At 45.1% G+C, this 72,089-nt stretch overlaps 1 long non-coding RNA gene and 2 other non-coding genes across 3 annotated transcripts; all 3 read right to left on the bottom strand.

Moving 5' to 3' along the window:
- Positions 1 to 17,110: 17,110 nt before the first annotated feature.
- Positions 17,111 to 17,185, bottom strand: TRNAS-GGA (transfer RNA serine (anticodon GGA)). Its single transcript has one exon. It is a non-coding gene; the product is annotated as a tRNA-Ser (tRNA).
- A 206-nt stretch (positions 17,186 to 17,391) lies between these two features.
- Positions 17,392 to 17,466, bottom strand: TRNAS-GGA (transfer RNA serine (anticodon GGA)). The gene has a single exon. It is a non-coding gene; the product is annotated as a tRNA-Ser (tRNA).
- A 9,315-nt stretch (positions 17,467 to 26,781) lies between these two features.
- On the bottom strand, positions 26,782 to 42,283 carry LOC142592642 (uncharacterized). The gene is made up of 3 exons (XR_012830758.1): positions 42,092 to 42,283; positions 36,286 to 36,421; positions 26,782 to 28,483 (listed from the first exon to the last, which is right to left on the bottom strand). It is a non-coding gene; the product is annotated as an uncharacterized LOC142592642 (long non-coding RNA).
- Between the last annotated feature and the right edge of the window lie 29,806 nt (positions 42,284 to 72,089).

Raw genomic sequence — 72,089 nt, 5'->3', positions numbered from 1 at the left:
CAGCGTGGTGATCTGGCCCAAAGGCGATCAGACCATTGCATACTGGCTTCATAGCTCCAGCTCCGGTCACAGTCGAGACTCCGGGAGGCTGTTCATCGGCTTCGGAGATTGCATTGCGTGCCGAAGAGCGCGTCTTCATAGAAAGCCAGAAAGCAAACCAAAGACAAGACGCAAAATATATAGGCACACAAATGACGCCACACAAGAAGCCGAAACCCCACTGCGAGAAACACTACAAACGCTGCCATCAAAATGCCAGAAATTCTAGCTAACGGAAAAGGAGCCCCTGATGCCTACCTTCTGAGAACCACCAGCTGGACCCACGTTGGGCGGCAAATGTGTCCTCAGGACCGGGGCTTCAGAGCCAGTAGTCGAGGCTCTCGGGGACGGCATAGTGTGCAAGAGCCATGGAACAGGCAACCTTTACTGGCCGAAGGCTCAAACGAAATGGACTGCATCCTGGTTGCCGTTCCTCGCACTCTGGCCCCAGGGTGGCTACGCGTGTTACGGGCGCATAAGCCAGGTCCAGGTGATGATGATGGTGGCAAAGCGGCGCTGCCATGCAGCCGCCCTCCACACAATATATAACCCTACGTGACTGGGTGGACGTGGTCAGCGAAAAGGTCAGGCAGCTGGTACAACCGCTGCTCACACCGGCAGGCCATGCCCCTCTCCTTACCTAACCCGAAGCCTTAAGAGCTCCTATATCAGCAGTTGGCTATCCGTCCTATACATCTGCGCAACCGACGGCACAATACCTTTCCAGCCGTATACGCAAGCCCAAGTCAAAGCGTGCGGAAATTTACTGTGTGGTGCGCTCCCGAGAATCGGCCGCTCTGCTACTACTGCGGTGAATCTAGTAGACTGTAGAGAGAGTGCACATACAGGCAGATGCGCTTCCCTGGGTTTCGCTGAGATCCACGTCGATCCTCTAATGGTGAGCGTGTCTGAGCTATTGCCGAGTACTTCGCGAGCCACCAGTCCCCGAGTTTTCAGCGGCGTCAGTCCCAATCTCGACCCCATCGACGTTCTACATCACCTGGTCGTCACTCAGCCTTTCCTCATGGCACAGGGAGTAGACAACGTCTCCTAGCCCACTCCTGAAAAACTAGGAGGAGCGGGCTCAGGGGGTGGGGCTGCTGCTGAACGATCAATAAAACGCGCTCTTCCTTCGGCACGCCAGCCGAAGGCCAATCATTCCCTTTCAGAGGCGCATGTCATCAACGACAAAAATATTTCCGCGAACATTCCCTTCCAGGTCGACAAAGACCAAGGTCACTGCACTCGTGGACACTGGCGCCCGTTATTCAGTAGTGAGTCCCGAACTACCTGCCGAAATGAGAAAACTTGCGGAGCCAAGCAATCGACCATGCTTCCGGACAGCATGGAATCATCGCTTGACTCCGGCTAGCAGATACACTCATCATCATCAGCAGCAGCAGCAGTACCATCATCATCATCATCCTGGCAACGCCCATTGCAGGGCAAAGGCCTCTACCATACTTCTCCGACTACCCCGGTCATGTGCTCATTGTGACCATGTTATCCCTGCAACCTTCTTAATCTCATCCGCACACCTAACTTTCTGGCACCCCTCCTATGCTTCCTTCTCATGGAATCCAGTCCGTAACCCTTAATGACCATCGGTTTTCTTCCCTCCTCATTACATGTCCTGCCCACGCCCACTTCTTTTTCTTGATTTCTATTAAGATAGCATTACCTCACGTTTGTTCACTCACCCAATCCGCTCCTTTCTTATCCCTTAACGTTACACCCATCATTCTTCTTTCGATAGGTCGTTGCGGCGTCCTCAATTTAAGTAGAACCCTTCTCGTAAGCCTCCAGGCTCCTGCCCCGTAGGTGAGTACTGATGAGACACAGCTGTTATACACTTTTCTTTGGAGGAATAATGGCAACCTGCTGTTCATGATCTGAGAATGCCTGCCAAACGCACCCCAGCCCATTCTTATTCTTCTGATTATTTCAGTCTCATGGTCCGGATCGGCGGTCACTACTTGCCCTAAGTAGATGTATTCCCTTACCACTTCCGGTGCCTCGCTACCTATTGTAAATTGCTGTTCTCTTCCGAGACTGTTAAACATTACTTTAGTTTTCTGCAGATTAATTTTTAGACCCACTCTTCTGCTTTGCCTCTCCAGGTCAGGGAGCATGCATTGCAATTGGTCCCCAGAGTTACTAAGCAAGGCAATATCATCAGCGAATCACAAGTTACTAAGGTATTCTCCATTAACTTTTATCCCCAATTCTTCCCATTCGAGGTCTCTGAATACCTCCAGTAAACACGCTGTGAATAGCATTGGAGAAATCGTATCTCCCTGCCTGACGACTTTATTGGGATTTTGTTGCTTTCTTTACTGAGGAGTACGGTCGCTGCCGAGCCGCTATATAGACCTGCCTGTATTTTTACATATAGCTCGTCTACACCTTGGTTCCGTAATGCCTCGATGACTATTGAAGTTTCGACTGAATCAAACGCTTTTTCGTAATCAGTGAAAGCTATATATGAGAGTTGGTTATATTCCGCACATTTCTCTATCACCTGATAGTGTGAATATAAGTAGCCTTTACGAAATCCTGCCTGGTCCTTTGGTTGACAGAAGTGTAAGGTGCGCCTGACTCTATTTGCGATTACCTTAGTAAATACTTTGTAGGCAACGGACACTAAGCTGATGGGTCTCTCATTTCTCAAATCTTTGGCGTCCCCTTTCTTATGAATTATTATTATGTTGGCGTCCTTCCAAAATTTCGGAACGCTCGAGGACATGAAGCATTGCGTATACAGGGTGGCGAGTTTTTCTAGAACAATCTGCCCGCCTTCCTTCAACACATCTGCTGTTACCTGATCCTCCCCAGCTGCCTTCCCCTTTTGCATAGCTCCCAAAGCCTTCTTTACTTCTACCGGCGTTGCTTGTGGGACTTCAAATTCCTCTAGACTATTCTTTCTTCCATTATCGTCGTGGGGGCCACTGGTACTGTATAAATTTCTATAGAACTCCTCAGTCACTTTAACTATCTCATCCATATTAGTAATGATATTGCCGGCTTTGTCGCTTGCCTTGACCCTTGATTCTTGCCTATTGACTCTTGCGTGTCGACTCTTGCCTATTGCTAGTGTCTTCTTCACTGCTTTTAGGCTTCCTCCGTTCCTGAGAGCATGTTCAATTCTATTTATATTATGCTTCCTTATGACAGCTGTATCTTACGCTTGTTGATTAACTAGGAAAGTTCTGCCAGTGCTGTTCTAGCTGTAGCGTTAGAGGCTTTCATACATTGGCGTTTCGTGATTTAGATCTTTCGTCTCCTTCGATAGCTTACTGGTATCCTGTCTAACGAAGTTACCACCGACTTCTATTACACACTCCTTAATGATGCCCATAAGATTGTCGTTCATTGCTTCAACACTAAGGTCCTCTTCCTGAGTTAAGCCGAATACCTGTTATGTAGCTTGGTCCAGAATTCCTCTATTCTCCCTCTTACCGCTAACTCATTGATCGGCTTCTTATGTACCAGTTTCTTTTGTTGCCTACTCAAGTCTAGGCTAATTCGAGTTCTTACCATCCTAGGGTCACAGCAGCGCACCTTGCTGAGCACGTACAAATCTTGCATGATGCCAGGGTTAGAGCAGAGTATAAGGTCTATTTCATTTCTAGTATCACAATTAGGGCTACTCCACGCCCACTTTCGGCTCTCCCACTTGCGGAAGAAGGTGTTCATTATCCGCATATTATTCCGTTCTGGAAACTCTACTAATAACTCTCCCCTGCTGTTCCTAGGCCCTATGCCATATTCCGCCACTGACTTGTATCCAGCCTGCTTCTTGCCTACCCTGGCATTGAAGTCGCCCATCAGTATAGTGTATTTTGTTTTGACTTTACTCATTGCCGATTCAACGTCTTCATAGAAGCTTTCGACTTCATGATCTTCATGACTGGATGTGGGGGCGTAGACTTGAATACAACCTTCAATTTGTACCTCTTATTAAGTTTCACAACAAAACCTGCCACCCTCTCGTTAATCCTATAGATTTCCGGTATGTTACCAGCTATATCCTTATTAATCAGGAATCCGACTCCTAGTTCTCCTATTTCCACTAAGCCGCGGTAGCACTAGACGATCCCGCTTTTTAGCACTTTATATGCTTCTTTTGTCCTCCCAACCTAACTGAGCCCTATTATATCCCATTTACTGCTCTCTAATTCCTCCAATAGCACTGCTAGACTCCCCTCACTAGATAACGTTGTCGCGTTGAACGTTGCCAGGTTCAGATTCCCATGGCGGCCTGTCGGGACCCAGAGATTCTTATCACCGCCTGCTGCGTCACAGGTTTGACAGCCGCCGTGGTCAGTTGATTCGCAGCTGCTACGGTCTGATTGCCGGGGTTTGATTGTTGTATTCATGTAGGAGGTTGTTGACAAGTGCTGCCCCAGGGTGGGCAATCCTGCTCTGATGAGGGAGTGCGTTACCGCTTCTGTTCACCGGGATCAGGCCGCACTCCAGGCCTGTTTAGCAATTTTATCAACACACGGATTTTCTTTTATCCGGTGTAAAATTGCGCCGCACCGGTATTCGAACCACGGTCCTCTTGCACTCGAGGCGGATGCTCTACCTCCAGGCCACCGCTGCGCTACCCGGCTCGGCCGGACTCCGAATTCGTCAGTCAGCGCGCGTTGGCTCTCTCATCGTGTTGCTCGAGTGCTCCCGAAAACTGATCCTTGCGAAGGATTTTCTTCGCGAGCACGGAGCTTTCATCCATTTTCGGGAGCTGTTAACGTTTTTCGGTGACTAAGCGCCCAGTATTCAAGACAGTAACACCGCCAAGGCAGCAAGTCGTTCTGCTGACGACATTATGACAGTCCCGCGATGAATTAGTATGTTTATTAATTTTGAAAGCGACGGTTACCATAAGAGTAGCCGAATCGGTGCTCTTGGCTCGGCCAGTCAGCCTCACCCGCTGCAATATTGAGCTGAACCGCAGCATGACTGATGTTTTCGATACCAAAGTAGTGGCGGGTACAACACATGGTAACGCTAAAGGCCATTGCTCTCTTTGAAAGCTTGGGTAAGCAATAAGTACCACGCCCGCTGAGCTTTCTGTAGCCATGAAGCGTAACACCGAGGTTTTCATTACAATCAATACAAATCCTGAGCACTCACCCACACAGAAAGAACGCATACGCAGTATTATATGCATGTTTAGTGACAGCTTTGCACCCAGGTCGAAAGTAAAATAGACCCTCAGCGCGAAGCACCGTACTAATAGGAAACCGACTGAGCAGTACGTGCGTCTGTCACAAATGGACAGTCACAAAAGGAGCAAGAGGCGATCTGTTGTCAAGTAAAGCGAATACTCAGCGACGACGTAATTAAGCTCGCAACCGGCCCGTGGGCCTCCGGCATCCTTTGGTTTTTTGTGGATTACCGCAAACAACAAGGTGACGAAAAAAGTTAGCTGCCTTCTTCCCTGCATATAAGACTCTTGAGAGCGACTTCGACAGGTCCGATATGTTTGCTGAATGTATTTATGAAGCGGAAACTGGCAGATCGAAGCTGATGAACGGGATGACGAAACGAGTGCGTTAGTAACTCCTGGCGGCTTGTACGAACTTAAGGTGCAGTCCTCGTGATTATGCTCAACTACCATGGCCTTTAGAAGGATGATGTGCATCATGGTGTCATGTCTTAAGTAGGAATCATGTCATCTCTATTTAGACGACGTCGTTGTTTTTTAAGACATTTGAGTAACACTTTCAGCAACTTCAGTCCATGTTTCTTGCAATTTATTCTTAGGCATATCATTAAAATCTGATAAATGTGATTTCAGTAATTAACAGCGAAAATTCCTCGGCGGCGTTGTAAGCCACGATGGTGTTCAGCCAGGCCGAGTAAAAATTATGGCTCTTGCCACATTCCACCACTAGCAAACAAAAGAGATGTCCGCAGTTTCTTTGGCATCTGTGCATACTATAGACACTTTGTAAAGATATTATCCAAAGCAGCAGAACCCTTGACCCGTTTAGCAAAGGCAGAATCCCATTTCTTTGGAGTCCGCAGCAGGGAGATGTTCTGTCTCAGCTTCAGCAGTGTCTCCAAACCCCACGCTTACTTGTACACTTTGATGAAGATGGTGACACTGAACTGCACACTGATGCTAGCGTAATCTGTCTTGGTCCAGACCCCGTGCAGGGGAAGATGGTATTGAACGTGCTATTTCTTACGCTAGCCACGATTTAACATCTTCAAGCAAGAAAATGAAGGCATCTCGTTTGTTTTGGGTCTCCAGCAGAAAGACACCTTCTCCGAGCTTCAGCGGCGCTTCCAGACACCGCCCTTGCTTGGACACTTTAACGAAGATGCCGAGGCACTGAACAGCACACTGATGCTAGCAAAATCGGGCTTCGTGCAGGCCAATACCGATTGACCCAAACCAACGGCGCTATAATTTGAAACTATTGCAAACCTTTCTTTTCCAATTCTGCAATCAGCCCTCCCCGATTGGCCAACAACTTTTTTGGACCACCCCCATCTAACCTGTCTGTCACGCGACGTCACGAAAACGGCGATAGCTTCCCCTCTGGTATGACGTGTACACACTGACTATGCATGATTTCACTGAGCAAAAGAAGAATAGTTATTTCTGATTCGACGCCTTTTCGCCATTAGCCCTCCGCTATTTGTCAAAAGTTTTCGGGCTGCACCCACTTTACCTGCCTGTCACGCGACGTCACAAAACCGCAAAAACTCTCCGCATCGAACTGACGTGTACGCGCTGAAGATTCATTATATGCCCAACAAAACTTAATGTTCTTCTTAATAGCCGCAGGCTGTCCCGCTCCGGAAGGAATAACAGATGGCTACCGCCAATCGCTCAGGCACTGGCTACTAGCACCTGCTGGAGAGCATGGGCTTATTTGCGTATAATAAAACCTTTTGCGTGGCCGTGTAAAGTTTTCGAGCACTTTCGGCACGTTTACGACCTCGTTCTGCCTACTGTTCTTTGCTGAGTATCTGTTCTAGCGTCGTTTTTAATTGCATGCCGCCGTGATTTTTGACCAGCTACCGCAAGCTAAGCAAGGGAAAGCTGACCAATCGCGAACGGCGGCACCACCCTCTTCATCCTGTTATCGATTTCTAGTGCTGTGACTCGGCCCCGTTGAACCCCTCTGCACTTCAGCGTGTTGCTCGCCTCTTGTGAGCAAATTAGATAAGGCAAACCACTCAGTCTGGGCAATGTTATTCGTTTTTCAAGCATACAAAGGTTATCTATGAACGAGGAGAGCGTTTGATTGGTCTGTTCAGACAATCCTGCGGGTGACCGCCTGATGCTTGCGTCGGCGGTTACGCAAGTTTGACGTTAAGAGATTGGAATAAAAACATATTGGAATAGTTTTACGTAATGGGGCCCCAAAACTGTGAAACCGCTTTGCACCTTAACGCCCACTCGGTAGGTAACAAGCAAGACGATATCGTTCGGCTTCTAAAACAATTTTTGTTTCGAAATTACGGTTTTTATGTTCACTGAAATGTGGTATCAATTTCATAGCAAGATGCGAAATGTTTTTCTCTTAACAGACCTAACAAGTGGTAGCGGTGTCGTTATCTATACTCTCGCATGCAAAAAGTGTCACTTTCTGCTTAATCTTAGTGACGTTGCGGATTAATATCAAGTGCTAACTTTAAAAAATTCAAATCAAATCATTTTGTGGTATACCGCCCCCAAATGGTAACACGAAAAATTTTAAGCATTATTTCACCAGATTCTAGAATGCGCGTCACTAAATGAACGTTCGTTTTTGTGCAGCGCTGATTTTAATATTAATGTTCTTGACCATAACGCTACTGCACATGATTTCAAGATGAAGATTCTCGCCTATGGATTTGTCAACTTAATAGAAACAGCATCACGAGTCACATGCACTACTGCAACGGTACTAGATCTAATAATTACGAATATTGAAACGAGTGTGATCTCTCGTGGTACAATCCCTTCTAATGTCAGCGATCACTGTCCGGTGTTTGTCGTCTTTCGGAATGAGCATGCTGAACAAAACAACATGAAAGAGTGTATTATTGTGCAGAGGATAACAGATGCCTCTTTGGGAGCATTTCAACACGGCATTATGAACTTCGACTGGTCCTGTGTACTGCAGAAAACAGATGTCAATGATGCATACGACCTCTTTTTTCACAATTTCCTTCGTTTCTGTTCGAAGCACTTTGCACTGGAAACGCACACGAAAAATAATCCGGAAAAGATAAGAAAAACCATGCGTAACAAGATAACTTTTGAAAATGATAAAGGACAAAAATCGTCTCTGTCAAACGTTCCTTCGAACACATGCACAGGATACACTCCTTCCCTTTTAAAACTGCAAATTGCAAATTGCTTATCAATGATATATACCATAAGTTATGCAGGATTAATAAACATCTTTATTCATCATTGTTGGGCACATTGTCTTGCGATTTCTGTACAGCCATAAACACAGCTATCTGTATCGGTGGTATCACTCTCTTCTCCTTCCATGTTGAATGCGCACGCCTATTCTGTGGCAAGCAGTAATATAGTCGGCCTCCGCGACAAACACACGCTTGCGGCGAACGTCAAACGATGACGCATAGTGCGCGGCAGTGGCCACCTGCGCCGACTTCGAACACGCTTACGGAGCCAATTCCGACATACGCCGGCTCGCGCGAAGCGCGGCGTTTACTAGCGTAGTGAAGCTTTTCGCTTCATAACCGAGTACTTGCTTTCTAAGGCTGGCACGGTCATTTGCGGCGAACTGCGCCAAAAAGCAGGTCAAGCCTTTCGCGCAAACAGCACACGCTGAACACTTTCTCAAAAAAGAAAGTTCCTATTCTTGCTATGCATTCCCACCGTGCAGGTTCCGGGAATGGCTTCTGCGCGTTCACTTCACGCAGCAAAGCCAAATCGTAGGCCATTGAAAAGTGCAGCCTGCAGCTGGTCGCCTTCGACGCTGCCATTTAGGAAAATGATTTTGTCTCCCGAACAAACGAGAACCACGAAAGCAGCAAGCAAGGCTCCCCACGTACGCACGCAAGAATCGGATGCGTGCGTACGCAGCGGCCGCGTACGCATCCCGTACCGTTCGTGTTGCGTTCGGCACATGCACACTTTGCAGAACTTAGCGATCTGACGTACGCAACTCCGTCGCGTACGCTACGTACGCAGTACTAAAACTGTCTAATAGGACTAGCCCTAGACAATGATTGCGCCAAACTGAGCTCGCGGGTAGAGCAAATGGTCTATTTGAAGTTGTAGAAAACTGAAGGTAAGAGAAGCATGGTATCCTTTTCAGCATGAGGGTAAGGAAGGGCGGATAATTGCTTTATAAGCAAGAATGAGGGTGAGGCAGGGCTGCCAAATTTCGCAATGTGAGGGTGAAGTCAGGAAGATACTTGCGGTGGGAAAAGAAAAAAAATGAAAACAAAATATGAGGGCATTTGCCCACCTCTGGCCAAAAGTGAGTGCGCGCTAGGAAACATGAGAGTGGTCTGACTTGTCTTGATTTAGCACAACTCGACTCAAGTATGAAGGAAGGAGACAAGTAACAGGAGGAGCGATTTAATAGTGCTCATCCCTTCAGCTGTCCTTTTCCATCCTACTCACCCATTAAGCAATACTTGTGTGGTCTGACCTCACGTTTCTCGTGGTACGAGCTAGTCGAGTGTTCAAACCTAATCAAAATCAGTGACACAAAGCGGCAGCGACACCGATAAGGAGGTTGGCGAAAATTTAATTAGTACTCGGGCGGCAGCGGCCGAGCGTGAGGAAACAATAGTTTGCTTCTTTAGAAAGTGTGTGATTCTTACCGAAATTCGGAAGCAGATTTTTCCTTACTTCAATCAGTTGATTAAATTGCATCAATAAATAAACACATGAACAGCATATGAATAAGCGTACTGATCCAAACATTATGCGTGATCGATGTAAGCTATCAGGCTCAGCCGATAGTAGCCGTCTATGGGAACCTTGCACTCACGACATGAGCAAGCTGCCGACAGCTTCAAAGCCTTTGAGGAGCAGGCCTCGGTTGAAGAGAGAGTGTATGAGAAATATGTCAACTCGTGCTCCGCTTCAGTTTCACGCATCGCCTACGACTGCAACATGTGGTTGAGATTTTCGGAGTGGCGTATGCCTATCGCGGACTGCGTTTTTCCAGCACGCCCGATGAGTGGTTCAGCAACCCTTTAAGCTTGAAAGATTCGATGTGGTTTCACACTTATTAATGTTGAGCCTCACTACCTAGTAAGGTATCATCACACCATTCAGAAATATTAGCAAGGTTAGGCTGAAGGGATATTCGGTCAGTAGTGTTATACCGCGTGCGCATTTCTAAGTTTGATGAAATCTTTGAAAATCGCCTGTTACAGATATCAATTCTATTCCTCGAACTAGACTGTTCAGAAAAGCAGACATTGCTTGCACGAAAAGTCTAAACACATATTCAAGTAATTAACAAAAATCAACACTTAACTTCCTAATTAATGTTTGTATGCCAGATATTGCAATTAAGATTTGTACCCCGTGATAATGTCAAACTTATTCATTTGGCATGAATTTCCACAATAACAGCAGTTTGTGGATATGCGCCATAAAACTCACCTGCACTGTTGGTCCACTTACCTTTTTTAACAAGACGATATTTTATGCTTTCAAGCACGCAAGAAACTAGAACGCCCATTTCTTTCGTCACTCATTTTGGAAAATAATATTTGGAAGCTGGTCTGATCCTAGAAATTTATTTCACTTGGATGCGTCTTGCAAACATGGAAGCCACAATTCGTAAATTGCAATATGTACCGTAAAGTAATTGGAAGTTTAATGAGTGAATGTTCGCTAATTAGTTTGGTATGTTTCGACTTCTCGCGATACTAATACCCGCCTCGGTGAATCATCACCATCATCATCAGCCTATTTCTTGTCCACTGCAGGACGAAGGCTTCGCCCTGCGATCTCCAATTGGCACTGACCTCCGCCATCCAATTAGTGCTTGCAAATTTCTTAATTTCATCACCCCACCTAGTCTTCTGCCGTCCTCGACTGCACTTTTCTTCTCTTCGCACCCATTCTCTAACCCCAATAGTCCACCGGTTATCTAACCTACGCATTACATGACCTGCCCAGCTGCACTTTTGCTCTCAATATTAATTAGAATAGCGCCTATCCCCGTTTGCTCTCTGATCCACACTGCTCTGTTTCTGTCTCTTAACGTTATGCCTAACATTCTTATTGTTCCATCGTTCTTTGCGCGGTCCTTAACTTGTTCGCAAGCTTTCTTGTCAGTCTCCAAGTCTCTATCCCATATGTGAGCACTGATAAATGCACTGATTGCACACCTCCCTTTTCAATGATAATCGTAAGCTTCAAAGTCAGGAGCTGGCATTGCCTGCCGTATGCGGTCCAACCCATTTTTCTTCTTCTGTGAATTTCCTTCTCATGATCAGGGTTCCGTGTGATTAATTGACCTAGGAAAACGTACTCCTACACAGACTGTACAGGCTGACTGGCGCTCCTGAACTCTTGTTCCCTGACCAGGCTATTGATCGTTATATTTGCCTTCCGAATATATATTTCAACCCTACTCTTCCACAGTCTGTAAAGGTCCTTAGTGATTAGTTGTAACTCGTGCCGGGTGTTGCTGAACAGGACAATGTCGTTTGCAAACTGAAGGTTGCTGAGACATTCGCCGTTGATCCTTACTCCTAAGCCTCCCCAGTTTAATAGCTCGAATACTTCTTCCAAGCCTGCAGTGAATAGCACTGGAGAGATTGTGTCTCCTTGTCTTACCCCTTTCATTATAGGTATCTTCCTACTTTACATGTTTAGAAATAATGTAGCTGTGGAATCTCTGTAGATATATTCCAAGATTTTTGCGTAAGCCTCCTGTACTCCTTCGTAACGTCAATGCCTCTGTGTGACTGCTGGTATCGCTAATGAATCGAACGCATTTTCCTAATCTACGAAAGCCATACAGAGAGGCTAATTGTACTCTGTAAATTTCTCCATTGCCTGAGTGATGACATGGATGTGAACCCTTCTGTGGGAGCATACCTTCCTGAAGCCAGCCTGTTCTCTTGCATACTGAAATAGCTTGCGCGGAGGCACGAGCACAATGCCGAGAAAAGACAGGGACGAGCGCTAACTCACAACATTCCAAACGCACACACCAATAAATAGAAAACCAAAACAGAACAAAACAAGACTAGCATATTGAACATCACGTGCTACCCCACGTACCTGTTCTCTTGGTTGACTAAGTCCAGTGTTGGCAGTATTCTATTATAAATTCTCTTGATGATATTTTATACAATACTGAAAGTAAACTAATGGGTCTATAACTTTTCAATTCTTTAACATCTCCTTTGTGAGCTTAGCTTAGCAGGACTCTTTGAGGAACTATCAGACATTGCTTGGGATATCATCGGCCTTAGTGAGATTGGAAGAAATGGTGAAGCTTATACATTGCTGAATAACGGACATGTCCTCTGCGATAGAGGTCCCCTAGATAAGAAGGAATACGGGATAGGATTCCTAATCCTTAATGGCAAAGCGGACGAATTATGCAGCATTAATAAGAGGGTAGCCGTAGTCGTAGTCTATCTTAATAAGAGGTATACATTCAATTTAGCCTACGATCCAACATCCAATCACGATGATAAGGAAGTAGATCAGTTTTATGAAGATGTCGAATTAACGATGAGAAAAGTGCAAACTAAGTATACTGTAGTAATGGGCGACTTCAGTGCAAAAGTGAGGAAAATGCAGGCTGGTAAACAAGGAATTGGCAATACCACGTCGATTCTAGGAACGCTAGTGGAGAGATGCTGGTTGAATTCGCAGAAAGGAATAAGCTTCGAATAATGAACACCTTCTTCAGGAAGCGTTGCAACAGAAAGTGGACCTGCAAAATCCCTAATGGTGAAACAAGAAATGAAATTTACTTTACACTTTGTGCTGATCCCAGCATAGTGAAGGATGTAGAAGTGATAGTTAGGGTAAAGTCCAGTGATCATAGGTTACTGGGGGCTAGGATTTACTTCAATTTGAAGAGAGAAAGAGCAAAATTGTTCAATAAGAAACAGGTCTACATAACGGCAGTAAGGGTAAAAGCAGACAAATTCAGGCTGGTACTCGCAAACAAATATGCAGCCTTAGAACAGAGAGATGACGATCACATAGAGCTAATGAATGAAGCCGTAACTAAGCTGGCTTAAGCAGCAATTGAAGTGAGAGGCAAGACACCAAGGCAACCAGTACACAAGCTCTGCCAAGTAACAAAGCATCTAATAAAGAAACGACAAAAATGAAGGTGTCCAACTCAAGAGATAACATAGAATTCGCGGAACTGTCAAAATTGATCAACAAGGCGCAAATAAGTGATATTCGAAAATATAACATGAGAAAGACTGAAGAAGCAGTAAAAAATGGACGCAGCCGGAAATCAGTGAGAAAGAAACTTGGCATAGGACAAATGAAGATGTATGCGCTGAAAGATATGCATTGTAATATCAGCAGCAATTTCGAAGATACAGTAAAAGAAGCGGAAGAATTCTATGCTGGCCTGTACAATACCCAGACGAATCAGGATACCTCCATTAGAAACAGCAATGAACAGGATACAGAAACTCCTCCTATAGCTAGCGATGAGGTCACAAGGGCCTTGCAAGACATGAAACGAGGAAGAGCGGCAGCAGAAGATGGAATAACAGCCGATTTCATCAAAGATGGAGGAGGCATAATACTTGGAAAACGTGCGGCTCTTTATACGAAGTGTCTATCGATTGCAAGGGACCTAGAAAGCTGGAAGAATGCAAACATTATACTAATCCAGGAAAAGGGAGACGTGAAATAAGTGAAAAATTATAGGCCCATTAGTTTACTCCCAGTATTATATAAAATATTTACCGAAATAATCTAGAATAGAATAACGGCAACAGCTGACTTTCGTCAACCGAGGGAACAGGCTGGCTTCAGGAAGGGATACACTACAATGGATCACATCCATGTCATTAATCAGGGGTTAGAGAAATCCGCAGACCCTCTCTATAAGCCTCTCTATATGTCTTCCATTGATTACGATAAGGCAGTTCATTTAGTAGCGATACCAGCAGTCATAGAGGCATTACGAAATCAAGGAGTACCGAATGCTTACGTAAATACCTTGGGAAATATCTACAGAGGTTAAACAGCTACCTTAATTCTACACAAGCAGGAAGATACCTATAAAGAAAGGGGTCAGACAGGCAGACACAATCTCTCCAATGCTATTCACTGCATGCTTGGAAGAAGTATTCAAGCTATTAAACTGGGATGGCTTAGGGGTAAGGATCGACGGCGAATATCTCAGCAACCTTCGTTTTGCCGATGACATAGTTCTATTCAGCAACAATGCAGACGAGTTACAATAAATGATTGAAGACCTTAACAGAGAGAGTGCAAGAGTGGGGTTGAACATAACTATGCAGAAGACAAAGATAATGATGAATAGCCGGGCAAAGGAACAAGAGGTCAGGATCGCCAGTCAGCCTCTAGAGTCTGTGAAGGAGTATGTTTACCTAGTTCAGTTAATCACAAGGAACCCTTATCATGAGAAGCAAATTCATAGAAGAATAAAGATGGGTTGGACCTCATACGGCACGCAGTGCCAGCTCCTGACTGGAAGCTTACCATTATCATTGAAAAGGAAGGTGTACAATCAGTGCATTTTACCAGTGCTGACATATGGGGCAGATAAGTGGAGACTGACAAAGAAGCTCGAGAACAAGTTAAGGACCGCGCAAAGAACGATGGAACATAAGAATGTTAGGCGTAACGTTAAGAGGCAGGAAGAGAGCAGTGTGGATCAGAGAGCAAACGGGGATAGGCGCTATTCTAATTAATATTAAGAGAAAAATGGAGTTGGGCAGGTCATGTAACGCGTAGGTTAGATAACCGGTCGACCATTTGGGTTAAAGAATGGGTACCAAGATAACAGAAGCGCAGTCGAGGACGGCAGAATATTAGGTGGAGTGATGGATGGATGGATGAATAACTTTCTTGAGATCCGTCGGTGCGCGCGATTAGTGCGCTGCGGGCCGCTCCCACGTTCATCCCACGAGCGATGAAATTAGGAAATTCGCGGGCGCTAGTTGGAATCGGTTGGCGCTGGACAAGGGTAATTGGAGATCGCAAGAGATCGCAATTCGTGTTGCAGTGGACATAAGACAGGCTGCTGCTGATGATGATGATGTGATGATGATGACGATTATGTGCTGATGACATCCTTCCAGTTATTTGGGACCGTTGAAGTCGATAGACCGTTAGTATAATGGACCGCTAGTTCTTCAAGCATTATGTCTCCTCTATCTTTGATTCATTCGACTGTCATTCCATCTTCTCCTGCCGCTTTTCCCCGTTTCATGTGTTGTAAGGCCCTTCTAACTTTATCGTTGATTATAGAAGGTGCCTATGTAATCTGTTCATTAATACTTCGGATGGAGGTATCGGGGCTGCTCTAGGTAGAATACAGGTCAATATAGAATTCTTGCGCTGCTTTTACTTTTACTATATCGTCAAATTTGCTGATGGTATTACCCTGTTTATCTTTCAGTGCATACATCTTGGCTTGTCCTATGCCAAGTTTTCTTCTCACTGATTTCACGCTGCGTCCATTTTGCACTGCTTCCTTAGTCTTTCTGCCGTGATAATTTCGAATATCCCTTATTTTGTCCTTGTTGATCAGTTTTGCCAGTTCCCCGAATTCTATCTGATCTCTTGAGTTGGACAATTTCATTCTTTGTTGTTTCTTTAGTATGTCCTTCGTTATTTTGGAGAACTTACCTATACTGGTTGACTTGGTGCTTTACCTCCCACTTCTACTGCTGCTTGTGAAGCCAGCCTTGTTACGGTTTCATTCATTACCTCGATGTCATCCTTATTTCTCTGTTCTAACTCTGCATAGTTGTTTGCAAGTAACAGCGCGAATTGGTCTGTTTTTACCCTACTGCGCCCCTATTTCGTCGTGACCAATTTTACTCTTTCTCTCTTCAAAGTGGGATGAATTCTAGCCCTCACAAACCTATGATCACTGCACTTTACCCTACCTAACACTTCTACACCCTGAACCATGCTGCGATTAGCAGAAAGTATAAAATTGATTACATTTCTCGTTTCCTCATTAGGGTTTTTCCAGGTCCACTTTTTATTCCAATACGCCCTGAAGAAGGCGATCATGATTCTCAACTTATTCCCTTCCGCGAATTCTACAATTATCTCTCCTCTGGTGTTCCTATAATCGGCATCGTAGTTGCCTAATCCATCTCAATCACCAAAATTATCCCATGTGCCAAAGGCGATTTTCAAAAATTCCATAGAACCTAAAAATCATCGCCCTGTATTTACGGTGATAGATGACGCATTCTTCGATAAAAGTGCGGATATCGCAGTATAGGCCTAAATGAAATGGCGTCAATGACATATGGTAATAAAGAAACGTGTACTTACAATTATTTTTGAGCAAAAGACGGATACACGTGAAAAACAGAGAACAAGATTGTTTAATTACTTAAATAAGGCCAAAACGCCTTTATCGTTTGCAGCCCGGGGACACAAGTTCCCGGAGTCGGGGACGCCAACCCAGTGCTCGTTAGGATCCGGCAGCATAAGCCGGCACACACGGCTTAAGTCAGGTGACTTCAACAATGTCCGTCGGAAAGTGTAAAAAGGCCAGCTTGAGTACGACTAGGCCAATCCTATAAATCAGTGGTGTGGCTGGGAGAAAACGCAGTTGGAAGTCTAGAAGCGGAGCAGGAGCTTTTCTCATAGGTAGTATTACCAGAGACCCACGGGGATAAGGACTCGTGTGGCGGTGGTCGTACAGGAATTTGTGACATGCGTACAGCATCACAGATCGCGTGCGTGCCACAACGCTTTCTGCGGCGTCCCGGACGATTAGATCGTTTGAGTAATTATTGTACAAATAAAGAATGAATAAAGGGAAAATGAGACATCCACCCGTTTTGTAGCAATTGCTACAAAGGAAACCCATACGGGTTCCTCAAAGAAAAGCCTCATAGTTGAAGAAAAATTCGTCCTGGTCCGGGACTCGAACCCGGGACCACCGCCTTTCCGGGGCAGCCGCTCTACCATCTGAGCTAACCAGGCGGCTAGCAGATGGTAGGGCGAAGTCGAATTTGTCGACAACACGAAGCAAAGGCAAGAGTTTGACGTAGTAGTTCTGCGGAAACCCGCAAGGTGGAGAGAAGCAATGAATAAAGGGAAAATGAGACATCCACCCGTTTTGTAGCAATTGCTACAAAGGAAACCCAAACGGGTTCCTCAAAGAAAAGCCTCATAGTTGAAGAAAAATTCGTCCTGGTCCGGGACTCGAACCCGGGACCACCGCCTTTCCGGGGCAGCCGCTCTACCATCTGAGCTAACCAGGCGGCTAGCAGATGGTAGGGCGAAGTCGATTCACCCGTTTTGTAGCAATTGCTACAAAGGAAACCCATACGGGTTCCTCAATTCACCCGTTTTGTAGCAATTGCTACAAAGGAAACCCATACGGGTTCCTCTTCATTGCTTCTCTCCACCTTGCGGGTTTCCGCAGAACTACTACGTCAAATTGTACAAATACATCATCTACCTCCTGACTGTGTCGCAATTCGCAATGCCCTTGTCGCCCTACTGCTGAGATCTCCACTTTACGTAGGCACTAAACGTTCAAGCAAAGCCCATGTCAGGATGACGGCCAAAGTTAATGCGATTAGCATTGAAGCAACATAGCAAGGCGCCGTGTTGCTTAAGACACCGTTATTTACAATGTGCAATGGTCAATTTCCACTGCTTCGTGTTACTGCACGCACAAGCTCGGCAGCTGGTGTGGCCGTCTTCGATAGCATCTCCTAACTGTTGGAATACTTTAGCGGCTATTCTAGTCATAGCGGAAACAACGGGGAAATCCAGTATATCGCACTGGATTACTATGCGCACCTTCGGACTCCAAAAGAAGGATTCACTAATTGTGGCTTCCTAACCGCAGCCGCTCTTGTCCCACCGGTCCTGTAGTATGTAGGGATTGGGCACAGAACGAGGAAAGCTGAGCTAGTTGGTAAGGATTCATATGCAAAAAGGACACAGGCCAGGCAGGATATTCTGCCTGTCAAACTGTGCGAAGAAGATCGTTAAGCAGACGAATTTGGCGCTACAGCTCGGATCCGAGAATTCTGCTAATTCGTTTTACATGTCCCCAAGATGGTTTTCGGAGCTCTGCCGGTATCTCTATTGAATACTTTTTAGCCCTTTTAATATATTACTTAGAGTCCACTTGTACAATTTTGACCAGCCGTTCCTTCTGCAGAAATCTGGCACATATATTGGATCCTGCCTAGCGCGGGTGCTATGTAATATGTTTCTTTCACAAATGGACCAAATTCTGCATCAGGTTTTACCAACTAACAAGCTTTTAAAAGTCTTTAGATATGTGGACGATTTCTTTATAATTTTAACCAAGGACGCAAACTTGAACTTCACAGAAGGCGTGGGCGCGGCTTGATCACCATTTAGAAAACCCGGAAAAGGCTTGGATATTACGAGTGAACTGCCTGAGGGTAAATTATTACAGTTTTTTTTTTTTTGTTCTGAAGATTGAGTTCTGTTCAGATCAGCTTTGTTGGGGTTATGCTCCGTGTGCAGAGAATGGCTTCTGCCATTCGAATTATCTAGTTCAAAACTGGTAGAAAGAGCAATTGCTCCACTCTACCTTGAATCCGCACTCAGGAAATCTTGTATTCACAAGATGCAGTCGACTTTCGAAAACCGATTGGCCAGGCTGGCTTCAGCTGGGTTCCCTGCTTCGCTCGTAACGGGGACTCCGGAAAGCGTCTTGCAAAAAAAATGAAGAGAAGGGCGGTGAGAGCTGCGGCAGAGGTCCCTCAAGAAGAGGTCATACCCGTGGCCGTGTCGCATGCGCACAAGTTGGCCCACAGTTTGAAGAAGGTAGCGAGTAGGCATCGTTTTCCGCTCGGAGGCCTTTTCTCTCGAATGGGAAAAGGAAAGGAAAAAGAAAAAGAAAGAGGCTACGCAACCAAGCGTTGGTGACAGCTCATGAAATGTGCCGTAGGGGTAGTATATGAAATTCCCCTCTCCTGTGGCTGTTCCTATATAGATCATACTGGGCGACCTGAACATCGCCCCCGAGTGCTCCGTGATCACTGCGCATGCGTGAGCTGAGAGAAGGTGAGAAAGGAGAACAACTTTCTTTCGCAGGATGTGACGTCACATTGTTGCTTGTTTTTACTTTTTTGAAAGAGCTACTCTCGAACGTAGATTAGCCATTGCCGTCGTGTCGGCTGCAAGACGTTCTGCGCGCGCTTGGCGTGCTGTTGTGCGTGTCGAAAGCGTATAACGTGCGCGATATTCGTGCGAGCGCAGTTTGACTTGAGCAATCGTGGGCTTGGACTCCGTGACATTTGCTTTCGTCATATGCGAGTTAGGGGCTTGCCGACAGGTAAACCGCCGCTGTACTTAGGTGAATACCTTGTTTTTTGTGGTCCTGAAATAAATAGCGCGTCGCTGCGATGGTGACTTCAATCGAGTGCGGTAATTGCTGCGCATTACGGGCGATTTAATTGCACAATACGTGCTGCATTATCGGTGTAGATAGAGAAACGTTATCCTATGAGCCTTACTTCTGTCAGTCAATCGGTTACATGTTTCGCTCTTATCCAGTGCACATTGCTTGATATCCACTAACGATCTGCTTCAAATATCGACGAAGTGTCTATTCATCGTGCAGATGGTTTCTTTTTATTTTTTATTCACACAACTAGCGATGGGCAGTAGCGTTACGGCCGTGAGTTTTCCTTTCGAGCAAACCTTTTCAAATTGAAGTTTTCGCTCATGTTCGCGAGATAGCAAATTTAAGTGTTACACCCGCTGCTGTATTTTTCGATTCCATCTGACCTAGATTTAAGCTGCCTCAGGTTGCATTAACGCGCGCAGAGGCTTTTCGAAAAATAGTTGTCACCTGAGAAATCAATGCAGTGTCCCAGTTCTTTTGGAATGGTGCTATTTGTGAAATTGATCATATTTCCCCTAGTCATGCTCAACTACTTACTGGTCAGATGCTTCAACTTCCGAAGGAGTATTTGCAAAGTTTCCGTTCCAACTCAGCATTGTAACCGACGCTTCTCGGAAGTATGAGTGGTATTTGCCCCTGCAACACTGCCATGAGTTCGTCCAAATTGTGCCCACCGACTGTCTATCCGTGTGCCACTAGAAAGTAAAGAGCTCATTTCTCAATTGTCGCAACATTTCTTTTTAATTCAATCTTCAAGAAATTTGTTTACTTCTTTTCCTGGTCATTGTGGACTTGCACACATTGAAGTTTTGGATAGTTTGGCAAAAGCATTGCATAGTGGGCCTGTAGCGAGTTCTTTTTGTATTTAGCGCATTGCCCTTCTGACTGGACAAATTAAGTAACTGCATTACAAATATTTCACTTCCTTGGAATGTCTGTTCCATGTGCCTCATAACAGTACACGGTTGAATTTGGCACATATATATGCACCTTCATATGACCAAGTGTAGGTTTGTATTGCAATGGAAATAAGAACATGAGTGCTTCAATTGTCTTCATCACATTGCTGATGCCTTCAATGTGTGAAAATGGCTTGTAACAATATTGCTGCGTTTCATGTGAGGATATGGAATAGAATAACTTTCTTCTTTTATGCTGAAGGTATTCACCCATTTTGCCTGTTGGGCTTCAAATCTTGTAGAAAATGGTTTGAGCAGCCTGGGGTGTGCCTGAAGAGCAATGCTAGTTTGTGCATGATCATATTGTTGCTGCTGGGAAGATGACATCTTAGGCACATTTTTTTCATACAATTAACACAAATGTTTCCATCTTTCCCCTTGTGGCTCAATCGTAGTAGACCTGTTCGCTTTTCAGTTACTTTGTTGTTTATTTTTGTTACATATCAGTATTATGTACTATCAAGTTAGTGGGAATATAAAGCTATTTGATGTTGTATTCATGGGGAATCCTAGCCGATCCCTCATCATGGGTATGTGCCATATGTCACAGGCAACAGTCATTCTAGTCTCTCTTATTGTGGTAAAAGTATCCCAAAGCCTATTTTGTATGCTTGCGGATGAGTTGAGATTTACACATCAATGCCAGCTCACAAAGCATCTAATACGGCAATCAGCCAGCCACCTCCACAGATGGAGAATTCTGCAGTTTCCAATCATACTGTTTCTGTTGTCCTTGGCAGAGATGTTGATTGTGCACAGAGGGAATATATTGTAGGACAATAAAAATAACTTGTCATGACAAGGGCAATATATGGTAGAAATTATAGTAGACTATGACCAGCATTAGCGCAAGCCCTGCGGTATCTAAAAAATGAGTAAAGTGCTGGTTTTCATATGCTATAGCTGCTGTGTGCATTAAGCTCAAAACTCCCTTCTTGGCAACATAACCCAGGAATGCCCACTCCAAACACTCTTGCACATGCACTTTGACAGCATCTGCTTTGATCTGCCTAATTGCATATCAGTAAAGATGGGTCGAGTTCACTAAAGACTGACAATGCTGCATTCGTATGGAACCAAACTGTTCTCGAAAAGTTCTTGAAACCAGTCAAGCAGGTTTTTGAGAACTTTTAATCTGGCAAAATGACAAAATGAAAGTTATTTGAAATAAGTGATGCAATGCTAATGAGGTTTGGGCATGCATTTCAATGTGCTTGGCCTTCATCATCTCTAATCATAGTGAACCTGCCAAATTGGCAAGGATCTTGAATGAATTCTTCACTAAGCCCAACTATTTTGTTGCTGCCCTATATTGTCTCTATAGGAAGAGTGCACAACAAAAATCTTGTGGTTTCCTGTTATCATAACACCCTATAACTTCCTTAGATGTAGGGCCATTTGATATTCACCAATAAATACTTACACAGGATTTAGATGATGCCTTTAAAGATGTGTCCCTCATGCTTACATGTAAAGGAGCACTGACATTAAACTTTTGGACTGAACTTTTTTATATTAATCTGGTTCCAAATGGCAGCTTTTATGACCACACCATGCCACTGAAAGCTGCATGTGCTTTGAGCGATTCTTAATGTGTGCTAAAACTTGCTTCACTAAATAAATTTTCTTATGACTCTTCTCAAACATCTAAATTAAAATTAATTTAATTCTAGTGTTCTATAAGTCACAACCACGATACGATTAAGAGGCATGCCATAGTTGCGGACTCCGGCTTAACTTTAATCGCCTGAGGTGTTTAACATGCGCCCACTCCCCGGTGTGCACCAAGACAGAAAGGAAAGACCAATGTTGTGCTGCATAGTGGTCCTAACATGCTCAGTTTTCAATGACCTAATAATGGCATGGCTTACTCATGAACAACTGCAGCATGCATCATTTGTTTGTGACCTACCATGCAATGTTGTCACCAGATTATGGGGCCACACTGCCTTTGGCACGTTTAAATGTTGGCGTTAAGGATATATTTGTTGCGCATAGAAGGAATTCGACGTTTTGTAGTGTAGTTAACTGAATGACAGCTACACACGCATAAGAAAAAAATTGTGCCAGGACTACTTAAACTCTGCAGTGTTTGAGTTTGACCAATTCTTGCGATTTTGCACATTTCGGATGACTGAAGGTCATTCATTACAGTTATACCAGCTTTTGTACTTTTTAGACATGCTGTTTGCCCCAGTTTTATACAGTGATCATAGATAGCCACACCACACGATGTCGGTAGAAGAATTCAGAATTTTAGTAAAATGGGGTTGCTCCATGTTGAGGTGCACCAGCATGTCATAGTAAATAGAAGCCAGAAGCAGCAGCATTTTAAGGTATTCTGCCGCACCATGTAAAGTCACATTATTGTGCCCCCCCCCCCCACTCTCGCTGGCAAAACCTGCTGGTGAAGCATTGCAAGCAAGCTTTCGAGGTACGCTGCGCTCTTTCCAAAACAGCGTCCGAGGCAGCCATCTATTTTGCCTACAGGACGAAAAGTCCCTGGCCAGGAGTGCATCGAACATACGGAAATAGCTGTCAATCGTGCTGCTGAACTTCTAGAGATTTATAGTTTTGACCTCAGGTTGCAGAACACAGCAATGCTATAGCAAGCAGTGTGGTGAAAGCTGTTTCACGGCTCTACCACGGCATAGCCAGCACTGCATGCATATACTATACACAAGCATGAGGTTTTAGCAGCAATACTTAACAGTAAATTGTATTTGTACAACTTCACTCTGTCTTTAACACTGCCAGGCTTTAAAATACATGAGAAGAGGTCACGGTCTTTCATTTGATATGTTTATACAAAAAAAGTGTGTGCATGGAAGGGGTTTAGGCTTCTTTGTCAAGCCAAAATGCTTCCTGGCATGATAAAGTGAAGCCTTGTGCATTTCAGTCTGCAGTTGCTCACTGCACTTTCAAAAGTGCAATCAGCACAAAGAGCACAGGAAAACACACAAGCAATGGTTCAGCAATTTATTTGAAACAAATGCAACTTTGTTTTACAAAAAGACCACATTCCAAAAAGCAACCACATGCTATGCAGACAATACAGCCAACTTATGTTAATTGTACAGATGTTAACATATGCCCTGCCTTTATATGTGGAAATGTTTCAAGTCTCAAAGTGTGCCCCTACTTTGTAGCTTGTCCTTGGAACAATGAATGATTCAAACAAATGCTAAATTTAGCACCATTGCCACACTGATAGAAGAAAACTACATATTAAATCTTGGAGAACAGAAAAAGGTGTATAGTAAACTTCCAATAATCTGACTCCGGTTAATTTAATTTTTTCAGTTAATTCGAACCTGGCCAACGCCCATGCATTTCTATGGGATTAAACATTCATCATTTCGATCCTAAAACTGGCATTCGCCGGATAATGCGAACTTGACCAGACCCCAATAATGACCCCTTTTAGTGGCAGCGCATGTCTCAGTAGAGCTTAGGGGACAGTGAATGCATTAAACAAATGCCATCTCTCTGAAATGCCTATTTTTGACCCACCCAAGAAAGATTTTCAAGCAGTAACGGTAGCTGACAATGTCCGGTTGTGGTACTTACCTGATTCTAACGAACACTTTTTGTTTTCGAAGGACATTGAGACGAAAATTGCCTAGCTTTGCAATCGATTGCGAAACTAAAACCGTGGTTGTAGCATTCATATGCTTTACCACATATCATGGCTGTAATACGGCGAAGCTGGCTTTAGGAAATCGGCTGCCGTTCTAAAAAATGAGGTACGCATAGGTTTCTACTTTGGTTTGGAGTTAAGTCACTTCTGCTTTAGTTTTATACTGTGGACAAATAGAAATTTGATGCACATTCGTTTCAGAGGCGCGTTACTCAAGCACATATTGCCAAATGAATCAACGGTGCTTCAGCAGGTTTTTGCATCTTAATTCGACCCGTCAGTCTCGTGAGGGTAGAATTAATGGAAGTTGATTGTATAAATTGTGTGATGAAGCACCAAGAAAGTTACCTTGCTCAGGTAGTGAAAAAGCATGGAAAAAGTGCTTCACACAACATCCACTGATGTTCTGTTGCAGATGCAAGAGCTGCCTCCTTTATCTGGAACAGAATAAATACCTTTCGAAGGCAAAATAAAAAACAGAAAGAGAAGTCATCAACGCATTCCACATCCATCTTATTCAATCTTTACAGTGTTGCTACATCACCATTTGCTTAGCCTCCTATGCCAAAAAAAATTGTCGAAAATAAAATGACCTGATTCCCATGTTTTTCACCATCCAAGCAGTGTTTACTGCCAATTATTACTGCTTTCTGTAACCTCACTTGTAAATACTGTATTTTAACCTGTATGTTAACACTGAGCTATACGATAAGCTTAGTGAAAGTTAAAAAAGAATACTGGATGTTCATTTCTGTTTTTTTAGATATAAGAAGGGGTGCTTAAAAGCGAGCCACATTTGCAAAATGCTTGAATAAACAGCAACTACCCCGGTCATGCGCTAATTGTGGCCATGCTGTCCCTGCAAACTTCTTAATCTCATCCGCCCACCTAACTTTCTTCCGCCCCTGCTACGCTTCCCCTCTCTTGGAATCCAGTCCATAACCCTTAATGACCATTGGTTATCTTCCCTCCTCATTACATGCCCTGCCCATGCCCATTTTTCTTGATTTCAAGTAAGATATCATTAACTCGCATTATTCCCTCACCCCAATCTGCTCTCATCTTATCCCCTAACGTTACACCCATCATTCTTCTTTCCATAGCTCGATGTGTCGTCCTCAGTTTAAGTAGAACCCTTTTTGTAAGCCTCCAGGTTTCTGCCCCGTAGGTGAGTACTGGTAAGACACACCAGTTATACACTTTTCTCTTCAGGGATAATGGCAACCTGCTGTTCATGATCTGAGAATGCCTGCCAAACGCACCCCAGCCCATTCTTATCCTTCTGATTATTTCGGTCTCATGATCCGGACTCGCGGTCACTGCCTGCCCTAAGTAGATGTATTCCCTTACCACTTCCAGTGCCTCGCTACCTATCGTAAACTGCTGTTCTCTTCCGAGACTGTTAAAAATTACTTTAGTTTTCTGCAGATTAATTTTCAGACCTACCATTCTGCTTTGCCTCTCCGGGTAAGTGAGCATGCATTGCAATTGGTCCCCTGAGTTACTAAGCAAGGCAATATCATCAGCGAATCGCAAGTAACTAAGGTATTCTCCATTAACTCTTATCCCCAATTCTTCCCAATCCAGGTCTCTAAATACCTCCTGTAAACATGCTGTGAATAGCATAGGAGAGATTGTATCTCCCTGCCTGACGCCTTTCTTTATTGGGATTTTGTTGCTTTCTTTATGGAGGACTACGGTGGCTGTGGAGCCGCTGTATATATCTTTTAGTATTTTTACATATGGCTCGTCTACACCCCAATTCCATAATGCCTGCATGACTGCTGAGGTTTTGACTGAATCAAACACTTTCTTGTAATCAATGAAAGCTATGTATAAGGGGTGGCATTAAAATTAGATCTTTCGTCTCCTGCGATAGCTTACTGGTATCCTGTCTTACGAAGTTACAACCGACTTCTACTGCACACTCCTTAATGATGCCCATAAGATTTTCGTTCATTGCTTCAACACTAAGGTTCTCTTCCCGAGTTAAAGCCCTATACCTCTTCTGTAGCTTGATCCGAAATTCCTCTATTTTCCCTCTTACCGCTAACTCATTGATCGGCTTCTTATGTACCAGTTTTTTCCATTCCCTCCTCAAGTCTAGGCTAATTCGAGATCTTACCATCCTATGGTCACTGCAGTGCACCTCGCCGAGCACGTACACATCTTGTATGATGCCAGGGTTAGCACAGGGTATGAGGTCTATTTCATTTTTAGTCTCGCCATTAGGGCTCCTCCACGTCCACTTTCGGTTATCCCGCTTGCTGAAGAAGGTATTCATTGTCCGCAAATTATTCCGTTCTGCAAACTCTACTAATCACTCTCCCCTACTATTCCTAGAACCTTTGCCATATTCCCCCACTGACTTTTCTCCAGCCTGCTTCTTGCCTACCCTGGCATTGAAGTCGCCCATCAGTATAGTGTATTTTGTTTTTACTTTACCTATCGCCAATTCAACGTCTTCATAGAAGCTTTCGACTTCCTGGTTATCATGACTAGATGTAGGGGCGTAGACCTGCATGACCTTCAATTTGTACCTCTTATTAAGTTTCACAGCAAGACCGGCCACCATCTCGTCAATGCTACACAATTCCTGTATGTTACCAGCTATATCCTTATTAAACAGGAATCCGACTCCTAGTTCTCGTCTCTCCGCTAAGCCCTGGTGGCACAGCATGTGCCCGCTTTTTAGCACTGTATATGCTTCATTTGTCCTCCCAACCTCACTGAGCTCTATTATATCCCATTTAATGCCCGCTAATTCCTCCAATAGCACTGTTAGACTCTCCTCACTAGAAAACGTTCTAGCATTAAACATTGCCAGGTTCAGATTCCAATGGCGGCCTGTCCAGATCCAGAGACTCTTAGCACGCTCTGCTGCATCACAGGTCTGACCGCTGCAATGGTCAGTTGCTTTGTAGCTGCTGGGGACTATTGTTCTATTCATATAGAAGGTTGTGGCCAAGTACTGCACCAAGATGGGCAATCCTGCTCTGGTGAGGGAGTGCATTACCGGTTCTGGTCACCGGGGTCAGGCCACCAGGCCTGTTTATACAGCTGTATCAACATGTGGATTTTTTTTATCCACCAGTGGAAAATTGCATGGCACCGGGATTTGAACCACAGTCCTTTTGCACGTGAGGCAGATGCTCTACCTCTACGCTATCGCATCAGGGCGCATGTAGTAAGTAATTATACAGAAAGCGTTTTATTTACTGTAATTGGAGGTTTGGAGTACATTAGTTCGACCACTCAAGGAGTGGGAATGGTTCAACTGTCAGAACTCCGACAAAAGGACTGGGATCACATAAACCACAACTCTGAAGGAATGAAGTGGTAATAGAATGGAGCGCCCCCACTCTGCAATTCTGCACCATGCCAATATATCCTGTTCTTGGGCAATGCCAGTGCAGCTCTAGAACCACAAAGACGACCGCACTACCAGGGCGAAACACATCGAAGGCCCGTCAGCTGCTGCATGAGCACGTGCTGCCAACGAGCAATCCTGCACAACACACACACACATGCAGTGCACAGACTGGTACCCTACATAGGGGCTAGGACTCGCGAAAACTATAGCGTTCTCCACAAATGTGACGAGTACCAGGCCGCCGAACTCCTTGCCCTGTGCACGTTGCTGTCTATCTTCATGAGCCTAGATCCTGATGCAACCACTGGTGCCACGCTGCTATTTTCAAAGGCCACTACTAGGTGAAGCGCCAGGGACCGCCCAGGCCAGGGGACATCGGCTTGGTCCGATACACAAACGACAGTAAACTTCGAATTGACAGGACTACGAATTGGATTAGTAAATTCTTAACTAACCGGTACCAATTTGTAACTACTAATTAACTTTCTTCTCTGCGATTGCTAGTAAGATCTGGTGTGCCACAAAGCTCTGTATTGGGACCAATTTTATTCCACCACAAACATGGCTCCACACAATAGTTTTGTTTGAAAACATATGTGAGTGCATATGCTTGTATTGGACAGCGAGAATAATTAAGAGTCAGTAAGCAATGTCAAATACATGCAATCTGGCTTACAAAACAAAAGGAACTGGTCACTATTTAGTAATAGTTTTCCGTTAAAAGACTTCACCCTTGAAAAGTTCCTCATTCTACAAAGGTTTATATAGTGAAATATAGAAATATTTGGGCGCATTTGAGTTATCACCTGGCCCAAGGAACTTCTAGTGGCAGCCTGTCTCGATCTCGCAATTCCTGGCACTGCCCAATATACAGCATGCCTGACTGCTGCAGTGGTCAAGTGCTCTGCAGCTGTAGGAAACCGAGGGATAAGAGTTGATTGCACAATTTATGGCATTTCCAAATTTTTAACTTAGTACCATCTCTATACTATGTCGACACTATGCCACTAGACCATTGCTCTGCTGCAGTCATCATAATATTAATTACTCATCGTATACACAAGCTATACAACTGTTTGGGCAAAATTTTAAACTGCGCGAGGAAGACAGGACGTGAACTGAAACATAGACACACACAAAGCACAGGCTTCCAACTGGTTTTATTTTGTGAAAGCAAAGAATATATAAGGTACTTCAATATAGCAAAACAAGGAGCAATTGCAAATAATTTGTGCACAAAGTATTGACGAAAAATATCAAGGCCATGTCTGCATTAAGAGTGCAGGAGAGTCTTAATGTGCCCATCTAAGACTTTAATTCTTTCCTTGAGAATCTCCTCTTGCAGTGCAGGAGCTGCGACAGCAAAAGCTGCCTGCCTTATGAGGAACAGAATAAATTCCTTTCGAAGGCAAACTGAAGAACAGAAAGAGAAGTCATCAAGGCATTCCACATTGCTAAAAGGTGTGACAACTAAGTTAGCTCACCCTCTTGATCCCTATCAAGGAAAGAAATAGAATTCTTAGATGGGCACATTGGGACTCTACTGCGCTCTTAATGCACAGGTGGCCTTGCTATTTTTTGTCACTGCCTCGTGCACAATTTCTTTGCGAATGTTCTTTGTTTTGCCATTTTGAAGAACCTTATAAACTCTCTGCCTTCACCAAACAAAGCCAGTCGGAAGTCTACACTTTGTGCATGCATCTATGTTTTTGCTCATGTCCTGTCTTCCTCGCAGAGTTTAAAATTTTGCTGAAGCTACGAGCAGACTAGCCCAAAACATGCCTTACTTCAGTGTACAGCTGGGCTTGTTGGTAAAGCTACACAATGCAGCTCAAGTGTGTTTCTGCTCTTCCGTGCTCTCATAATGTGGCTCAGCCTTGAGTGCATGTGTAGTTTCAATACTGGCTACTATATTTTAACGACTAATATAATTTCAATCTTCAACTTCCAGCCAGACAGAGTACCTCATACTACATTCTGAACATTGCTGCAGTGTAGCAGGATTTCTGTCTAATGCATTGGCCTCTACCACCAAATGCATCAGAAATTAAAAAAAATTATGTAGATTCCAAGCACAGTGGGGATTCATGTTACAGGAGGCATACTGCAGGTAAATGGCTACATAGTGTTGGTTCGGGTTCTTCCAAACATTGCAGTGTTGACCAATGTGTTTGTGTATGGTGAGTGATTGCATATATATTATGACACAAGCTTTGTGAGGAGAGTACGAATGCAAAGGCATGGTTTCTTTGCCTCTTTCCTAACACTTTGTGGCGGCTGCAGTTTTGACAAGTGGAAAACTTGGCTTATGCAGTATGCGCAAATGGGTTTGAGACTTTTAAGACCAATTTCCTTGAGGCAAAGTTTAGCATGGAGCCAGTTTTGTCACAAGGAAGTTATTCCTACTCACACATGCCTGTTTTTTTTTTCATTTAGTTTCAGGTCCACCTAAATTATTGCCGTCATGACAGCCGTCACATTTAATATGGTAGCATCAATCTTTGTATTAATCATTCGATTATTGAAATCTAAAAGTTTGCAGCAGTGTAAAAGGACAGGAGGACAAGAGGAGAGAGGAGAAGAGAGGTTGCAGTGTAACAGAAATAGGCAAGCACTAATTGAGCGACAAGACCACTGGGCACAGGAAAAGCAGATTTAGCTGAAACACAGCAGCCTGTAAGGAAGAGACGGAACATAATTCTTTGTGAAGCTTAGTCTGCATCACAGTTTTATATACCATCGGAGATCATGAACATGCCAGAGGCAAAGCATACTGTTACGGGGATGTTGGGAGTATAGAAAGACTGTATTTACAATATATATTGTCACGTGGTAGTGACGGTTGAGAAGGCAGCAAAACTATGATTGACGAAACAAGCGTTTTATTGGGCGAACTTGTGCCCTCAAAAGAGGCTACACTCAAAGAAGGATGGTAGCGGCGAACACGATCGGCGGTCGTCGAAAATCTGATGAGCGGGTCAAGCGCGTCGGCTTTTATACATCTGTCGTCGAATGTTCCGGAGCAGTCACTGGGACCTGCGTGCCTTCCACAATGTTCCACATTATTCGCGTCGCGCACACATGCAATCAGATAACACAAGTTGCGGTAAAAGACAGTGGACGGAACCATCGATAACATTCCAGAAACTTCTTTTACATGCAGGCGCGTCCTGTGCTGTGGGATAACATTTGTTAGGCGGCGAGAAGTGGTCGCCCAATAAAGATAAAGAAGTACACGTGTCAATATACAAGATGAGGCAGAGTAGTTAAGATGGCTGACCACCAACAGCACGCAGCAGGGAGCGTGCTGCGGTCTTCTTCCTCTCTTTTTTCATCCTTCCGTAACAGGACCCCCAGGTGGTGAAGCGCCGTCTCGGCTCATGGTAGGCAAAGAATCGTGAACGAAGTATGGCTTCAGCCGCGAAACATGCACGACGTCAACAGGCGTCAGACTTGAGGATGCATCAAACTGAAGTGGCGAAATCTCATAATTTATGTCGTTAACTTGACTTAGGACTTCATAAGGCCCTGTGTAGTGAGACAGAAGCTTCTGGGAGAGGCCAACCCGACGACATGGTGACCAAAGGAGCATCCAAGCACCTGGTGCGAACTTAACATCGCGATGGCATCAGTCATAACTCTTTTGGTATATGCTGCGGGGCTAATAAACGAGATCGGGTGACTTGACATGCCCTGTGAGCGCGATCAATTACTTCATGAGCATGGTCAGTTGCAACACGTGGCACAGAAGGGATTATGATGTCAAAGGGCAAAGTGGGGTTGCAACCATACAAATGATAAAAGGGTGAATATCCTGCAGTGTCACGTCGGGACAAGTATACACAAACGGCACGTAGGCCAGCGTGGTGTCCCAGTCGCGGTGATCGTTGGAGACCTACATCGACAGCATCTCTGTGATTGTTCGTTTAAGACATTCCATAAGACCGTTTGTTTGTGGGTGGTAGGCGGTGGACAGCTTGTGCTCAGTGGCACAAGAGCGGACGAGGTCGTCGACAACTAAAGACCAGAATGAGCAGCTGCGGTCTGTAATAACTGTCGAGGTGCACCATGGTGGAGAATGACGTCGTCGAGGAGAATATTGACAACGTCTGTTGCACAACTAGTCGGCAACGCCTTTGTTATCGCATAGCGTGTCATGCAATCAGTAGCGATGGCAATCGACTTGTTAGCTCTAGTCGTCGTCGGAAAAGTGCCAGGTAAGTCAAGGCCTAAGCGAGAGAACGGTTCACAGGGAACTTCAACTGGATGGAGTCATCCGACAGGTGGTAGGGGAGGTTTCTTCCGGCACTGACACAATTCGCAAGTTGCGACATAACAGTGCAAAAAGCAGTAGAGACCTGGCCAAAAGAACCGGCGTTGTACATGATCATATGTATGCAAAACTACAAGGTGTCCCACCGTCGGTGCATCGTGAAGTTGTTCAAAAGCAACAGATTGCAGATGACGAGGACGGCCAAGGAGCAACTCAGGGCCATCAGCATTCATATTGCGGTGGTAGAGGATGCCGTTACGCGGCAAGAACATGCGGCATGTGCCGTCAGTGCTGTCAGAGTGATTGCACTCCGGCAATGATGGACTGTGAGGACTCGTCGCGTTGTTGTTCGGTGCGCATGTCAGTCATGTCAGTGAAAGCCATCACGCAGGTCACCGGATCATGCACAGAAGGATCAAGTGGATCCACGGGGTAACGAGAGGCAGTTAGTGTCCTTGTGGAGGCATCCAGTCTTGTAATTGCCAATAAATGAAAATTCCTGGAGCCACGAAGCCCAGCCACCAAGCCGTCCTGTCGGGTCCCGGAGGGAAGACAGCCGGCAGAGTGCGTGGTGGTCTGTAACGACCGAAAATTTACGGCCGTACAAATATGGCCGGAACTTGACGACAGTCCAAACTAAAGCGAAGCACTCCCACTCGGTGATGGGGTAATTTCTCTCGGCAGGTGACAGCAGGCGGCTGGCGTAAGCTATCACGCACTCCGTACCATTCTGTTGTTAATCGAGAACAACGCCGATGCCATGGCCGCTTGCGCCAGTGTGGACTTCGGTCGGTGCAGATGGATCAAAGTGGGCAAGTATGGGAAGGGTGGTCAGAAACCTGATGAGAGCGGCAAACGCATGAGCCTGCTTTGGGCCCCATGAGAATGGCGTGTTCTTCTTTTTGATCTGTCAAAGGCCGAGCAATGTTGGCAAGGTTTTTGATGAAACGATAAAAGTAAGAACACAGGCCGAAGAAGCAGAATGTGGCACAGGGAAACTGCGTATGGCACGAACTTTTTCCGAATCTGGTTGGACACCGGATGCGTCAATGAGGTGCCCCAACACGGTAATCTGATGGCGCCCAAATTGACACTTCGTGGAGTTGGAGGCCAGCTTTTCAGAAGACCGCAATAATGGCAGTGAGTTGGGTAAGGCAGCTGCCCAACATGGGAGAAAAAACAGCTTCGTCAAGGTAACAAAGACAGGTGGTCCATTTGTAGCATCGCAGAAGAGAGTCCATCACAAGTTAAAATGTTGCACGAGCATTGCATAGGCAAAAGGGCATGACTTTGAAATGATATAAGCCATCCGGTGTGATGAAGGCTGTCTTCTCCAACCATTTCATCAACTGAAATCTGCCAGTAGCTGGATCAAAGATCGATGGGCGATAAGTATTTAGCTCAGTGCAAGCGGTCCAAGGCATCATCGATGCATGGTAGTGGGTAGACGTCTTTTCGCGTGATCTCATTTAAGTGGCAATAATTGACGAAAATGTGCCAGGCACCATCTTTCTTTTTTCACACGGACGACAGGCGTAGGGCTGGCTGATGGCTCGATGACCCCTTTGCGGAGCGTTTTGCCCGCCTCTGATTGGATGGCTCGACGTTCAGCATGCGATGCAGGATACGGACGCTGACAAATAGGATTTGTGTCTCCAGTGTTTATATGATAGTGAACAACAGATGTTCATCCTAAAGGCCTGTTGCCGAAATCAAAGATTCCACTGTACGATTCAAGCAGGAGACGTATGTCCCTGGCCTGTGCAGAGGTGAGGTTAAGTGTGTGTGCATAGACAGGGGATTTGCTGCAGCATTAGGCAATGCAGCACCACCTCTGAGGGCTGCATTTCTTAGTTTTACGAACAGATGCGGCCAAACGCCACAGGGGACGAAAGGCGACGTGGCTGTGGCGAACGCGAAGATGGGCGACGTGTTTGCGGTGAACGAGACTGGTGTCCGTGCGGCGATGGTGAGTGACTGTACCACATGTTCCTAGCAGAGTTGCCGCTGTTAGATTCGGCAGTGGGCATAACATTGCAGGCATTTTCATCAAAACGGCTCAGGTTGGTTGGCATGCGAAGTGTTAAGGGCCACGAGTTGTGAAAGTATTGGCGACATGACCAATGTGCCAGCGGGTGAAACATATCGGCTGGTCGTCCGCAATTCTCTACTCAGTCGGGCTGCGATAACACGGAGAGAAGCGTCGGGGTGGAACAAAAAAGTAGAAGGGCGTTTGTTAGCTCTGGGATTGGCAACAGCACAGACAGAACGTAAGCCAATGTTTTCCTGGTGAATGATGGCTTGTAAGAAGGGGACTGAAAATGTTGTAGCATCAGGGATAGGCGAACAGAAATGCAGGCGCCATCGCATCCAGTTCACGTCAACGATTCGCACCACATCCTCCGATGGCAACGCAGGCTGCTGTGTGGGTTGATCTTCACACGTTGGCGTTGCAGCAGTAGTGGGAAGTCTGGCGAATGGTCGCAAGACGCATCGGCTTTTGGCGTGCTGGAATTGTCGGCACTCTTTAATGATAACATCAACTGTAGAGCAGCTTTTGCACATGAGCAGATTAAAGGCGTCGTCAGCAACCCTTAAGCACATGGCCGACCTTCTCAGCTTCTGTCATGTCGTGATCGGGTTTGCTTTACGACAAAGTGCCAGCATGTCTTGGATGTACAAGAGATAGGACTCCGTGGGGGATTGGGCACAGGAGGCCTGTTCCTGTTGTGCGTCAATTTTACGGCCGGCTGGTTTGCCAAACAACTCTGTCAACTTCTCTTTGCATTGGTTCCAGCTGGTTAGCTCCTCTTCGTGGTTTTCATACCACACATTTGCCGTGCCTCTCAGGTAGAACAACAGGTTAACTAGCACACGCGTGAGGTCCCATCTGTTGATTCCACTCCCACGTTCGTACATAGCCACCCACTTTTCAACATCGGTGCCATTGGTCCCACAGAAAGTTCCAGGATCCTTGGGTTGCGCAACCACAACCTTGGCTATGCCCGATGACAAGGTACAGCAAGATGCTACTTTACCCCCAGATGTCACCTCTTATGACATTTCAAGGCAGCGAGACTGAGACTGCACTGTATTCAGCAGCACTGACAACCATGATGTAGAGGATTGACTTTCCCCCTATGTACAACACATCAGCAGAATAAGAACAAGGAAATGCACCAAACAGGTGCATGGCACTAAACTGGACTCACTACCTGCTGTATGCAAGAGAGAATGAGGAAGAATGAGCTTCCCGTTACTCCTGAGCACCTACCTACAACTGCTTTTATGGGCACAGCATTGAAGCTGCAATTGAGGTAATGCCTAACACCACATGAAATACAAAGCACACTACGTCAACACAGAGAAACCAAAACAATTGCATACACTTCTCACTGAAATAGACACAACACCTGCTTTGTTGCATCTGAGCTGAAACGGGTGAATCCCAAACTCTGTGTCACATAACATCTGAAAAAATTAGCTGCTACGAGAGAACCAATGAGATTAATCTGGCGCACTATGCATGCGCATCTTTAGCCTAATGGGTAAAGAATTGGGCCGCTGCACTAAGGACCCAGATTAACAACCCACCATCAGGCACATTACTAACTATTATTGAGCCTATCTGACTGGATGTATGAAGAAGCCAGGAGACAGCTCATGATAATGCTTTGCATAAGAGACAACGAAGCTGAACCCACGTTTTCTGCCTTGTGCTTGCAATACTCTACCAAGTGAGCTTCAACGGCAGTTGTCCCAATGTCAATTTTCTTGGATAGCTGCGCATATGTACTAAGCATAGCCGTGGGAGTGCTAGGCAGCAGTACTCACAGTTATGATGGCAGACGTGTAGTATCCTTTAAAACACCAACATATCAAAGCACATGATCTTAGAAGCTGACAACTCGCTAATAAACACTCGTTTTCTACCATGAGGCCCCAAGGCACCCGAAATCAAAACATTCGTATCTTATGAGCGAGAAAAATCAGGGGAATCATGCAGCTCAATTTTTTGTTTATAACAAGCATGTGATGTCAACAGACAATGGAGCAACAGTGACTACATAGAAAAATGGTTTAGAGCTGACGACAATCATTGGCAGCTCACACTATAATGCTTTCTCTACAATTTATTGTCTCAAGACATCTGGCAGCAAATCCTCTGGATTCTTCTTCTACTATGTCTCTTGCAACTGAAATTTTAAATGTGTGTAACACTTCATGGCAACTTAGAACACTTAAATGGTTAAGCATCTCCATATCTTAAATTTGTGGACTAGCTTTGTCTCCTTTCTAGAACAATAACTCTCTGGTGTCATACATCACTCAAACCAACTAATTCTCACTCAAACCACTACTTATTAAATCTACCTTTAGATGAGCAGTACCTGCATTAGACGCAGCTGCATACACTTTTAGCAAATGGATATACATACCACGCTCAGACTGAGCAAACCAAACAAACCAACAGCAACCAGTGCTTGTGTCCATTTGTCTTCAACAAGGCAGAGACAGGCCAGGTCTCGATAAACACAACAAATATAAGGTGCAGGCAGAGGAAATAAGCAGAAGCTGTAAAGACAGCAGCAAAGTGAAACAAATTAGACAAGCTTGCATACAGTCAGCGATCTGGGCCGAGGACAATGCACAACGTTACTGCCACAATTAGAAGCAAATGCTCCTCATGTAACAAGAAAAAACACGTTTTAGCCGTAAACAGCACGACTACGCGGAGTTGGTTGATATTCTATAAACAGCACATACAACAATTAAAGCAGACACATTACTTGTGTCATCTGTCTCCTTGCTGTTTCTACAATATCGGTCACGGTTGCAAAGCTACGCACATGATCTATGAACGAAAGCAACGGACGTGCATATAAAGCTTGGTGAGCCGATTCATACTAATATATATATGTTTAATTTTGAAAGTTCCCGAAAAGTGATAGTAGCAGCAGCAGTAAAGTGGTTTCGTTTACCAGCTCGCTCACAACGTACGCATTGTATGATTTAACTCCACGGCTCGCAAAGGAGCTACTAAGAAGCTTTAAGTGAAGGAAATACGCTTTCGTTATCTCACTGCAACGAATGATAAGCCTCTGACGCCCATACCGCGGTCAGCAGTGAGAAAGGTAATTAAATGCAGCAATGCGCTGCATGGGTAAATAAGAAGGGCATAGCGTAGTCATCCTATAGAGATGGAGGAAAATAGACTTAAGAACGCGATAAACATTATAGGACGACATCCACGCTAGTTGAGTGCATGCATTTCTGGCGCGTGGAAGATGTCGCTGTTTTTTTTTTTTTTTACATCGGTGCAACGCGTAGGAACTGCAGTGTTGAAGGCACGAACGAATAAATTATACTGCGATCACTGCGGGACCTGCGACAACCGTTTCGTGTTCCTTCGAATTTCGAGATTTTGAGTGGGCACGGAGGAGCAGCCAAAATGCGCTCGCCGCTCAATGTCTCCTTCTTCTATGTGCAGATTTTCTTCTTTGGCGGATCGCTAGGCTCGGTACCACAAGCTGCTGATTACCAGATATCGTCAGCACGAGTGCTTCCATCTTCGACATCAGCCGAGCAGTGTGGGTTCTGCTATCGTCATCGCCATGAGACCGGCCACGCCTCCCTCTTCAACACGTCACACGCAACGTCACAACGGTGCCACTACTTAAAGGACTGGCACGGCATAGCCGCCTTCAGTGGGCACGGAGGAGCAGCCAAAATGCGCTCGCCGCTCAATGTCTCCTTCTTCTATGTGCAGATTTTCTTCTTTGGCGGATCGCTAGGCTCGGTACCACAAGCTGCTGATTACCAGATATCGTCAGCACGAGTGCTTCCATCTTCGACATCAGCCGAGCAGTGTGGGTTCTGCTATCGTCATCGCCATGAATCCGGCCACGCCTCCCTCTTCAACACGTCACACGCAACGTCACAACGGTGCCACTACTTAAAGGACTGGCACGGCCTAGCCGCCTTCAGTGGGCACGGAGGAGCAGCCAAAATGCGCTCGCCGCTCAATGTCTCCTTCTTCTATGTGCAGATTTTCTTCTTTGGCGGATCGCTAGGCTCGGTACCACAAGCTGCTGATTACCAGATATCGTCAGCACGAGTGCTTCCATCTTCGACATCAGCCGAGCAGTGTGGGTTCTGCTATCGTCATCGCCATGAGACCGGCCACGCCTCCCTCTTCAACACGTCACACGCAACGTCACAACGGTGCCACTACTTAAAGGACTGGCACGGCCTAGCCGCCTTCAGTGGGCACGGAGGAGCAGCCAAAATGCGCTCGCCGCTCAATGTCTCCTTCTTCTATGTGCAGGTTAGTGGCAGTCCGTCACTGCATTGCAAGCGTTCAAATAACGTCTTTTTGCTGCTCCTGCCGTGCCCGAGTGTGTTATATACCATTTTTTGTGATTGTGTGCACGTTTCTAAACTGCTCGTTCTCTGCGGGGATGTAGAGATGAATCCTGGGCCTGATGATGCAACTAGCCCAGTCCTTGCTGCCATTGCTGCTTTATCCGCTTTAGCTGAGTCCCGTCATGAAGACGTAATGCGTTCCTTTTCAGAACTTAAAGCAACCCAAGAAGCCCTCACTCATAAAGTGTCGGACCTGTCAACCAGATTGCTAACCCTTGAAACAGTTGTGGAAACACTTCAATCTTCCACGCCTCCCACGGACATATCCAAAATAGTTACTACCGCCATTAGTACCGAAAACTCTGAATTAAAATCAAGACTTGACGACTTGGAGGATCGATCCCGGAGGGACAACCTTTTGTTCTATGGGGTTGTTGATAACGCTTCGGAAACATGGGCACAAACTGAAATCCTCGTGCGCGATCTTATTAAAAACCATCTAAAATTAGACATATCTGATGAAGCAATTGCTAGGGCACATCGTCTTGGCTCTTTTGTGGTCGGCAAGACTCGCCCCATTATTATCAAGGTTTCATCATTCAAAACAAGAGAAAAGATCCTGTCAATGAAAGGCCTACTAAAGGCCACAAAAGTATCGGTGGGAGAAGATTTCTGCAGGGCTACACGCCAATCTCGAAAGAAACTAATAGAATTCGGAAAAGCTAGCGGGCTATCATTTTCTTTGCGGACAAATAAATTAGTCGTGAACAAGAAAACCTATGTGTATTCTTCTGTCACCGATACTATCTGCGAACTTCATTCTTCTGATTTCGCCGCTGAAGTAAATAACGATGACACAGGTCCTATAAATCCTTCCTCTCATTCTGCATAGCTATCTTCGAGTCGACCTTGTCAAAATAGCGTGTCTGTTCTTTTCACTAATGTGCGTAGCGTTTCCAACAAGCGAACAGCTTTATCTTCAACTATCGATTCTTGCTCCGCTGACGTCATTGTCCTTACTGAAACTTGGCTTTCCGCGAAAATAAAGAACAGTGAAATATTCGACTGCGAAAGTGCTTACAACATCTACAGGTGTGACCGCGATATCCGGTCAGGAGGGGGCGTTTTGATTGCCATCAAAGATAACCTAAATTCATCTGTTATTGACATTACATCACCCCTAGAATTAGTCTGTGTGCGCGTGAGCATTTCAGACCGTCCCTTTATATTCTGTGCATGTTATAGACCACCAAATTCATCCTCTACATTTTCTGCAGATTTCCATGATGTCCTTAACAAATTGATTGTTAGGTTTCCCAACTCTCCGTTACATATTTTGGGGGACTTTAATTTTCCAGATATAATATGGGAGACTGACTGTGTTGATTTTAAACGTACTTCAGCCGAGTCCATTGAATTCTTAAATTAGTGCTTTGACTACAACTTAACACAGCTGGTCCACAAACCAACCCGAGTCACTCCAACATCTTCTAACACACTTGACCTAGTGCTGTCTACTACCCCCGACCTAGTTTCCTCCTTAACTTATCTTCCTGGGATAAGTGATCATTCATTGCTGCAGTTTGATTTAAAAACACGCTTTTCTTACACAAAGAAGGTTAAGACAATTCGCGATTATTCCAAAGCTGATATTCCCGCAATTACGCAAGAAATGGAGCATATTATGGATGCAGTGATGCCCGATTTCGACCAACGAACACTTGAAGAAAACTGGACCCTTTATAAATGCAAACTATTATTCCTAATTCGAAAATATGTTCCACAACGAAAAGTACACTGTAATCCCCAGTCGCCTTGGTTTACCGCCGCCTTGCGCCGTCTTCGGAACAAGAAAAAACGGTTATTTCGTTCCGCAAAAAACTCTAACAACCCGATTCGTTGGTCCGAATATCACCGCATCAACGATGAATATTGTAGCGCTATTTCCCAAGCTAAGCAAACCTTTTTCAACATTACATTACCATCATACTTACATGTCAATCCACGTAAATTCTGGAATGTTGTTCGTGGTAATACACCAGCCGCAATACAATTGACCCAGTCTAACACCCCTGCTCAAAGTGATCAGTGTTGCACAATTTTTAATAATATCTTTGCTTCCTTTTTTCATGACGCTGTACCTATGCTTTTGCCACCTCCAACGACAGTTCATGATACACCAATGGATTCAATTCTTATAGATTGGGTGGGCATTAGAAAACTAATCGCTAATTTGAAAATATCTTCGTCGGTGGGTTCAGATGAAATTAATTCAAAAATACTAAAGTGTACTGAACTGTATTCATCAATTATTCTTTCTAGGATATTCCAACAATCATTACACTGCTCATCACTACCAAGCGACTGGAAGGTGGTTCCTGTTCACAAATCAGGTAACACACATTCTCCCGAAAACTACCGTCCCATATCACTAACCAGCATTCCCTGTAAGATTCTGGAGCACATAATATATTCCCACATAGTTGATTTTCTTGAGACGAACTCTTTTTTTAACAACAGTCAGCATGGCTTTAGGAAATCCTTCTCCTGCGAAACGCAACTAGCTTGCTTTACTAACGACCTCTTTTCTAACACCGACTTAGGATTTGACACTGATTGCATCTTTATCGATTTTGCTAAAGCCTTCGATACCGTATCCCATAACCTACTAATCTATAAACTTAGTCTTCTTAACATTGACCCGCTAGTACTGGACTGGATTAAAAACTTTCTTGTTGATAGAACACAATACGTAATCGCTAACAATTCGTCGTCTGCGCCCCTCGCGGTAACGTCAGGCGTGCCGCAAGGGTCGGTCCTCGGTCCTCTACTTTTTCTAATCTATATTAATGATCTTGCTTCCTGTGTGAAATTTTCAACTATTAGACTTTTTGCTGATGACTGCGTTATATATCATAAAATTACTGACCTCAATGATTCTCGTAAACTCCAAGATGACATTAATAACGTTCTGTTATGGTGTAACAAGTGGTCTATGAAGCTTAACTTAAGCAAATGTAAATGCATGCGGGTATCACAGCGTACTAATACTACTAATCTGCATACATATTTCCTGAATAATAGCCCTCTCCCAGTTGTCTCGTCGTACAAATACCTTGGACTAAACATCACCAGCAACCTTTCCTGGCACATGCATGTCAACATTATATGTAGCAATGCCAATCCCATGTTGGGCTATTTGCGCCGAAACTTCTCATCCGCACCATCTTCACTGAAACTAATTCTCTACAAAACATTAGTTCGCTCCAAACTAGAATACGCATGCGCCATTTGGGACCCGGCTAACATTACACTCATAAACAGCATAGAAGCCATTCAAAATCGTGCAGCGCGTTTCATCTTATCAAACTACTCCCGACATGCTAGCGTTACCTCAATGAAGACAACACTTAACTTGCCAGAACTTTCTTTCCGTCGTAGATGCTTCCGCCTTTCGCTATTCCATAAAAATCTACCACCACAACCCTTTGTTGAAAGAACAGCTTATCACCCAACCGTCATACATATCATCTCGCTCTGACCATAGTTTCAAAGTTGGTGTGCCGTCTTCACGTACTAAACTTTGTAGTAATGCATTCATCCCTAGCACAAGCAAAGATTGGAACCACCTTCCCGCCACCGTTGCAGCTATCCTGGATACCGACACCTTCAAAACCAGCATTCATGAAACGCCACGTTGAATCTGTCTTTGTCTATTGCACAAATGTTTTGTTATGTTCACCCACTCCTTTCTGTAATGCCTTCGGGCCCTGAAAGTATCTTAAATAAATAAATCAATCAATCACATCGACCACAGCTCGAATGCGCAACCGGCTTTTTACGTGTCACCAAGAGAACGGGTAATCGCACAACACTTACCGTTGCTCCAAGTACGTCGCGGTAGCACCAGCAGCTGGGCAACAAATGTCATCAAACCCTGACCCACCGCTGTTTCCGCAACTTGAAGCTTCTAAGCATTCGCTAAAAACTAAAAGCGGACCACATCCATACGTACGCGCGCGAACGAGACGCAAGCCATGCCGTCTGAGTTCGAGAGTAGTTATTTCATAAAAGCAAAAACAAACAATAATGTGACGTCAAATCCGGTAAAGTCAACTTGTCCTCCTTTCTCACCTTCTCTCACCTAATGCATGCGCAGCGACCACGGAGCCCTCGGGGGCGCTGTGTAACTGAGCGGATCAGGACCTGAACATCGCCCCCGAGGGCTCCGTGGTCGCTGCGCATGCGTTAGCTGAGAGAAGGTGAGAAAGGAGGACAAGTTGACTTTACCGGATGTGACGTCACATTGTTGTTTGTTTTTGCTTTTATGAAATAACTACTCTCGAACTCAGACGGCATGGCTCGCGTCTCGTTCGCGCGCGTACGTATAGATGTGGTCCGCTTTTAGTTTTTGGCGAATGCTTAGAAGCTTCAAGTTGCGGACACTGCGGTGGGCCAGGGCTTGATGACATTTGCCCAGCTGCTGGTGCTACCGCGACGTACTTGGAGCAACGGTAAGTGTTGTGCGATTACCCGTTCTCTTGCTGACACGTAAAAAAACCGGTTGCGCATTCGAGCTGTGGTCGATGTGATCTCGAAATTCGAAGGAACACGAAACGGTTGTCGCAGGTCCCGCAGTGATCGCAGTATGATTTATTCGTTCGTGCCTTCAACACTGCAGTTCCTACGCGTTGCACTGATGTGAAAAAATGAACAAAAAAACAGGGACATCTTCCACGCGCCAGAAATGCATGCACTCAACTAGCGTGGATGTCGTCCCATGATGTTTATCGCGTTCTTAAGTCTATTTTTCTCCATCTCTATAGGATGACTACGCTATGCCCTTCTTATTTACCCATGCAGCGTATTGCTGCATTTAATTACCTTTATCACTGCTGACCGCGGTATGGGCGTCAGAGGCCTTCATTCGTTGCAGTGAGATAACGAAAGCGTATTTCCTTCACTTAAAGCTTCTTAGTAGCTCCTTTGCGAGCCGAGGAGTTAAATCATACAATGCGTACGTTGTGAGCGAGCTGGTAAACGAAACCACTTCACTGCTGCTGCTACTATCACTTTTACGGGAACTTTCAAAATTAAGCATATATATATTAGTATGAATCGGCTCACCAAGCTTTATATGCACGTCCGTTGCTTTCGTTCATAGATCATGTGCGTAGCTTTGCAACCGTGACCGATATTGTAAGAAGACAGATGACACAAGTAATGTGTCTACTTTAATTGTTGCCTGTGCTGTTTTTAGAATAACAACCAACTCCGCGCAGTCGTGCTGTTTACAGCTAAAACGTGTTTTTTCTTGTTGCATGAGGAACATTTGCTTCTAATTGTGGCAGTAACGTTGTAAATTTTCTTCGGCCCAGATCGCTGACTGTGTGCAAACTTGTCTAATTTGTTTCACTTTGCTGCTGTCTTTACAGCTTCTGCTTATTTACTCTGCCTGCACCTTATATTTGTTGTGTTTATCGAGACCTGGCCTGTCTCTGCCTCGTTGAAGACAAATGGACACAAGTACTGGTTGCTGTTGGTTTGTTTGGTTTGCTCAGTCTGAGCGTGGTATGTATATCCATTTGCTAAAAGTGTATGGAGCTGCGTCTAATGCAGGTACTGCTGCATCTAAAGGTAGATTTAATAAGTAGTGGTTTGAGCGAGAATTAGTTGGTTTGAGTGATGTATAACACCAGAGAGTTATTGTTCTAGAAAGGTGACAAAGCTGGTCCACAAATTTAAGGTATGGAGATGCTTAACCATTTAAGTGTTCTAAGTTGCCATGAAGTATTACGCACATTTAAAATTTCAGTTGCAAAAGACATAGTAGAAGAAGAATCCAGAGGATTTGCTGCCAGATGTCTTGAGACAATAAATTGTAGAGAAAGCATTATAGTGTGAGCTGCCAATGATTGTCGTCAGGTCTAACCCATTTTTCCATATAGTCACTGTTGCTTCATTGTCTGTTGCCATCACATGCTTGTTATAAACAAAAAATTGAGCTGCATGATTCCCCTGATTTTTCTCGCTCATAAGATACAAATGTTTTGATTTCGGCTGCCTTGGGGCCTCATGGTAGAAAACGAGTTTTTATTAGCCAGTTGTCAGCTTCTAAGATCATGTGCTTTGTAATGTGGGTGTTTTAAAGGATGCTACACGTCTGCCATCATAACTGTGAGTGCTGCTGCCTAGCACTCCCACGGCTATGCCCAGTACATATGCGCAGCTATCCAAGAAAATTGACATTGGGACAACTGCCGTTGAAGCTCACTTGGTAGAGCATTGCAAGCACAAGGCAGAAAACGTGGGTTCAGCTTCGTTGTCTCTTATGCAAAGCATTATCATGAGCTGTCTCCTGGCTTCTTCGTACATCCCGTCAGATAGGCTCAATAATAGTTAGTAATGTGCCTGATGGTGGGTCGTTAATCAGGGCCCTTAGTGCAGCAGCCCAATTCTTTACCCATTAGGCTAAAGATGCATGCATAGCGCGCCAGATTAATCTCATTGGTTCTCTCCTAGCAGCTAATTTTTTCAGATGTTATGTGACACAGAGTTTGGGATTCACCCGTTTCAGCTCAGATGCAACAAAGCAGGTGTTGTGTCTATTTCAGTGAGAAGTGTGTGCAGTTGTTTTGGTTTCTCTGTGTTGACGTAGTGTGCTTTGTATTTCATGTGGTGTTAGGCATTACCTCAATTGCAGCTTCAATGCTGTGCCCATAAAAGCAGTTGTAGGTAGGTGCTCAGGAGTAACGGGAAGCTCATTCTTCCTCATTCGCTCTTGCATACAGCAGGTAGTGCGTCCAGTTTAGTGCCATGCACCTGTGTGGGGCATTTCCTTGTTCTTATTCTGCTGATGTGTTGTACATAGGGGGAAAGTCAATCCTCTACATCATGGTTGTCAGTGCCGCTGAATACAGTGCAGTCTCAGTCTCGTTGCCTTGAAATGTCATAAGAGGTGACATCTGGGGGTAAAGTAAACATCTTGCTGTACCTTGTAATCGGGCATAGCCAAGGTTGTGGTTGTGCAACCCAAGGATCCTGGAACTTTCTGTGGGACCAATGGCACCGATGTTGAACAGTGGGTGGCTATGTACGAACGTGTGAGTGGAATCAGCAGATGGGACCCCACGTGTGTGCTAGTTAACTTGTTGTTCTACCTAAGAGGCACGGCAAAGGTGTGGTATGAAAACCACGAAGAGGAGCTAACCAGCTGGGACCAATGCAAAGAGAAGTTGACAGAGTTGTTTGGCAAACCAGCCGGCCGTAAAATTGACGCAAAACAGGAACAGGCCTCCTGTGCCAAATCCCCCACGGAGTCCTATCTCTTGTACATCCAAGACATGCTGGCACTTTGTCGTAAAGCAAACCCGATCATGACATGACAGAAGCTGAGAAGGTCGGGCATGTGCTTAAGGGTTGCTGACGACGCCTTTAATCTGCTCATGTGCAAAAGCTACTCTACAGTTAATGTTATCTTTAAAGAGTGCCGACAATTCCAGCACGCCAAAAGCCGATGCGTCTTGCAACCATTCGCCACACTTCCCACTACTGCTGCAATGCCAACATGTGAAGATCAACCCACACAGCAGCACGCGTCGCCATCGGAAGATGTGGTGGGAATCGACGTGAATTGGATGCGATGGCGCCTGCATTTCTGTTCGCCTATCCCTGATGCTACAACATTTTCAGTCCCCTTCTTACAAGCCATCATTCACCAGGAACTTGAAAACATTGGCTTACGTTCTGTCTGTGCTGTTGCCAATCCCAGAGCTAACAAACGCCCTTCTGCTATTTTTGCTCCACCCCAATGCTTCTCTCCGCGTTATCGCAACCTGACTGAGTATAGAACTGCGGACGACCAGCCGATATGTTTCACCTGCTGCCGCATTGGTCATGTCGCCTGATACTGTCACAACTCATGGCCCTTAACACTTCTCATGCCAACCAACCTGAGCCGTTTTGATGAAAATGCCCGCAATGTTTCGCCAATCGTCGAATCTAACAGAGCCAACTCTGCTAGGAACATGTGGTACAGTCGCTCACCATCGCCGCACGGACACCAGTCTCGTTCACTGCAAACACGTCGCCCATCTTCGCGTTCGCCACAGCCACGTCGCCTTTCGTCCCCTGTGGTGTTTGGCCGCATCCGTTCGTAAAACTAAGAAATGCAGCCCTCGGAGGAGGTGCATTGCCTAATGCTGCAGCAAATCCTCTGTCTATGCACACAAGGAGAAGTGTAATTGGCGTTCAAATAGACAGCATAGCTGTCCAAGCACTCATCGACAGTGGAGCCCGCATACCTGTGATGAGTGCTAGCCTGCTTAGTCGTTTAAAGAAGGTCCTCACCCCAGCAGCTGCCAGAGTGCTTCATATGGCTGATGGTGGAACGCTGGTTCTTGAAATGTGTACTGCAAGTATAGCTGGCCGCCCTACTTCTGTTCTCTTTGCTGTGAGCAACATCTTTCCTCACAACGTTATCCTAGGATTTGACTTTTTATCCACTCATTCTGCTCTCCTCGACTGCACGGCCAGCGTTCTTCAGTTAAAACTGCCTCAACTCGCCGATGCTCCGAGCACCGCCCCACCGCACTTGTGCTCACTTCATGATGTGCGCCTGTCACCCGAAGCAGTTACTTACGTCACTTTGACCGCCCAGCCACAGGTTCCTGATGGTGAATATGTGCTTCGCCCCATCATCGATGTGCTTTGAACCAGTCACGGTTACTAATAATGACATTGTTTTACCTCTTCTGAATTTCAGCCTGTGCCCTCAAGTGATTCCGGCCAGCATGTTCATGGACAGCGTTTCTAGTGGTCCTGAATTTGATATTGAGAGTCTGAAATGTGAGAGTTGTTTATTAGTGCCAATCGCAACGGCCAGCTCTGGTTCCTTAACGGACGACTTTGCGAAAATGACTGCACTTAACCTCACCTCTGCATAGGCCAGCAGGGACATACGTCTCCTGCTTGAATCGTACAGTGGAATCTTTGATTTGGGCAACAGGCCTTTAGGCTGAACACCTGTTGTTCACTACCATATAAACACTGGAGACACAAATCCTATTTGTCAGCGTCCCTATCGTGCATCGCATGCTGAACGTCGAGTCATCCAATCAGAGGTGGGCAAAACGCTCCGCAAAAGGGTCATCGAGCCATCAGCCAGCCCTACGCCTGTCGTCCGTGTGAAAAAAGAAAGATGGTGCCTGGCATATTTTCGCCGATTATTGCCACTTAAATGAGATCACGTGAAAAGACGTCTACCCACTACCATGCATCGATGACGCCTTGGACCGCTTGCACAGAGCTAAATACTTATCGTCCATCGATCTTCGATCCAGCTACTGGCAGATTTCGGTTGATGAAATGGTTGGAGAAGACAGCCTTCATCACACCGGATGGCTTATATCAATTCAAAGTCATGCCCTTTTGCCTATGCAATGCTCCTGCGACATTAGAACTTGTGATGGACTCTCTTCTACGATGCTACAAATGGACCACCTGTCTTTGTTACCTTGACGAAGCTGTTTTTTCTCCCATGTTGGACAACCGCCTTACCCGACTAACTGCCATTATTGCGGTCTTCTGAAAAGCTGGCCTCCAACTCCACGAAGTGTCAATTTGGGCGCCGTCAGATTACCGTGTTGGGGCACCTCATTGACGCATCCGGTGTCCAACCAGATTCGGAAAAAGTTCGTGCCATACGCAGTTTCCCTGTGCCACATTCTGCTTCTGATGTGCGCTGCTTCTTCGGCCTGTGTTCTTACTTTCATCGTTTCATCAAAAACCTTGCCAACATTGCGGCTCGGCGCTGCTTTCACCCGTCGCTACGCACACCTCATCGGCCAATCGAACAGCCCTGATTGTGTACACTGCCAGGTGCCCGAAACACTGCAACACGTACTGTGCGACTGCCCAGCATATATGCTGGAGCGAAGTTGTCTGCCAATGCTGACAGCGTTGGCAGACAACTACTGTCAGAGGAAGCTATCCTCGGCCCATGGCCTGACACTGCAATTTCAATGCGTGCAACAAAAGTATTGAAGTTCCTGCAGGACACCAAGCTAGATGAGCGGCTCTAGCGAGGCAACTGTCTCATGTACATAAGCACTCACCACTTCTCTTATCATCATCATCCATCCCAATACTTTCACTCCCCTTCCCTCTTCCCCAGTGCAGAGTAGCAGACTAGAGCGCACTGGCTCAGGTCGACCTCTCTGTCTTTCCTATCAATAAATTCTATTCATTCATTGCCAACATTGCTCAGCCTTTGACAGATCAAAAAGAAGAACACGCCATGCTCATGGGGCCCGGAGCAGGCTCATGCGTTTGCCGCTCTCATCAGGTTTCTGACCACCCTTCCCATACTTGCCCACTTTGATCCATCTGCACCGACCGAAGTCCACACTGGCGCAAGCGGCCATGGCATCGGCGCTGTCCTCGATCAACAACAGAATGGTACGGAGTGCGTGATAGCTTACGCCAGCCGCCTGCTGTCACCTGCCGAGAGAAATTACCCCATCACCGAGTGGGAGTGCTTCGCTTTAGTTTGGGCTGTCGTCAAGTCCCGGCCATATTTGTACGGCCATACATTTTTGGTCGTTACAGACCACCATGCACTCTGCCGGCTGTCTTCCCTCCGGGACCCGACAGGACGGCTTGGTGGCTGGGCTTTGTGGCTCCAGGAATTTTCATTTATTGTCAATTACAAGACTGGATGCCTCCACAAGGACACTAACTGCCTCTCGTCACCCCGTGGATCCACTTGATCCTTCTGTGCATGATCCGGTGACCTGCGTGAGGGCTTTCACTGACATGACTGACATGCGCACCGAACAACAATGCGACGAGTCCTTACAGTCCATCATTGCCGGAGTGCTATCACTCCGACAGCATTGACGGCACATGCCACATGTTCTTGCTGCGCAACGGCATCCTCTACCACCGCAATATGAACGCTGATGGCCCTGAGTTGCTCCTTGGCCGTCCTCATCATCTGCAATCTGTTGCTCTTGAACAACTTCACGATGCACCGACAGTGGGACACCTTGAAGTTTTGCATACATACAATCATGTACAACGCCGGTTCTTCTGGCCAGGTCTCTACTGCTTTGTGCACTGTTATGTCGCAACTTGCGAATTGTGTCAGTGCCGGAAGAAACCTCCCCTACCACCTGTCGGATGACTCCATCCAGTTGAAGTTCCCTGTGAACCGTTCTCTCGCTTAGGCCTTGACTTACCTGGCACTTTTCCGACGACGACTAGAGCTAACAAGTCGATTGCCATCGCTACTGATTGCATGACACGCTATGCGATAACAAAGGCGTTGCCGACTAGTTGTGCAACAGACGTTGTCAATATTCTCCTCCACGACGTCATTCTCCACCATGGTGCACCTCGACAGTTATTACAGACCGCAGCTGCTCATTCTGGTCTTTAGTTGTCGACGACCTCGTCCGCTCTTGTGCCACTGAGCACAAGCTGTCCACCGCCTACCACCCACAAACAAACGGTCTTATGGAATGTCTTAAACGAACAATCACAGAGATGCTGTCGATGTAGGTCTCCAACGAACACCGCGACTGGGACACCACGCTGGCCTACGTGCCGTTTGTGTATACTTGTCCCGACGTGACACTGCAGGATATTCACCCTTTTATCATTTGTATGGTTGCAACCCCACTTTGCCCTTTGACATCATAATCCCTTCTGTGCCACGTGTTGCAACTGACCATGCTCATGAAGTAATTGATCGCGCTCACAGGGCATGTCAAGTCGCCCGATCTCGTTTATTAGCCCCGCAGCATATACCAAAAGAGTTATGACTGATGCCATCGCGATGTTAAGTTCGCACCAGGTGCTTGGATCCTCCTTTGGTCACCATGTCGTCGAGTTGGCCTCTGCCAGAAGCTTCTCTCTCCCTACACAGGGCCTTATGAAGTCCTGAGTCAAGTTAACGATGCAAATTACGAGATTTCGCCACTTCAGTTTGATGCATCCTCAAGTCTGACGCCTGTTGACGTCTTGCATGTTTCGCAGCTGAAGCCATACTTCACTCGCAATTCTTTGCCTACCATGAGCCGAGACGGCGCTTCACCACCCGGGGGTCCTGTTATGGAAGAATGAAAAAAGAGAGGAAGAAGACCGCAGCACGCTGGCTGCTGCGTGCTGTTGGTGGTCAGCCATCTTAACTACTCTGCCTCATCTTGTATATTGACACGTGTACTTCTTTACCTTTATCGGGCGACCACTTCTCGCCGCCTAACAAATGTTATCGCATAGGACGCGCCTGCATGTAAAAGAAGTTTCTGGAATGTTATCGATGGTCCCGTCCACTGTCTTTCACCGCAACTTGTGTTATCTGATTGCGTGTGCGCGCGACGCGGATAATGTGAAACTTTGTGGAAGGCACACGGGTTCCAGCGATTGCTTTGGAACATTCGACGACAGATGTATAAAAGCCGACGCGCTTGACCCGCTCATTAGATTTTCGATGACCGCCGATCATGTTCGCCGCTACCATCCTTCTTTGAGTGTAGCCTCTTTTGAGGGCACAAGTTCGCCCAATAAAACGCTCGTTTCGTTAATCATAGTTTTGCTGCCTTCTCAACCGTTACTACCACGTGACAATATATATTGTAAATACAGTCTTTCTATACTCCCAACATCCCCGTAACAGTATGCTTTGCCTCTGGCATGTTCATGATCTCCGATGGTATATAAAACTGATGCAGACTAAGCTTCACAAAGAATTATGTTCCGTGTCTTCCTTACAGGCTGCTGTGTTTCAGCTAAATCTGCTTTTCCTGTGTTCAGTGGTCTTGTCGCTCAATTAGTGCTTGCCTATTTCTGTTACACTACAACCTCTCTTCTCCTCTCTCCTCTTGTCCTCCTGTCCTTTTACACTGCTGCAAACTTTTAGATTTCAATACTCGAATGATTAATACAAAGATTGATGCTACCATATTATATGTGACGGCAATAATTTAGGTGGACCTGAAACTAAAGGGAAAAACAACAAAGAACAAAACAGGCATGTGTGAGTAGGAATAACTTCCTTGTGACAAAACTGGCTCCATGCTAAACTTTGCCTCAAGGAAATTGGTCTTAAAAGTCTCAAACCCATTTGCGCATACTGCATAAGCCAAGTTTTCCACTCGTCAAAAGAGCAGCCGCCACAAAGTGTTAGGAAAGAGGCAAAGAAACCATGCCTTTGCAATCGTACTCTCCTCACAAAGCTTGTGTCATATATGCAATCACTCACCATACACAAACACATTGGTCAACACTGCAATGTTTGGAAGAACCCAAACTAACACTATGCAGCCGTTTACCTGCAGTATGCCTCCTGTAACATGAATCCCCTTTGTGCTTGTAATCTAGATAACTTTTTTTAATTTCTCAGGCATTTGGTGGTAAAGGCCAATGCATTAGACAGAAATCCTGCTACACTGCAGCAATGTTCAGAATGTAGTATGAGGTACTCTGTCTGGCTGGAAGTTGAAGATAGAAATTATATTAGTCGTTAAAATATAGTAGCCAGTATTGAAACTACACATGCACTCAAGGCTGCGCCACATCATGAGAACACAGAAGAGCAGACACACACTTGAGCTGCATTGTGTAGCTTTACCAACAAGCCCTGCTGTACACTGAAGTAAGGCATGTTTCGGGCTAGTCAGCTCGTAGCTTCAGCAAAATTTTAAACTCTGCGAGGAAGACAGGACATGAACAAAAACATAGATGCATGCACAAAGTGTAGACTTCCGACTGGCTTTGTTTGGTGAAGGCAAAGAGTTTATAAGGTTCTTCAAAATGGCAAAACAAAGAACATTCGCAAAGAAATTGTGCACGAGGCAGTGACAAAAAATAGCAAGGCCACCTGTGCATTAAGAGCGCAGTAGAGTCCCAATGTGCCCATCTAAGAATTCTATTTCTTTCCTTGATAGGGATCAAGAAGGTGAGCTAACTTAGTTGTCACACCTTTTAGCGATGTGGAATGCCTTGATGACTTCTCTTTCTGTTCTTGAGTTTGCCTTCGAAAGGAATTTATTCTGTTCCTCATAAGGCAGGCAGCTTTTGCTGTCGCAGCTCCTGCACTGCAAGAGGAGATTCTCAAGGAAAGAATTAAAGTCTTAGATGGGCACATTAAGACTCTCCTGCACTCTTAAGGTATACATGGCCTTGATATTTTTCATCAATACCTCGTACACAAATTATTTGCAATTGCTCCTTGTTTTGCTATATTGAAGTACCTTATATATTCTTTGCTTTCACAAAATAAAACCAGTTGGAAGCCTGTGCTTTGTGTGCGTCTATGTTTCAGTTCACGTTCTGTGTCTTCCTCGCGCAGTTTAAAATTTTGCCTAAACAGTTGTATAGCTTGTGTTTACGAATTAATATTATGATGACTGGAGCACAGCAATGGTCTAGTGGCATATAGTGTCGACATAGTATAGAGATGGTACTAAGTTAAAAATTTGGAAATGCCATAAATTGTGCAATCAACCCTTATCCCTCGGTTTCCTACAGCTGCAGAGCACTTGACCACTGCAGCAGTCAGGCATGCTGTATATTGAGCAGTGCCAGGAATTGCGAGATCGAGAGAGGCTGCCACTAGAAGTTCCTTGGGCCAGGTGATAACTCAAATACATTCAAATATTTGTATATTTCACTATATAAACCTTTGTAGAATGAGGAACTTTTCCAGGGTGAAGTTGTTCCACACAAAGAAAAACTATCACTAAATAGTGACCGGTTCCTTTTGTTTTGTACACCAGATTGCATGTACTATTTGACATTGCTTACTGACTCTTAATTATTCTCGCTGTCCAATACAAGCATATGCACTCACATATGTTTTCAAACAAAACTATTGTGTGGAGCCATGTTTGTAGTGGAATAAAATTGGTCCCAATACAGAGCTTTGTGGCACACCAGATCTTACTAGCGAACGCGGAGAAGAAAGTTAATTAGTAGTTACAAATTGGTACCGGTTAGTTAAGAATTTACTAATACAATTCGTAGTCCTGTCAATTCGAAGTTTACTGTCGTTTGTGTATCGGACCAAGCTGATGTCCCCTGGCCTGGGCGGTCCCTGGCGCTTCACCTAGTGGTGGCCTTAAAAAATAGCAGCGTGGCACCAGTGGTTGCATCAGGATCTAGGCTCATGAAAATAGACAGCAACGTGCACAGGGCAAGGAGTTCGGTGGCCTGGTACTCGTCACATTTGTGGAGAACACTATAGTTTGTGCGAGTCCTAGCCCCTACCTAGGGTACCAGTCTGTGCACTGCGTGTGTGTGTGTATATATATATATATATATATATATATATATATATATATATATATATATATATATATATATATATATATATATATATAATATGTTGTGCAGGATTGCTCATTGGCAGCACGTGCTCATGCAGCAGCTGACGGGCCTTCGATGTGTTTCGCCCTGGTAGTGCAGTCGTCCTTGTGGTTCTAGAGCTGTGCTGGCATTCCCCAAGAACAGGATGTATCGGCATGGTGCAGAATTGCAGAGTGGGGGCGCTCCATTCTATTCCCACTTTATTCCTTCAGAGTTGTGGTTTATGTGATTCCAGTCCTTTTGTCGGAGTTCTGACAGTTGAACCATTCCCACTCCTTGAGTGGTCGAACTAATCTACTCCAGTCCTCCAATTACAGTAAATAAAACGCTTTCTGTATAATTACTTACTACTTGTGCCCCGATGCGATAGCGTAGAGGTAGAGCATCTGCCTCATGTGCAAGAGGACTGTGGTTCAAATCCCGGTGCCACGCAATTTTCCACTGGATAAAAAAATCCACATGTTGATACAGCTGTATAAACAGCCCTGGTGGCCTGACCCCGGTGACCAGAACCGGTAATGCACTCCTTCACCAGGGCAGGATTGGCCACCTTGGTGCAGTACTTGACCACAACCTTCTATATGAATAGAACAATCAAACCCCGTCCTCAGTCCCCAGCAGCTACAAAGCAACTGACCATTGCGGCGGTCAGACCTGTGATGCAGCAGAGCGTGCTAAGAATCTCTGAATCTGGACAGGCCGCCATTGGACTCTGAACCTGGCAATGTTTAACGCTAGAACGTTTTCTGGTGAGGAGAGTCTAACAGTGCTATTGGAGGAATTAGTGGGCATTAAATGGGATATAATAGAGCTCAGTGAGGTTGGGAGGACAAATGAAGCATATACAGTGCTAAAAAGCGGGCACATGCTGTGCCACCAGGGCTTAGCGGAGAGACGAGAACTAGGAGTCGGATTCCTGTTTAATAAGGATATAGCTGGTAACATACAGGAATTGTGTAGCATTGACGAGATGGTGGCAGGTCTTGCTGTGAAACTTAATAAGAGCTACAAATTGAAGGTCATGCAGGTCTACGCCCCTACATCTAGTCATGATAACCAGGAAGTCGAAAGCTTCTATGAAGACGTTGAATTGGCGATAGGTAAAGTAAAAACAAAATACACTATACTGATGGGCGACTTCAATGCCAGGGTAGGCAAGAAGCAGGCTGGAGAAAAGTCAGTGGGGGAATATGGCAAAGGTTCTAGGAATAGTAGGGGAGAGTGATTAGTAGAGTTTGCAGAACGGAATAATTTGCGGACAATGAATACCTTCTTCAGCAAGCGGGATAACCGAAAGTGGACGTGGAGGAGCCCTAATGGCGAGACTAAAAATGAAATAGACCTCATACCCTGTGCTAACCCTGGCATCATACAAGATGTGTACGTGCTCGGCAAGGTGCGCTGCAGTGACCGTAGGATGGTAAGATCTCGAATTAGCCTAGACTTGAGGAGGGAAAGGGAAAGACTGGTACATAAGAAGCCGATCAATGAGTTAGCGGTAAGAGGGAAAATAGAGGAATTTCGGATCAAGCTACAGAAGAGGTATAGGGCTTTAACTCGGGAAGAGAACCTTAGTGTTGAAGCAATGAACGAAAATCTTATGGGCATCATTAAGGAGTGTGCAATAGAAGTCGGTTGTAACTTCGTTAGACAGGATACCAGTAAGGTATCGCAGGAGATGAAAGATCTAATTTTAATACCACCCCTTATACATAGCTTTCATTGATTACAAGAAAGTGTTTGATTCAGTCAAAACCTCAGCAGTCATACAGGCATTATGGAATTGCGGTGTAAACGAGCCATATGTAATGATACTGAAATTTATTTACAGCGGCTCCACAGCCACCGTAGTCCTTCATAAAGAAAGCAACAAAATCCCAATAAAGAAGGGTATCAGGCAGGAAGATACGAACTCTCCTATGCTATTCACAGCATGTTTACAGGAGGTAATTCAGATACCTGGATTGGGAGGAATTGGGGATAAGAGTTAATGTAGAATACCTTAGTTACTTGCGATTCACTGATGATATTGCCTTGCTTAGTAACTCAGGGGACCAATTGCAATGCATGCTCACTTACCCAGAGAGGCAAAGCAGAATGGTAGGTCTGAAAATTAATCTGCAGAAAACTAAAGTAATTTTTAACAGTCTCGGAAGAGAACAGCAGTTTACGATAGGTAGCGAGGCACTGGAAGTGGTAAGGGAATACACCTACTTAGGGCAGGCAGTGACCGCGAGTCCGGATCATGAGACGAAATAATCAGAAGGATAAGAATGGGCTGGGGGTGCGTTTGGCAGGCATTCTCAGATCATGAACAGCAGGTTGCTATTATCCCTGAAGAGAAAAGTGTATAACTTGTGTGTCTTACCAGTACTCACCTACGCGGCAGAAACCTGGAGGCTTACAAAAAGGGTTCTACTTAAACTGAGGACGACACATCAAGCTATGGAAAGAAGAATGATGGGTGTAACGTTAAGGGGATAAGATGAGAGCAGATTGGGTGAGGGAACAAACGCGAGTTAATGATATCTTACTTGAAATAAAAAAAAATGGGCATGGGCAGGGCATGTAATGAGGAGGGAAGATAACCGATGGTCATTAAGGGTTATGGACTAGATTCCAAGAGAGGGGAAGCGTAGCAGGGGGCGGCAGAAAGTTAGGTGGGCAGATGAGATTAAGAAGTTTGCAGGGACAGCATGGCCACAATTAGCGCATGACTGGGGTAGTTGCTGTTTATTCAAGCATTTTGTAAATGTGGCTCGCTTTTAAGCACCCTTTCTTATGTCTAAAAAAAACAAATGAACATCCAGTATTCTTTTTTAACTTTCACTAAGCTTATCGTATAGCTCAGTGTTAACATACAGGTTAAAATACAGTATTTACAGGTGAGGTTACAGAAAGCAGTAATAATTGGCAGTAAACACTGCTTGGATGGTGAAAAACGTGGGAATCAGGTCATTTTATTTTTGACAATTTTTTTTGGCATAGGAGGCTAAGCAAATGGTGATGTAGCAACACTGTAAAGACTGAATAAGATGGATGTGGTATGCCTTGATGACTTCTCTTTCTGTTTTTTATTTTGCCTTCGAAAGGAATTTATTCTGTTCCAGACAAGGGAGGCAGCTTTTGCATCTGCTACAGAACATCGGTGGATGTTGTGTGAAGCACTTTTTCCATGCTTTTTCACTACCTGAGCAAGGTAACTTTCTTGGTGCTTCATCACGCAATTTATACAATCAACTTCCATTAATTCTACCCTCACGAGACTGACGGGTCGAATTAAGATGCAAAAACCTGCTGAAGCACCGTTGATTCATTTGGCAACATGTGCTTGAGTAACACGCCTCTGAAACGAACATGTATCAAATTTCTATTTGTCCATAGTATAAAACTAAAGTAGAAATGACTTAACTCCGAACCAAAGTAGATACCTATGCGTACCTGATTTTTTAGAATGGCAGCTGATTTTCTAAAGCCAGCTTCGCCGTATTACAGCCATGATATGTTGTAAAGCATATGAATGCTACAACCACGGTTTTAGTTTCGCAATCGATTGCACAGCTAGGCAATTTTCGTCTCAATGTCCTTCGAAAACAAAACGTGTTCGTTAGAATCAGATAAATACCACAATCAGACATTGTCAGCTACTGTTACTGCTTGAAAATGTTTCTTGGGTGGGTCAAAAATAGGCATTTCAGAGAGGAGATGGCATTTGCTTAACGCATTCACTGTCCCCTAAGCTCTACTGAGACATACGCTGCCACTAAAAGGGGTCGTTATTGGGGTCTGGTCAAGTTCGCATTATCCGGCGAATGCCAGTTTTAGGATCGAAATGATGAATGTTTAATCCCATAGAAATGCATGGGCGTCGGCCAGGTTCGAATTAACTAAAAAAAATTAAATTAACCGGAGTCAGATTATTGGAAGTTTACTATACACCCTTTTCTGTTCTCCAAGAAGTTGCCATTTTAATATGTAGTTTTCTTCTATCGGTGTGGCAATGGTGCTAAATTTAGCATTTGTTTGAATCATCCATTGTTCCAAGGACAAGCTACAAAGTAGGGGCACACTTTGAGACTTGAAACATTTCCACATATAAAGGCAGGGCATGTTAACATCTGTACAATTAACATAAGTTGGCTGTATTGTCTGCATAGCATGTGGTTGCTTTTTTGGAATGTGGTCTTTCTGTAAAACAAAGTTGCATTTGTTTCAAATAAATTGCTGAACCATTGCTTGTGTGTTTTCCTGTGCTCTCTGTGCTTTTGAAAGTGCAGTGAGCAAATGCAGACTGAAATGCACAAGGCTTCACTTTATCATGCCAGGAAGCATTTTGGCTTGACAAAGGAGCCTTAACCCCTTCCATGCCCACACTTTCCGTATAAACACATCAAATGAAAGACAGTGACCTCTTTTCATGTATTTTAAAGCCTGGCAGTGTTAAAGACAGGGTGAAGTTGTACAAATACAATTTACTGTTAAGTATTGCTGCTAAAAACCTCGTGCTTGTGTATAGTATATGCATGCAGTGCTGGCTATGCCGTGGTAGAGCCCTGAAACAGCTTTCACCACACTGCTTGCTATAGCATTGCTGTGTTCTGCAACCTGAGGTCAAAACTATAAATCTCTAGAAGTTCAGCAGCACAATTGACAGCTATTTCCGTATGTTCGATGCACTCCTGGCCAGGGACTTTTCGTCCTGTAGGCAAAATAGATGGCCGCCTCGGACGCTGTTTTGGAAAGAGCGCAGCGTACCTCGAAAGCTTGCTCACAATGCTTCACCAGCAGGTTTTGCCAGCGAGAGTGGAGGGGGGCACAATAATTTGACTTTACATGGTATGGCACAATACCTTAAAATGCTGCTGCTTCTGGCTTCTATTTACTATGACATGCTGGTGCACCTCAACATGGAGCAACCCCATCTTACTAAAATTCTGAATTCTTCTACCAACATGGTGTGGTGTGGCTATCTATGATCACTGTATAAAACCGGAGCAAACAGCATGTCTAAAAGTACAAAAGCTGGTATAGCTGTAATGAATGACCTGCAGTCATCCGAAATGTGCAAAATCAGAAGAATTGGTCAAACTCAAACACTGCAGAGTTTAAGTAGTCCTGGCACAATTTTTTTCTTATGTGTGTGTAGCTGTCATTCAGTTAACTATACTACAAAACTTCAAATTCCTTCTATGCGCAACAAATATATCCTTAACGCCAACATTTAAACATGTGCCAAAGGCAGTGTGGCCCCATAATCTGGTGACAACATTGCATGGTAGGTCACAAACAAATGATGCATGCTGCAGTTGTTCATGAGTAAGCCATGCCATTACTAGGTCATTGAAAACTGAGCATGTTAGGACCACTATGCAGCACAACATTGGTCTTTCTGTCTTGGTGCACACTGTGGAGTGGGTGCATGTTAAAAACCTCAGGCGATTAAAGTTGAGCCGGAGTCTGCAACTATGGCATGCCTCGTAATCGTATCGTGGTTGTGACTTATAGAACACTAGAATTAAATTAATTTTAATTTAGATGTTTGAGAAGAGTCATAAGAAAATTTATTTAGTGAAGCAAGTCTTAGCACACATTAAGAATCGCTCAAAGCACACGCAGCTTTCAGTGGCATGGTGTGGTCATAAAAGCTGCCATTTGGAACCAGATTAATATAAAAAAATTCAGTCCAAGAGTTTAATGTCAGTGCACCTTACATGTAAGCATGAGGGACACATCTTTAAAGGCATCATCTAAATCCTGTGGAAGTATTTATTGGTGAATATCAAATGGGCCCTACATCTAAGGAAGTTATAGGGTGCTATGATAACAGGAAGCCACAAGATTTTTGTTGTGCACTCTTCCTATAGAGACAATATAGGGCAGCAACAAAATAGTTGGGCCTAGTGAAGAATTCATTCAAGATCCTTGCCAATTTGGCAGGTTCACTATGATTAGAGATAATGAAGGCCAAGCACCTTGAAATGCATGCCCAAACCTCATCAGCATTGCATCACTTATTTCAAATAACTTTCATTTTGTCATTTTGCCAGATCAAAAGTTCTCAAAAACCTGCTTGACTGGTTTCAAAAACTTTTCGAGAACAGTTTGGTTCCAGTCAAATGCAGCATTGTCAGTCTTTAGTGAACTCGACCCATCTTTACTGATATGCAATTAGGCAGATCAAAGCAGATGCTGTCAAAGTGCATGTGCAAGAGTGTTTGGAGTGGGCATTCCTGGGTTATGTTGCCAAGAAGGGAGTTTTGAGCTTAATGCACACAGCAGCTATAGCATATGAAAACCAGCACTTTACTCATTTTTTAGATACCGCAGGGCTTGCGCTAATGCTGGTCATAGTCTACTATAATTTCTACCATATATTGCCCTTGTCATGACAAGTTATTTTTATTGTCCTACAATATATTCCCTCTGTGTACAATCAACATCTCTGCCAAGGACAACAGAAACAGTATGTTCGGAAACTGCAGAATTCTCCATCTGCGGAAGTGGCTGGCTGACTGCCGTATAAGGTGCTTTGTGAGCTGGCATTGATGTGTAAATCTCAACTCATCTGCAAGCATACAAAATAGGCTTTGGGATACTTTTACCACAAGAAGAGAGACTAGAATGACTGTTGCCTGTGATATATGGCACATACCCATGACAAGGGATCGGCTAGGATTCCCCATGAATACAACATCAAATAGTTCTATATTCCCACTAACTTGATAGTACATAATACTGATATGTAACAAAAATAAACAACAAAGTAACTGAAAAACGAACAGGTCTACTACGATTGAGCCACAAGGGGAAAGATGGAAACATATATGTTAACTGTATGGAAAAAATGTGCCTAAGATGTTATCTTCCCAGCAGCAACAATATGATCATGCACAAACTAGCATTGCTCTTCAGGCACACCCCAGGCTGCTCACACCATATTCTACAAGATTTGAAGCCCAACAGGCAAAAGGGGTGAATACCTTCAGCATAAAAGAAGAAAGTTATTCTATTCCATATCCTCACATGAAACACAGCAATATTGTTACAAGCCATTTTCACACATTGAAGGCATCAGCAATGTGATGAAGACAATTGAAGCACTCGTGTTCTTATTTCCATTCCAATACAAACCTACACTTGGTCATAATAAGGTGCATGTGCCAAATTCAACCGTGTACTGTTATGAGGCACATGGAACAGACATTCCAAGGAAGTGAAATATTTGTAATGCAGTTACTTAATTTGTCCAGTCAGAAGGGCAATGCGCTAAATACAAAAAAAAAAACCTACAGGCCCACTATGCAATGCTTTTGCCAAACTATCCAAAACTTCAATGTGTGCAAGTCCACAATGACTGCAGGAAAAGAAGTAAACAAATTTCGTGAACATGGAATGAAAAAGAAATGTTGCGACAATTGAGAAATGAGTTCTTTGCTTTCTAGTGGCACATGGATAGACAGTCGGTGGGCAGAATTAGAACTTGAACTCATGGCAGTGTTGCAGGGGCAAATACCACTCATACTTCCGAGAAGCGTCGGTTACAATGCTGAGTTGGAAGGGAAACTTTACAAATACTTCTTCGGAAGTTCAAGCATCTGACCAGTAAGTAGTTGAACATGACTAGGGGAAATATGATCAATTTCACAAATAGCACCATTCCAAAAGAACTGGCACACTGCATTGATTTCTCAGGTGAAAACTATTTTTCTAAAAGCCTCTGCGCGCGTTAATACAACCTGAGGCAGCTTAAATCTAGGTCACATGGAATCGAAAAATACAGCAGCGGCCGTGTAACACTTAAATTTGCTATCTCGCGAACATGAGCGAAAACATAGATCAATTTCAAAAGGTTTGCTCGAAAGGAAAACTCACGGCCGTAACGCTGCTGCCCATCGCCAGTTGTGTGAATAAAAAAAAAACAAAAAAACATCTGCACGGTCAATAGACACTTCGTCGGTATTTGAAGCAGATCGCTAGTGCATATCAAGAAATGTGCACTGGATAAGAGCGAAACATCTAACCGACTGTCTGACGGAAGTAAGGTTCACAGAATAAGTTTTCTCTATGTGCACCGATAATGCAGCACGTATTGTGCAATTATATCGCCCGTAATGCGCAGCAATTGCCGCACTCGATTGAAGTCACCATCGCAGCGACGCGCTATTTATTTCAGGACCACGAAAAACAAGGTATTCACCTAAGTGCAGCGGCGGTTTACCTGTCGGCGAGCCCCTAACTCGCATATGACGAAAGCAAATGTCACGGAGTCCAAGCCCACGATTGCTCAAGTCGAACTGCGCTCGCGCGAATATCGCGCACATTATACGCTTTCGACATGCACAAAAGCGCGCCAAGCGCGCGCAGAACGTCTTGCAGCCGACACGACGGCAATGGCTAATCTACGTTCGAGAGTAGCTCTTTCAAAAAAGTAAAAACAAGTAACAATGTGACGTCACATCCTGCGAAAATGAGTTGTTCTCCTTTCTCACCTTCTCTCAGCTCACGCATGCGCAGCGATCACGGAGCACTCGGGGGCGATGTTCAGGTCGGATCAGGGAACATGAACGAAACGTTGACCAAAATAAAGAGGGCCCTAATATACCTAAACATATGAGAAACTAAGCCTGGCGCTCTTGTGAGGCATACTTTTCGGACGCACGGATTCTGGCCACTAGCGAAAATAGGAAAATTAGGTAAATATACAAGCATTTTTTATCAGTAAGAACGGTAGCTTGTGTGTTAGTCAAACCTCTTTATCATTGTACAAGTCGGAAAAAAAAGTTTGTTGAATGTTCCTTGTCTTACCGCACTTGATGCTTGAGTGTGCTTGTTGTGCAGGCGCTGACTAAGGTATATATGCACGTGTCTTCTGTAAAAATAAAGTAGTTGTGAGTGGTGCTCTCTTCCGTTGTTCTCTCTTGTGTGTTGTTTTTTGACGTTTTGTGGTCACAGCAGGAAACTTTCGAGATTTAGTGTGGCGTCAAAGAAGAAGAAGCTGAACCAATCGGCTTGGGGCATCGTGCATTTGTATTCAGAGATGTATTACAGTCCGGTTCCGTCATTTTTCCTTTCTTTTTTTTTCTTTTTTTGTTACTATGTGCAGGCTCAGCTTCGCCATCGGAAACGTCAGCGGAGCCAAAACAGTAGTCAACTTCCCAGCGTGTGCCAATACTGGAGAATCCTACGTGCTACAAATATTTGTCGGCGAAACTGTATATAATATTGTTTCAAAAAACGAATCTAAAGTAATCAATAACCAGTCCTTTAAAAACACCAAAACAAGGACTTATCTAGACTTCGAATCCCACAACATCATCTTAGACAACGTCTTCATGGTACGTATACAGACGTAAATTGTTTATTCTAAAACGTGCAAATTTCTGTACCAAGGACATCGCTCTTTAAGAGTGGCACGAGAAAGATATGGGAAACCTGAAGAAACTGCAGGTGCATACAGCTGTTTCAAGAGCAAACTACACGTACGCGTAATATGCAAACCATGCACAATACAATGCTGCGAAGGCATTGCTGATGCAGCAAAACTAAGTTGCCCAGATAAAATAAGTTTTCAAGGTAGCGCTATTCCTCCTTACCGGTTCGTTTCGTCATCCAACCTCCTCCCCATCACTGTACTGAAACGCCCCCTAAAAGGTTCAAAACCTGTCAGGGTTGCCTATTTGCCCGCGCTGAGCAAGTTTTATTTTACGAAGGTAGCCGTCGGCCTGCGCATGCGCCCGGTTCAATCCAAAGTACCGCAGGTTGCTTGTTTTCAGTCGCCACAGCAATCAATCGTGAAACAAGCCATCGCGTATTCTCATCTCGTGCTGAGAGCTTAACATTAGGAAAGTTTAACTGTTATTATTAAGATCAGCTCTTCGTTTTGACGTTGTTAGATCTTTAGAGGCGATGCATAGCTACAGAATTGGTTTGATTTTTACTTACTAGAGGGGAAGGGCAGCGGGGCATGCCATTAGCGCTGATGATGCGCTAACGATGCGGAATGCTCAAAACCCTAATTGTTCACTGCATCAATAATTTACTACGCCGATCTGCTCTTTTACTGTCCGTGATGAGAGTTACGAGCGAACGCCAACTAGACTCCGTGCAGATGATGCGACACGGGACGTTCAGAGGGGCGTTCGCTTTTGCTTAGAGTGAAGCAACCTGCAAGCAACTGTCGAGAATTTATTCTTTAGATGAAGCAGGGCCCCACTGTAGCATTCAAGTACGTAGCTTATGGTGAGCGCCCCAAAGCTTTTGCTGCGTCAGCGCGCCGGCGGAGCATGTATAGACAAGACGGCGAGGAGGCGCAGCTGGAGAGAGAGACTCTATTAGAAAAACAGAAAATTTTGCCCGGCGCGTTTACAACCGCTGGCATGTTGCTCTGTATAGGGATGGGAAGAGGGTTAAAAGATTCCAAAGGAGAATGGGAGAATAATAGAATAAAAAAATTGGAGGACGCTTAAGCTTCGCCTTCAAGAGTGGAACGACATAGCGTTATCGCACCCCTTTTGCACAGCCCATTCATTAACTCGACATGCTCTTGAGCTCCACAAAGACGAAACGTACACCTGAGCAAGCGGAACAAACCGAAGAATTCGGTGTCTCGAAGGAGAATGATTCTACGTGAGCCAAACGTCGTGATCGGCGCGGATAGCCGGGCCGCGACGCGCCGTGAAGGTTGACGCGATCATGGGGCTGACGCTTCGATGGGATCGTCCTCTAGTAGCAGGCGAGTGGCGCGCCAGCTGTCGGGGCAGTGCCGTACATTGCGAGTCTTCTGTGTTTGCGCAAGATGGCTCTGCGTGCGCGCCCAGCGCCGAAGAAATGTAGCGGAAACATACTTAGCTACGCGTTTAACTGCGACTTATGTATTGTACATGCTCATAATTACCGATATACACCACAGTAAAATTTTCTACGGCACGTTTCTAAGACAACACCGCATTCACTAGAGGCGCTTTTGTCCTGCTTTGAAGCGTCGAACTCATGTCCGAGTGGTAACGTCTCCGTCTCCCACTCCGGAGACCTTGGTTGATTCCCACCCAGCCCATCTTACAAGTTGTTTTTATTTATGAATTGCCTTCCGCCATTTTTCGCTCACGGCCAACGCCGCCGACGCCGAAGACAACGCCTTTTCTGCGACACGAGCTCCTTAGCGCTATCGCGTTAATAAACAAGAAATGCGCACGTGGACCTGATACTAATATTTATAGGTGACATGGCGCGTAAATTTAGGCTCGTGTACATTAAATGTTTAATCGTTAAACCTTTTCTATTAGACCAATTTCTGACAGATATTTGAACAATAAATGTAAAACCCGCCACTGTTTTGAAGGGCCGGGCATTGGACCTACGATGCCGGGCAATGTTAACGGATGGTGGAAAATCATGTCCACCTCTCGCTCAAAAAATTCTCTCGCTTCGTGGTACGCGGGAAATTATAGTAATATGTGATTCTTCGTCTGTAAGTTGTCACAGTTATCACAGTAAGGGTTAGTGGTAAGCCCTATGCGGTACAGATAATTGTTCGTGTATGCCACGTTCAGTCGAAGACGATGGCACAATGTCCATACATCTGACATCCAAACAGCTGACATAAAGAAGTGCAATATGGTTAGAATTGAACATGCACTCAGAAACGGAGGAAGCCTAAAAGCAGGGAACAAGAAACTAGGAATAGGCAAAAATCAGATGTATGCGTTAACAGACAAAGCCGGCAATATCATTACTCATATCGATGAGATAGTTCGAGTGACTGAGGAGTTCGATAGAGATCTATACAGTACCAGTGGCACCCACATCTAACAAGTAACGCCAGAAGAAGTAAAGAAAGCCTTGGGAGCTATCCAAAGGGGGAAGGCAGCTGGGGAGGATCAGGTAACAACAGATTTGACGTAGTAGTTCTGCGGAAACCCGCAAGGTGGAGAGAAGTAATGAATAAAGGGAAAATCAGACATCCACCCGTTCGTAGCCATTGCTACAAAGGAAACCCATACGGATTCCTCGAAAGAAAAGCCTCGTAGTTGAAGGAAAATTCGTCCTGGTCCAGGACGAACAGCAGATTTGTTGAAGGATGGTGGGCAGATTGTTCTAGAAAAACTCGCCACCCTGTGTACGCAATGCCTCATGACCTCGAACGTACCGGAATCTTGGAAGAACGCTAACATAATCTTGATCCATAAGAAGGGAGACGCCAATGACTTGCAAAATTACAGACCGATCAGCTTACTGTCCGTTTCCTACAAAGTATTTACTAAGGTAATTGCAAATAGAATCAGGAACACCTTAGACTTCCGTCAACCAAAGGACCAGGCAGGATTCCGAAAAGGCTACTCAACAATAGACCATATTCACACTATCAATCACGTAATAGAGAAATGTGCGCAATATAACCAACCCTTATATATAGCTTTCATTGATTACGAGAAAGCGTTTGCTTCAGTCGAAACCTCAGCAGTCACGGAGGCATTACAGAATCAGGGTGTAGACGAGCCGTATGCAAAAATACTGAAAGATATCAATAGCGGCTCCACAGCCACCGTAGTCCTCCATAAAGAACGCAACAAAATCCCAATAAAGAAAGGCGTCAGGCAGGGAGATACGATCTCTCTAATGCTATTCACAGCGTGTTTACAGAAGGTATTCAAAGACCTGGATTGGGAAGAAGTGGGGATAAGAGTTAATGGAGAATACCTTAGTAACTTGCGATTCGCTGATAATATTGCCAATCTTAGTAACTCAGGGGACCAATTACAATGCACGCTCACTGACCTGGAGAGGCAAACCAGAAAGGTGGGTCTAAAAATTAATCTCCAGAAAACTAAAGTAATGTTTAACAGTGTCGGAAGAGAACAGCAGTTTACAATAGGTAGCGAGGCACTGGAAGTGGTAAGGGAATACATCTACTTAGGGCAGGTAGTGACCGCGGATCTGGATCATGAGACTGAAATAATCAGAAGAATAAGAATGGGCTGGGGTGCGTTTGGAAGGAATTCTCAGATCATGAACAGCAGGTTGCCATTATCCCTCAAGAGAAAAGTGTATAACAGCTGTGTCTTACCAGTACTCGCCTACGAGGCAGAAAGCTGGAGACTTACACAAAGGGTTCTATTTAAATGAGGACGACGCAACGAGCTGTGGAAAGAAGAATGGTGGGTGCAACGTTAAGGGATAAGAAAAGACCAGATTGGGTGAGAAAACAAATGCGAATTAATGACATCTTAGTAGAAATCGAGAAAAAGAAATGGGCGTGGGCACGACATGTAATGAGAAGGGAAGATAACCAATGGTCATTATGGGTTACGGACTGGATTACAAGAGAAGGGAAGCGTAGCAGGGGGTGGCAGAAAGTTAGGTGGGCGGATGAGATTAGGAAGTTTGCAGCGACAACATGGCCACAATTAGCACTTGAATGCGGTAGTTGGAGAAGCATGGGAGAGGCCTTTGCCCTGCAGTGGGCGAAACCAGGATGATGATGATGATGATGATGATGATGATGATGATGATGATGATGATGATGATGATGATGATGATGATGATGATAGTAGTAGTAGTAGTAGTAGTAGTAGTAGTAGTAGTAGTAGTAGTAGTAGTGGCGATAATGAGGATGATAACGCAGGAAGTTATCTTGGTGAAGCGGCAGATTCCAGATGCTGTCTTTTCATTGATCGGCATATTTTTTGCCATGTTTAAAGCGTCGCCGTTTACAAAATATGTTGTTTTGAAATTGGGGTATTGGAGTCCCTTTCGGGCAGCTTCACCCGCTTTTTCATTTCACGAAATACCGGTATGGGCCAGGTATCCACTGCAACTTGATACAATGCCCAGCAATCTTAGCCTTGTGGTGAAGATAAGCAATGTCAAATGCTGCAGGTTGGTTATTACAACCCTTGTGCCTGATCCACATACTTTGTAGGACTGCTTTTGAATCCGTGAAAATCACCCATATCCATGGCGGCTGCTGTCGAAGTACGTAAACAAGGGCCTCCTTAATGCCATATATATCTGCTGAAGTAGATGATGTCGCTCGCTCAAGGGGAAACGGGAATAGTTGCCCTGTAGAGGGAACAAAAAGTCCGCACCATGAGCGATGTGGAGTTGCAGAGCCATCTGTGAAAATGTGCGTTGGGGCTGCGTATTCTTTGTGAATATATTCCAAAACTATCTGAGAAGTCGCTGCTTGAGGTATTTTCTTTTTCGTGCTGATTCCAGGGATATATGGCACGATTTCCAGTGGGGACATGGTCCATGGTGAAAAGTTTCGTGGAACAATTTTTGACGCCTGAGCAGGAATCAAAATACATATGCTTCCGGCGGCCTGTCCAAAGCTAGATGTAGCACGGGTTCTAGAGATATCCCTTAAAAGTGGGTCTTCGTATGAATGACGTGTCGGAGGTGAATCCAAAGTGTCTCCTGCGAAGATAGCACTTCAAGAGGGAGGCATCCAGCTTCTGCTACACTTCCTGAGCGGGACGATCCCTTCGGAAGGCCAAGGCATACGCGAAGGCAGTTGTTCAATGTCGCCTCAAGGTTTCTCTAGCTTGTGGGAGACACTTTGTGCAGGATCTAGACGTAATACCCTAGTGTTACGTCGACGTAGGCCTTATGGAAGAGCACCATTGATCGACAGCTGCTCCCGCACGGTAATGCGGCTAAAAATCGGAATACGTGCGACGCCGAGGAAATCTGCTGACTCAGTTTTTTCACTTGAGGCGACTATGTGAGGTTCCTATCGATCGTCACTCTAAGAAACCTTTGCGTCTTGATGTGTGGAAGGGTGCGACCACCCAACACTAGTGGGTATTATTCCGTACGCCTCCGCGTGAAAGCCATAACAACGCTTTTGTCGAGGGACAATTTCAGACCCCTTGGATTTAGGTAGGCCGTTATATTTGCCAGCGCTCTCTGGAGACGTTGTTGGGTGGTACTGCGGGAACTCGCCAGACTCCAAATGCAGACGTCATCCGCATGCAGTCTGATTCTGACGCTACGGGGCAGGTTTCCTCTCATATGGATGAGGACTAAATTAAATAATACCGGGCTTTTAACACAGTTCCTTCTGGCACTCCCTTCTCGATGTCATAAAGCGCCGTGGGACCATCCGGGGTACACTTGAAAAGTTTGCGTCCTTGAAGATAGTCTGCAATCCATGCGTAAAACCGTCGTCCAAGTCGAAGGGTTTCCAAAGCGTCTTTTGCTTTCTGATAGACCGAATCATATGCTGCCTTAATGTCCAAAAATAATGCAGTAAGTGTGTTTCCACAGACCAATTTCTCTTCGATTGATGAGGCCAATGCAATGGCATTATCAATTTCGGACCTATTTTGCCGGAAGCCATTCATTTACTCCGGGTAAACTTTTGTAGTTTCCAGGAACCAATTTAGTCGTTTGTGAATCATTTTTTCGAATAGCTTCCCTACACAGCTAAGCAGAGATATGTGTCTGAAAGAGGCATAATTTGTCGGCTGCTTCCCTGGCTTCAATATAGTATAACCCACGCAAGCTTCCATTCCGTAGGAAACTCTCCAGTTATCCATAAGGCGTAGTAGTACTCCAGAAGACGTAGGCGAGATGTGTGGCATAGATTTGCGAGGGCTCCATACTCACACCGTCATGGACAGGTGATGATTGCTTGTTTGTGTCACCGATTGCTGCCGTGAGCTCTTCAATTGTAAATGGTAACTCTAAGTCAGGAAGGGTCGCTCGAGGTGATCTAGCCTGATGACTTGCGATTTACCGATAAGGTTGTGCCCCGCTGGAAAGGAGCCTACACTAATGCTCTGCCCCCTCTTTCAGGGATGCGCGCTCATGTAATTATAGGGCTATAAAAGGATAAAGCTGCTGTGACTCTTTGCGAATGCCTCTGACGACTCGCCAGATTTTGCTCAGTGGTTTTCGCATGTCCAGTGTCCCACAAGGGTCTCTCCACCTTTTTCGGTTCAGTTTGATGAGGTAACGCCGTATGTCTTTGTGCCCGTCGGCGGGTCTGAGGTCTTCGATATTCTTAGTACGTAGAGCCTTCCTTTCGGCACGCCTTCGAATGGCTCATAACCTTTGAAATTCCTCGTACTAGTAATGTACCCAGTAGGTGCATCACAATGCTTAGTGGCAGAGCGGGTACTTTGTTTGAGGCAATGAGTTACTGTCGGTATTAATCCTGCATTTGTAGTCGAGGTTGTGATGCCTTTGTCTACGGCTGCCTGTGTAAGCTTCCCAGTCTACCCACTTCAGTTTCACTTTTCTAGGCGACGTCCGAAAATGAAGCGCAGAGATTAGGACCGGGTAGTGATCACTACCTCAAGCCTCGAAATTTGTACACCATGCGAACATAGGGGCAACTTGACTTGATACGAATGCGACGTCAATGCAGCTAACAGTCTTTGGATTTTTCAGGTGTGTTATGCTGTGATCGTTCAAGGGCACTATATTGTATCTTGCAAAAAGCTTCGCGAGCTTAGCACCCAGAGCACATGTATGTAAACTTCCACAGATGTCGTTATGCGCGTTAAAATCGCCACAAATGTAGAGATTGCTTGTCAACAAGTTTTTCCATTTTGACACGTCGAAAGGTGATCCTGGTTCCAAGTAGACGCCGATCAGGGGCAAACACTCTAGATGCAATCACTGTGGTTGCGCAAATATATTGATTGTAGTCATGTGGTGCTACGTCAATCACAAAGGCAGGAACGTCGTTGCGAAATCCAACGAGCAGTCGGCTAATTCCGTTTTGTCACCTTGAATGATGAGAATAATAACCCTTTATCATAAACTGCTCGTGGACGCGAGACTCATAAATGAGCATAATAGGTAATCGGGTACACTCGCGTAAGATACTTTAAGTCTGCTAACTTCGAGCGCGAACCGCGAGCGTTCCAATGGAATATAGTGCATTTGCGTAAGTGTTTGTTCCTGGACACCGCTTGTGAGACGATTGATGGAGAAGCCATCGCTGCTGCTTCGAAGAATCACGGCGCTGCACCATGAAAGACGACACGAGTGGTTCCAGAGCCAGGGTGTGAGACAAGGCTAGTTGGTATTCCATTGCTTAAGTGACTAGTGCAAGAGTAGACACGCGACACAAAAGGGCGACAAGGACAAGCGCTTGTCCTTGTCGCCCTTTTGTGCCCCGTGTCCACTCTTGCGCTAGTCGCTTCTCCAAAGCCAGGACGGCCTCTGCTTCAGGGATTCTTTTAATCGATCTACCGGCACGGAGAAGAGCTTTGATTCCTGCGAACATCATAGGAATCAGCATACAGGATATCTCATTTACAGCGATACCTTCCAACACCTTTCCTTGGTTGCTCCTGTTCTTCTGCTGCGACCTTGGGGACACTTGTTGTTGTGGGCTTGCGGCTATATCACTAATAATAATAATAATATTTGGGGTTTTACGTGCCAAAACCACTTTCTGATTATGAGGCACGCCGTAGTGTAGGACTCCGGAAATTTTGACCACCTCGGGTTCTTTAACGTGCACCTAAATCTAAGCACACGGGTGTTTTCGCATTTTGCCCCCATCGAAATGCGGCCGCCGTGGCCGGGATTCGATCCCGCGACCTCGTGCTCAGCAGCCCAACACCATAGCCACTGAGCAACCACGGCGGGTGGCTATATCACTAGAGGGCTATGATTGACTCTTTGCAGGAGAAGGCCTCTGCTGGTTTTATCTCACGACTAAGGAGAATGACTTTTTTGAAGCCGTGTCGCTGCGCTGTACCGTGTCTTGTTGCTTTCGGTTTGTAGGTTTATATGTCCCATCCGGATTCGGTGGTGGTTCTCGTCTTTTCCTCACTTTTTTCTGGATTTGCTCCACTGTCCGTGCAAGAGTGGCTTATTTCTTTTTGGGACACCCTCCTTATGATGCAGCATGCTCAGCTCCACAGATTGCACATCGAGGCTTGGAACGTGACGTAGCCTCCTTATGCGTATGTGCACCAACGCAAATCTTGTAGACGATGGGGCTGTTACAATATTTCACTATATGCCCATGTCTTTGACATCTGAAGCATTGAGTAGCGGAGGCTCGCAGCGCTGCTGCTTCGGTGCGGTGCACTTCGGGAGACGCTTGATGTGCTTCCCTCGCAGGACGGTGACCCCCAGGACAGCGTTCGGTGAGAGCGAAGCACAAAAAGCAAAATTTTACTCTACACTTGCTAAAGAAACACTTAAATTTACAGACGGGTGTTCGAAAACGAGCCTATCATTCGTCGTCTTCTTCTGGGGTCGGCGCGGCTGGAACGCTGCAAACTATGACCCTCAGTGGCTTCGGGACGTATGTATAGGAAACGGCACGACACTCTCACCTCGCGGAGAGCGGGCGCATCGCCCACTACCGACAATATTAATGCGGAAGCATTACTCGTCTCATGAGGCAGCAAAGCGGGCGTTGTCCTCAAGAAGTGGCAGGAGAAATCATCACCAGCGTGGATTAAGCTGGAATAGGGTACATTAACGTGGTTTAAGATAAATTAAGGTGTATTAAGGGGAATGAAGGTGGATTAATGAG

Source organism: Dermacentor variabilis, chromosome 9 (genome assembly GCF_050947875.1).
Source record: "Dermacentor variabilis isolate Ectoservices chromosome 9, ASM5094787v1, whole genome shotgun sequence".
In the NCBI taxonomy this organism is placed as follows: Eukaryota; Metazoa; Arthropoda; class Arachnida; order Ixodida; family Ixodidae; genus Dermacentor; species Dermacentor variabilis.
The sequence above is the reverse complement of the archived record's forward strand: the minus strand, read 5'-3'. Positions and strand labels throughout refer to the sequence as shown.